Source organism: Erithacus rubecula, assembly GCF_903797595.1.
Source record: "Erithacus rubecula genome assembly, chromosome: 4".
Classification (NCBI taxonomy): domain Eukaryota; kingdom Metazoa; phylum Chordata; class Aves; order Passeriformes; family Muscicapidae; genus Erithacus; species Erithacus rubecula.
In genome coordinates, this window is record NC_136686.1 from 19,922,505 (window position 1) to 19,994,593 (window position 72,089).

Genomic DNA, 72,089 nt, shown 5'->3' on the forward strand with positions numbered 1-72,089 from the left:
CATATTTTGTGTACCTGTAATACATCTGAACTTACAATCATATTTAACAAAACAGGATGCAGCACTGCTTATGTCTCCCTACTATCATGCTTGTTTTGCAGCTGTAGCTAAAGCTTACTATCAAAAATTTAGGTTTCTGACATCTTTTAGCAATCATAACACTTGAATTATACTCTGTTAGGCCTGAAGGGATTTTATGATTAACTTCACTGATGAACAGGAATCGCATTAATTTAAAAAAAAACCAACAACAAAACCACAAAACTAAACAAACAAACAAACAAACAAAACCATAATCTAATTGCAAAACCCTTCCTAAATTAGGGATAAATCCACTGAAACAAATTCAAAGAAACAAGTCCTTCCTTTTGGTGAATTAGGATGACCTATTCTAGCCCACCAGGGACATAGTCCCCAAATCCTAACACCTAGCCTGAGGGGGACTGTGCAGCTTTGCTGAAGCAGGCAGTAATAAAGAGGGGGTGACAGGGCTTAACCCCACAGCAGGGCACTGTCAGGACCAGAGGACCTGCTAGCACCAGACAGCAGGGAGTTTCTGTCTCTTAGAAGGTCACCCTTCCCAGGAAAAGCACAGGAAAGTCCTTGAGCAGCCATCCCTGAATATCTTCAATAGATGTGTAGATGTGGCACTTAGGGACATGATTTGGTGGTGGACTTGGTAGTGCTGGGTTAATAGCTGGGCTTGATGCTCTAAGAGACTCTTCCAACCTAAGTGATTCTATGATTGTAAGAGGCTGTGTGAGGAGGCATGCAGCACATGTTAGCTGTGCTTGAGTTGGTTGAGGAGACGTATTTTTCAGAGGCTTCATTTGGCAGTCCTTCCTGGTCAAATAGAAGCAGGACAGAAGGATACCAACCCAAATAAACTCCTCACCTTCAAGTGGTCTTTAACTACACTTCAACTACTTTAACTTCCAAGTATTTTTTGATTCCCCATGTACCTCTGCAGTCTGCAAAGCAAGTGTTCTATAACATGCACCTCACAAATCTCTCAAATGCAGATATTTCCAGGAGAGAGAAAATAGATCATAGGTCTTGTCCTTGGCTGTAGAACAGTTCTGCAGCCTGTCAGCATCCTTCCCATCACCAGAAATATTTTATATCCATCTGAAAAACCTCACCACCACAGAAGCAGCACCACAGAAGGAGTGGTGATGTCTCTCCCCTGTTCTGCCCTGTCTGCCCACACAAATGCAGTTTGCTCTTTGGCATTTCTAAGCTACCCACGGAATAAAAGTGACAGATTTGCACTCCATCTGTGAGACAGACCCAGACCCCAGCCCTTAGCCTATTGGTATGAGATGACAGGTCTTGTTGCTGCAGCATGAGAGAGAGATCCTGCTCATCTCTCTCAGGAAAGAGGGTGCACAACTTCAGCTGTGGTTGAGTTCAGGTCTGCCGTAGGGTAGCTCTGGCTCAGGTGCCCATTGTCTGGAGAGACAGAGAATTTCAAACAAACTCCTACATTTGATGCCTGCACTCCTTCTCAGCTTGCAGTTTTAGCTTGACAATCTAGAGTGTGGCCACCCATGTATTTTATGTAAAGTATATGCTTAAATATCTTCATTTATATGCAATTTATATGCATACAAACAAGTCGGTACACAGTTTCCAAACTCTAAAAAAGAATAAAGCCAAATGAAACCAGCCTCTTTCCCATCCTGGGCACTTACTGATTTCCAATTCTAAATCTGACAGCAAAACAGATGGTGGAGAAATTGCATTCCCACGAGTTTCCTGAAAACAGGACATCGGTTTATTTGACAAGTTGAGGGAAAAACTAACGACCCATCTCTCCACTGAGTATCAGCAAACAAGAGCAGTAATGGAAGTCTTAACCACTAAGAACATTTTATCTGGACTTTGTATCCTATTAGGTGTAGAGAATTCATCAAGAAGTCAGGAGGACCCCAGGACATAAGTGCTGCCATTTCCTCTGCTATCAGAGCAGCATGTTGAAAATTGCTCTGCAGAGATACATGGCAAGCCTGCTCACTTTGCAGGAGCCTCTTTGTCCTGCCTGGGTCTTGGATCACATGCCAGAGCTCAACTTGACCCCAATTAACAAATGCTGGACTGAAGAACTTATTGCCAAGGGACTCTCAATGGTCCTGTATGTGAAGACATAAATGCATGTACTCTTCAGCAGCAAAAAGGATTAGTAAAGCCTTTTTTGACAATATAAATTACATGGAACAATTCAGAAGAAATGAGTGTTTGAAAGCCTGAACCATGTAGGGAGAGTTCCAGTGAAAACTCTGTGTATCAATATTTTATTCTGAAAATGTGTGAACAGTAAAAGAATTTTAATTCATGAATCTTTATAAATATTAGATTATTCCAAATGCATCCATCATGCAATTCACCTATCATTTGTGCATAGCTTAAAGGTGAAGTGCTTCTCAAGATTCTCTCCATTTTCCAGGATTAGACTTTGATGTTATTCTGACTTTTCTGACTCATTCTTCTTTTTCCTGGCAGACAACAACTTGCAGAATAATGAATTTGAAAAATTCATCCTTTGATGAACAATCAGAAAAAGAAAGAAGTTCACACATTATTAAATGAACAAATATGCAGATAACAGTGCTTTTTACTTTCATTTTTCTTAATGAAACTGTAGGTTTAATCAACAAATTTACTATCTTCTGTAAATTGCCCGAATGCCTGATATGGATTCTCTCCACTATCTTTCATAGGCATACTCAAATAGCAGATCTTTGCTAAAAAGAAGAGATATATTTATATTTTTTCCCAGAAATTATAAAGAAAAGTTTATCAGCTGTTTTGAAATAAAATGTTTTCTACTGTAAAGGACTAGGTTTAAGTGTTTTTCTCTGCTAAATACTACTTGGCACATAGAAATTTCAGATGTTGATTCCAATAGCAGATGTCTAAATTTGTTTAAAATCTTGGGTAAATTACTTTTGATCTCTGGATATCAGAACACTTATGGAAAGGTGTCTACATCAGAGCTGGTTTTTTCAATTACCATTAAGTATATGGAAAGAAATAGGCATTTCTGGGACATATTCACAAGTCCAATGGTTCACTTTTCTGTCTCTTTATTTCCACTGCCTCTGAAGGTTGGCTTGTGTGAATGTGACATGCTCTACAATAAGAGCAGTAGAGGAGTACAGCTGGCAAACAAGTTTTCATGAGACTCTGGAAGTCTTTTGAAACCATCTTTGCTCGTTTGAGCGAAGAAAATAGTTCCTGCCTATGACCCTGCAAGAGTTCAGGATCCACACTATCTACATCTTGAGTGGATTATCCTGTGAGCTTAGACTGTGTATTTAAGTTGAATTGCATAATGATATCTTTGTATGATTGAAGGAAAAGGGAAGAAGTGTGACCTTCTAAAAATAAATGTGCTCCAGATGGAGAGAAGGACAAGGCAGGAGCTGCAGCTGGCCTGGCATCTGTCACTACACCTGGGGCTCTCTCTAAAATCCTGTTTTCATGAGTTCCTCCTCTTTGAAAACCCCTTGAAGAAAAGCTCAGAGGATGAGGCCGCTACAGAAGGGAGACACAGTCTGTGCATGGCATGCATGATGGAGCAGCTGAACTCATGAGATTTGACTGGACTGGCTGGATCAGAGGGTTGGACTCTGAACCTGAGCAGTAAAGCCAGCTCAGATGGCTTCACAGGACTGCTTTATCTACTGAGAGGTGGGACAAGTTGGGTCACAGCAGTGGGACAAGACATACACAAAAAAATTCTCTTTCCATGCTTGCTCATCCTTTCTTCCTCCAGCTATCACACTGCAAACTTGTGGAGATAGAGGAGAGAAATATTGTTACTTCCAAGTAGCGATTCATTGAGTACAAATGAATCAGATGAGAACTGTGTGAGGTGCCTTATAAATAGAGATGAGTAGAGTTTGAAATAGCTCATCTGAGAAAGTACACAGAGATACCATCAAAACACTCGTGGCTGAATGAAAATTACAATCTGTTTGACATCCTAAAAATGGTGTGTTGGGTGTGTGCTCTCTAATGCTTGCAAAAAGCCGTTCTGTGGGGCCGCCCACAGAAAAAAAAAAAAAAAAAAAAAGTGAGCTTGTATATAAGACTGCCTTTCTAACTTCTGAACAAGGCATTCAATACACATAAATGTTACACTTCTCATGACTCCAAGACTCACTTGAAATGAGAAAAATGTTGCCAAGTTGCTTCTGGTATAAAATGGCTTGAACACAATAGACATAAGAAGCAGATAATTCAGAACAGTAGTTGTGGATTACATAGAAATTTCCTTTCAATGTCATCTTCCCCAATAAAAATGCAAATATAAAAAACTCATTTAGTTACAGTAGCACTTAATAAATCTTATTAAGAGCAAAACAAAAGTGTTGGATTGTTTTTCCAGTACATTATAGTCACATCTGATTCCTTCACCAATGTTCTTTCTGGAGTCAGTTGATCCTATTATTTGAAAAGGTCACAGCTCATATGCCAAATGATCCTGTACTGTTACAAGTCCAGTTTCAAATTAGATGAATAGCTTAGTGATCTCTGGGTGCTGTTGTCTTTATAATATAGGTCATGTTAGAACATTTTCTATGTGAGGTGCAATTAAATTAATATCAAAATCCGCAACCCCTTCAGGTAGGTTCATCTCACCTAGCTTTAGCCACCTAAGTCAGCTATCAGAATAAATAGGATACTATGATCTGTATGAACAACAGATCTTAGAGGTTCTCTTTCCCTACCCTTACTTCATAACTAACAAACACTTTAATTTATGGGCAGATCTTATATGCATACAAATACAAATATATATTTTCACATTTGCATTTATATGTGTATTTAAAGGATAGATCAAGATACAGTGCTTCATACTTCTTTGGCTATACTATGTTTTCCTTTTTGAGACTGGATAATGTACTCCTTCAATCAGTTTTAATTATAACAGCTGTCAATTATCTTTCCATTAATCTGAAGACAAGATCACTCTGTTCTTAACTTTCAGAAATTTACATGGAGAGGAAACAGGATTAATATTTCCACAGTTTCTAATTCTTGAAGAGCACCTTGATTTTTCAGGCGAATTGATATGCCACCAGACTGAGTATTTTGGATACAGAAGAACTGAAATATTTGATAACTAGAACTGACAATTCACAATGATTTTCCTTTCAATGTCTAAATAATGCATATAGACAATAAGAGCGGGTTTTTTTTGAGGAAACAGTGATGACTTCAACAATCTAGTTGATTCTATTGAATCTATTTTCTAGTCCTGATCTTTTGGGGGACTAATACCTTGAAAGTGTTGAATTTTGTGCCACAATGCTTGGTCAGATTTCAACAGGAACCATTCCTTGGCAGTTAATTTCTCAATAATAAAATTTCATTCTGAAGTGATACTAGAGAGATGGCATCTTGCTGCAGATGCATCTTCCTCTGTAATTAATATCTATTATACATACATTGAGTTCCTCTGGGAAACATGTGTTTGAAATGGGAAATTTATGAGAATACTGTTGATTTCACCATAGATCCACTGTTTTGTTTGCAAGTTTTATACATACACCAGACTGTTTTCCAGATAAGGATGAATGTATAAATAAATATATTAAAAGCCAATATTATTTATTATGGTAATTTTTTTTGTCTTCAATTAAAGTTGCAGGTTATATTCAGTTTAGTGCTTAGAGGGTAGTGGATAATATCATATAGTTTTGTTTGCTGATTCTTTAAAATTACATATTTTTTCAATTTAATATGCTCCTAGGAAACCTGCATTTTCCCCCAACAACCCCAGCCAAAGTATACATCATTCTAGGGCCTCAATCTTGTCCTCTCAGAAACGTAGTTCTAAGCATCTGCATTTATCTTTATTTTATCTTTATGATATGCATTTTATGTTCTTGAAAGGGCATATTGGGGTGTTAGGAGACAGTGATTTTATTTTACACACTTTTTTGATAAATTGTAGTTAAGAATCATGGATGAAGTACTGGTACTTTGCATTCTTTGTAGGAGTGTGATTTAAAACAAGTCACTGAATAATGTAATTTTTTTCTGCATAGCCTGTGTTAAGAGAGTAGGTTTTCCTAGAATCCCAGAAAAGCTGTATAATATGCAATAATGATTGCTTGAGGCTGCAAGACACCTTTCTTCTCCTTCTTGTTTACACAATATACAATTTTATATGCACACTCACAAGTATCCATGCAAACAAATTTCTAAATATATCCATATGAAAACTTACTCATTTTATAAACATGACAAATGCTTTGCTGGACTTTAAGCCACAGCCATGAGACTGTATTTTGGTTAAGACTCATTTCACAGCTCATCACAAAGATGGGCTGGAGAGGTGATACAGGATTCCATGTGTCAGCAAAAAACTGTTTTGTGGAGACAGCAGAAAGTCACTGAGCAACAGTGTCTCAGTGGCAACCAGACAGACAGACACAGACAGATTGCCCCAGGCTTCAGATAACCAAATGGGCAGCAAGTGCACTTCAAGCCATTAAAATTCTCAGCAAAGAAAAAAACTAAAAAGAGCCTTTTATTCACTGAGCTCTGGGTCCATTTTCTCATATACTCTCTTAGAGGAAAATGTTTGCAAATCTCATGCATAAATATTTTACAAAAAGTATGATGAATTACTACCACAGTTTCCTGAGCACATTCAGTATTTGTGGTTCCATTATGGGTATCTGACAATGGATAGATATAAAAGGAATCAAATATCATTATAATAACTGGATATTACTATATGAGAAGTTAAATGTGAAGTATAAACTGAGGAATTATGTGATGTTTTAAAACATGTTCTTTATTGAACTGAAGAAAATAGAATTAGTGCTCGGATGATGTTTAAAGGAACAACACCTTGGATTAAAATTACCTTTTTTATGTATGCAATTTTAAAAATACTTATTTTAAGAACCAACAAACAAACAAAAAAAAACCCTGTCTTAGTGGTGAACTGAAATATTATAGGAATCAGGCATTGGATACTGCTGGCATCCAGCCTGTCTCCCACACTAAGCACTGAGAATACTGGGATAAGTTCAGCACTGTAAAACCCACTTGCACACCTGGAATTAATAATACCAACTTCTCTTCATGAATATCAACCTAAAGCATCACATTTCCATATACTGTAGTAATTCTCATTCCCTCTTATCCCACTGTGCAATCCTCATTTAACTAAACCTCCTCACTGGTGGTACCACTATGAAATAATTTATATCCCTATTAGAAGATATTTACTTGCTTAATTCTGTCCCTGAGGAATTTTATCTAGTCATGTTTGTGTTTTCACTTTTTCTCTGCCCAGGCTTTCTATTACTGCAAACTTGGGAATTCTTGACAAACAACTGTGAAAGGTTAAATACAATTAGTTTTCATAATGTAGCTAATTCTAACAATGAAGTAAAATTCACCTTCCTTGCCTTCACATGACTTAGAAGAAAAATCCTTGATAAAATTCATATTACTTAAAAAAAATACTTGTTGTAGTCTGCTTTTCTCAGTGTGATCATTTAGGATTTCTCCAGTTTTTTCCCTTTTTTTCTTGCTTAATTTTTTCTTTTTTTCTTTTATTGTCTACAATAATTTCTGAAGAAGAAATGATGGGACTGATTACCCAATAACATACTAAGAAAAAGTAGTTATTCAAAACTTAATAGGTTCTTCTAATAGTATCTTCATCACTCTATTGGAGCAAAGAAACAGTTCATTAGGACTGCATCTGCAAGAAGAGGTAGAGAGAATCAATAGGAGAGGAGCTGTGCTGAGAAATACTGATAATGAGAATTGGATGTCAAGCTGTTGTGCATATTTCCCCTCCTGTAAATGGAAATACATATTACTTCTGCACCAAAAATGCATTTTTATTTACATACAGGAACAGAAAGAGGTATAGGTTTAGGCATATGCAAAGACATAGATAGATTATATAGATACAGATATAAGTAAACATAAGGAAATAATCCATTTTTCAACTTTTCATTTTACATCTGTGGTTACCACATTGCACAGATCCTTAAGTAACTTTTATATCTTGTGTGTGGTTGTTCCAGACACTGCTACAAAATATTTGCATTCTCTTCTCTGTTTTATTTTTTAATGCACTTCTCTCTGGATTCAAGAAAAGCTAGTATGCATGTTATTGTGATTAGTTCAGTTTTATTTTGCAGATTTATAGCTTCAGTTTTGGCTACAAATTCTAGGGTGTGAAACAAAGCTTAATAAATGGCAATGATCAAGAAGGTCACTACAGAAGCACCTTTGATCCAGACCAGTTTACTAATGTGCACGTGTTCCCTAGGAGCACTGTAGTCCACAGAGCACAGATTAGTGGTACCCAATTCAGAGGTTATTGTATTATATTGATTTCATGGTCACTGCTCTATTTCTTGGTTATAGACCCTGTGCTGTATCAAGAGGATGTTGTGGAGCTCTTATACCAGAATTTCTCTGGCCTTTAGGAAACCTTTTCACCATAGCAGGCATCTGCCAGGCTAGACAAATGTAAGAATGTGCCCCAGGGGGTTTGAAAACTCATGCTCACTTATTGTGATCCACAAAGCACTGCCACCTCCCTGAAATAGGAAACCAGCTACTCCCCTGCAAAATAGAGGTGCTGACATTTCAAACTCTATGGTCTTTTCTGACCTTTCATCTGACACAAAACCTGACAAACACTGAACACTTCTTTATAACAGCAATGAATATTTTTTGATTGGAGACATGTATCAAACACATGGAAAATGCTATAAAATTCTTTGTTATCCTGTCTGTCCAGGAACAAACTGGCTTTGAGTGCTGCTCAAAACAGTACAAGAGGTGCAGTAACTGATGCAAAGATTGCCTTGGTGCTTAAAAGAGTAAAATCCTGAAATCTGTCAAAATAAACACTGACAGTTTCAATATTCATGTGAAGGAAAAAAATCTAGTACAAAATCAAGCACATGGAGAGATAACCAGCCAACCTATAACTTGAATATATATAATTTTTTCTTCCTTTGTTTTACCTATTGACTTAATGACAGTCAATCCCTTTTAAAATATCTAGTTATATAATAGGGCAACAGTAAACTCGAACAAATAGTGTGAAATATATTGATGTTAAGCATCACCTAATAATCTCTGAGTTCTAACATTAACATAAATATTTGAGACTTAAGATGCTCACAGAAAATAAATATTTTATTGATGTTATTTATCTATGCCTCTCAGTAACCCTATATGTGTTATTTTAGATCAAACCCTGAGGTGGCAGGACCTCCAAATAACCTTAATTTGATTTTTGTTTTCCTAGTTCAGCAAAGATCGTGAATTTGCTTTCAGTCTCCATGATATCAATGTAAAAATACTAACATTTATCCACTATTTGGGCCTGTTTCTGTGCATTCTAAGGCTGTGTCTGTATCAATAAGTAGTGCAGGCCACAGGGAGCAGGTTTGTACAGCACAAACAATTGGAGCTAAGGGCTGGTGGCCATGTCAAATGCACTTCAAAGGGTTCCACTACAGATCACCCCACAGGCTGGATGTTTGTTAGCAGCTGGAGCTCATTAAGTGAATCCATGGGATCAATTTTCCAGCTTGATTTCATCCAAAGGAAATTCAGTGAGCCTGCTTCAAGGCAGCTTTGCCATGTGCACTAAAGAGAGGTGTGTGAGGCTTTCAAAAGTGCACTCCTTATCCAAACGCAGATGCTGAGGTGTAAATGCACCTATTGAATTTAGCTGAAGCACTTATGTAGCAATAGAAAATATGGGAAACAGACATTTGAGGAGCTGATATGTTGTTGCAGCAGGCCTCTAGCAAGGGGTAGAAATGAGCCAAGACACAGATTCTTGTTTAACAACATGGAAAGGGTCCTGGTTTATTCTTTTTACAGACTGGCCATCCTGACCCCAACTAATCACAGACTTGGACTGCAGCAAACTCCCACTGTGGATTTCCTTTGCAGACTCTGAAGGCAGGTTATTTCTTGATGGAACACGATTACAGGTATTTTCCTTGCTGCCTCTGACTGCATGATTGCACCTTGCTTGACTCTGTGCATACCCAAGGCAGGGTCTAACTGCAGACCCAGAATGACCTTACAGCAGGTTCCTCACAGCAACAAGTCTCTCTCCCATTTGTTCAGTCCTCCAGTCCTTTTAGAGCATTCCTTTAGCTCATTCTTCCTCAGGACTCCTCTATGTCCTTCAGGTCCTCTGCCACCAAGTTTCCCCTTACATAACCAACCTACCCCTATTATCACACTTATTTTTATTAGTCAGAACTGCAACCCATTAAGGGCAAGACTATTCTTTGGTTATCAGTACAACTGTGACTTATTAGAGGCAAAGCCACCTGTAATCTCTTCTTCTACATCTACAATATGTCACACAAAGGGAAGGTGTGCCACATATTTATCAAAGATTGATAATAAAAATGCCGGTTTTTAATTTAAACTTTGCTTTTCATTTATTTTAATCACTAGTAGAAAATTTTCACATTTTTCCTTTGTATTTCCCGATTTCCTGTGAATACTGGGTGGCCTGGTAATCTAATTAAATTTAATCTAATAAATTACTTGAGCCTGCTGTTTTGTAAATGAGTATTATCCCTACATGTTTTCTAAATCATATTGCTTTGACCTACTGTGCATTCCAGCAGTCCAAGTGAGGCTGCTTTAACTGTCTTTTGGTTAAGTACTCCTTTTCTGTCAGTTCTCATAAGCAGAAAGGCAAATTAGCTATGGACCTCTTTTTCCACAAAGCAGTTTTGCCATTCTCCACAAATTTCATTGCACTTTGAGGTCTCCTTGTGAGCTGTTTTATCTGCTTTCTGTTTCAGTTGTCAGCTCTTTGCTTTTTCTTTTCTTTGCCTCTCTCTTCATTCATCAGACATGCTTCTCTTCTGGAACACTTTTCTGTCACTGTGGTTTCCCAGCTCAGGCTGTGTGGGTAAGCAAATTTTACCTTACTCAGGCCCTGATTTTCCATATTTCATCTCCTTGTGAGTGCTAAGAGAAAGGCAGTGTTAGAATGGAGCTGGCTGAGACTGGATGTGCTCTCCATCAAAGACTTTCTGTGGTTGCTTATCCAGTTCCAGTGCCTTCACCTTGTGTCAGAGTCCCAGACCTTTTGAATGTTCCCAATTGTTCATAAATACAAATAAACAGCTATTTATTTATCTACTGATTTTTTGGCAGCTGGAATATACATTATGATATTCAGGTAACTGAAAAAAGCACAAGGGAAAAACTTTCACCTGAAGTTTATTTAAGGTAATATTAAATTATTTTTTGCTGTTTCAGCTATGTGTACACACGATAAAACTTTATTGACTTATGACAAAGCAAAGTTCCTCCTTTGTAATGAGCCAAACTCAGTCTTAATGGGTTTTTTATGTTAGAACACACGTATATTTGGAAAATTTGCAATGTAACCGTGAGCTACTAAGGAATGTGATAAATTGACTAGTGATAGCATAGCTTGTATTCAACCTTAAGCAAAGGAATTAAGATTTAATTTCTTTGGATGACATAATTTCTGAACTTGAGTGCATGCCCTTGTTTCTACTTTTTGTTCTGTGTTATGTAACATGATTTATAAAATCAGCACACTTTGTAGATTCAGTGAATGTGTTATATGTTTAATTTTTAATATATACAAGATCTGGGTTTTAAAACTAATTTCATCTTTTTCCAGGAGATGTCATGCTTCTGTATCCATGATATAGTTTGTATGAATTTAACTACAGAGTTAATAAATTTCCTTTTAAAATTCTGTACAAAATGGAGAAACAAATAAGAATAAAGAATAAGTCTTCCACATATAAGAATGCAAAGGCATAATCATGACAGAACTGGGGAGGAAAAGGTTAATAATTTAGAAGTAAATAGATGGATCCAAACAGTAACCAGAGAAACAGTCTATGTGCTCCATTATACAGGATAAGATAGGCCATCAAACATATAATGTAATATCTAATATTTGTCCAGTGAAAAAAGACCTTTTAGATATGCAAGAGCTGCAAATTATAGGTTATTTACAGTACAAATGTCAATGCTAAATTCTTTAGCCATGAATAACAAACAAGAAACACTTTCTGAATTTCATTAGGCAGTCTGTCATAGAAAAATTGTCCATAGCTTTTTTTACTTTGTGCATCAGTAGCAGCTAACTTTAGCTTCATAAACCTCAAAATGTCACTGCAGTATGTGTTATTCTGAACTTTTCTTTGGGTTGGAATGAACTGTTATTGTTCAGATTATGCAATATATATATATATATAGCATTATTTTTCCTTGAAGTGAAACATGCAGTTTGAACACTTGCACTTCTTCAAGCAATCCAGTGATAGTACAGGACTATGCAAGACTCAGGATGACCCACAAAGAAACTTCACCAGGAAGCCTTTAATGTAAAGATAGAGGTTAGAATAGTCACCTACTATTCTGTGTCGAGATTCAGGAATCATTTTACGAGGGAGGTTCTTATCATTAAATCTATGCTCTTCTTATTTTCTCCTCCCATAATGAATACATGCATCAACCTGGAATCCAGTTTGGAATTCAATATTTGGTTTAGCATGAAGCTGTGCCTGGCAACTTGAAGCTCTATGCTTGTAGTTACCGTTTGCTGCTGTGTCGTACATGTTCTGCCTGACATTTATTTACCCTCCTTTTCCTACTCCACACTGAGCACATGGATATCACTAGGATTGTCTTAGGTCGCAATACAAGATGTGACCAGAAATGTGTATTCTATCACCATCTGTTGAAGCTGGGTGGGGCAATGATTCCTTATCTCCGTGGCATATTTTATCTGCTAATGGGCCATCTTTAAAACCAGGTGGGGCAATCATCTTTATCTTTTCCACAACTCATCCTCCCTCCAGGAAGATATCATCTGCTGCTGGCTCATTAAGTCCCACTGTATGACTGATAAAATTACATCATCCCATTAAAAAATGCTCCAGCCAGGAGCCAAGCCTTTCCTACCTAGATAAAAACTGAGATTTTGGACAGCAAGATACCTTCTTTCCACTGATTTCATAGGAAAGCTGAACCTTTACACATCATCCCTGGACTTTCAGAGGAAACTGCACCTTTACAGGAGCACTGCTTCAGCTGAACCACACCTGCCACTGCAGGGGGATGCAGCCACCATTTAATGGGACTGCTACCAGCACCCTGACTGACAGGGTGTCAGGTTATATTCTGACTCTGTTAGGGTTGGGATTGTTCTTTGAAATGAGATTTTGGATATATCAAGACTTATTCAGCTTTAAGAACAGCCTAGTATCTACATATACTTAATGCAAGACTGTAGTGAATGCAGAGAGATTCCTGGGGATTTGTAGTGAAAGTATGGCAGACACAAACTGCCCAAAGGGAAATCCCAGATAGACAGAAGAAAAAAAAATATCACCATGACAGGGATAAAACTGTGGAACAGGTTTCCCAGAAAGGCTGGGGAATTTTCAACCCTGGGGGACTTCAAGACCTGGCTGAAGAATGTCCTGGTCAGCAGACCTACCTTAGGATGGATGTTGGCCCAAATGGCCTGGAAAGGTCCCTTCAAAACTGTTTTATTATCATCTGATTCTATGAAACAGAGTTCCTAAAGCTGGTTTTGAGCAATATTATTTTAATTCTACAATTGCTTCAATAAAACCTGTGGTGTATCTGAGAAATAAAATTAAAACTATTAAATATGGCAGGAGAAAATACGTAGCCCTACTAATTTGTTAACAGTAGTTTATTTCCTTCTTTACAAAGAAGCATGCACCATGCTCCATTGTTATGAAGGCAGGTGCAGGCTCCATCCTCAGCAGCCTCTTTCCTGAACTGCGCGTAGGTTGGTGTCTGAGCAAAACAGATACTGCATTTTCTAACTTTTATTTATAACTTCACAACCACTCTAATAAAAAAAAAAAGTGACAGTATCCTATTATGCAGTGTTCCTCAGTACAGATATTACCTAGGCACGTGTGTTACGAAAAGGTTTGCAAGTACAAACCCTATCCACTGTGAATAATCATGCATCAAGGTTTTAACTGCAAAGCTGTTGTAAAATATTTTTCCTTTCTACTCCATGCTAGCACGCTTTTGATGCTGACACAGACTAGTTATCAAAAATTCCACGAGAGACAATCTTTCATCTGCTGTGAGAACAGTACAGAAGAATAATACATAAGTTTAAGATAGCCGTGAGAATTGGGGGTTTTTTGTATTTTGGGATGTTATGATGTAGTGAACATTGTGGCTCCTGATGGCCACACTATATCAGAAGCAAAATGGGCCTTTAATCTTCTTGGACAAGTACTATGCAGCAGCTGGTAAGGATGCTTTTTACCAGATTACGTCACTTCCTTAAATCTGGGAAAGTGTACAGCTAGTGTGGAACACTCATCAGAACTTTCTCAAAACACACACCATTTTGCTTTGTAAGATGGTCAAATTAGCTAACAATTCTTTGATCAAAAAATGTTTAATATTTTTAGTCTTTCTTGTCATTAAAAACTCAGTTCCACAAACACAGAAAAGCTTAGGGGAATGATGATAGTAACCTAATCAGAGAAAGGGATATCCTGCCTTGATACCTTCTAGGGCTATGACAGGTGAGAAATTAGTCCCATGGATTTCAGGGGACAAACTAATGGCTGAAAAATGAGGGATGGACGGTGTTCTGGAGAGGAACAAGTACAGAGAAATAGAGGCATATGAGAGTAAAAGGTTACCACCAATCACACTGTTAGTCTGGCCATACTGTGCATCTGTTTAACAGTTTGTCTTGCATTAAATACCAATTCTAATTATGTCTGTGGGCATGGAGCATCCCCATTCTGTGTGAATGTGTGAGCATGGAGATCTAAGTATCAGCAGCTGGAAATCAGACCCTAGATCATACTGGCTCGAGCTCCAGCAACTGAGTGAGGCAAGGTGGCACAGGGGCTCATGTGCCCAGGTACCTGCAGCTGGGGTCACTCAGATCCAGGAGCAGCAATAGAATGTATTGTGTGCCCAAACCCAGCTACCAGAGGGGCCCACAGCATACGTGACTATGTATAATTAATAACAAGGAAATTATATATATATATAATACATAGTTATATAGATAAATATGTATATATGTATATATGTATATTTCTCACGATCAGGCCTTCATCCAAGCCAGCCAGAGAGGGGAACTGGATGAGTTTGCAGGAGTGTGAGGTTTTTCCTGCATTAATGTGTGACTAACTGTGAGTATATGTACATGTGTATTCTATGTGTGAGTATATGCATGCTGTTAAGACCTATTATTAAAATTATTAGAAATGCCTTTGCTAAAGTGTGAACAAGACCATATGCCAAAAATAATAGCATTGATTTTTATTCAACAGTAAATGTGAGGTAGAAAGAGATGGAAAGAAATGGAAAGAGAAGGAATAACAGTAGAATCGTATATAGTAACCACACATGGGATCCCACAACAAGCCTGGATTTTGTAATTTTTATGTCTGTTGATCAATGTGATGGTCACTGTCTTGATCCATCAAGAGTAGAGAAATCCCACAAAACAGAAGGCTTCCATGGATTATAAATTGTCAGGTTCAGATGGAAACACCCAGGTCCCTCTCCTGGAGCTAGGGACTTTCAAATTAAATGATGTAATGCTGTGGTTCACAGGACAATTCAGGAGTCTGTGATGGTCCATGACATTTCCCAAAATGCTACAGCTACCTCTCATGTCAGAGTAGTTGAGTCAATTATGGCCATTTTGGGGTGGTGAATACCTTCAGAACACGTGTGAATGTCCCTGTCAATGGTTGGAGCTGTTAACCAGCCCAGTCTCTCACACAAGATTACTGGGAACCTTGTAACCTGCTAAGCCAGGGGACATGGAGCTCCAGCAACCTCACCTCTATTGAGATACCAGATTTAGCAACTCCAAAATTAGTAATGTCTTCCTTTCTATGGCACATCCTGACAATATGGCTGTGCATGCTCACTTCCTCCACATTCTGAGAAACTCAAAATATGCTGTAAGTAATGCTAAAGATGTATAAGTACCTGACAAAGACTGTTAGTGCTTTTTAATGATTAGTGACAAATCCCTGATTAGCATTGTCAGTTTTTATAGCAGTCAGGAGTGTCAATTCCCAAATCCTGTTGTATTTCCAGTGACAGGTATATTGTTAATTTTCACTTAGTAAACTATGTAAAATTCTGGAGAATTTGTGACTATTTTTAATGTTAATATAGTCATTGGACAAGTGTCAGTGCTGGTCTATTATAAACTCTATTGGTAAAAGGCTAACAGAAAATCTGTCATGGGAAAGCTGAAAAAGCTCAAGGGTTGTATAAGCACTTCTGGAGAAGAGTATCTGAAACACTCTACAGAAGAAAATTATGATGCCTGAGTTTTAAAACCCAGGATTAACAGGAAAAGGTTGAGAATGCACCTTAAAACAGGGATGTAGAATGCAGTTTAAAACAGTATCAGCTGCTGTAATTTATGTCCCAGGTTCGGATGAGGTTATACCACACTGCAATTAGAGAGAGCAAGTTTCCTCTGTTGGCTGTTGAGGTGTTTGGAAGTGAAGTCTAGAATAGATGTGCTTTGTTCCCTATATATGCTCAAACACAAATATTTCTGAACTTGAAGGAATACAAGTTCAGAAACAATATCTAATAATCCCTAGACCCCTTAGGTTCTGGAGTTGTGTTTCAAACATAAACACACACACAAAAAAAAAAAAAAAAAAAGGAATCTAAAGCACCATTTGAGAGGTCATAAATGAATAATCCACAATGCCTGAAAAATATATTTTCTTTTTTGACATTCACAGTCTTTTTACTTGAACATCAGAATATTGATGTGACTACCTGTTTACATTGCAGTTTGAAACACCATCATATTATGAATAAGATCCATATCAATAAGAAATGGAAAATTAAAACCAAAGGGATCATTTGATTTACAGCTTCCTTTTTATTAATTTGCTGGGGGTTTTTTTTTGGTGCATTTGAGTCTGAACAATGCAGTAAAGTCAGCTGAATGGACTGTTCCACTATTAATGTTATAGCAAGTTCATATCCTATTTTGTGCTGTGATGTCATCTAAATCTGTGGGTTTTACTAGCTATCAGGGAGCTAGGAAGGTTCATGATACAGCACTTCAAATATATTTGATTACACACTTGATTAATTTTTCTTTGGAAGTGAGTATTTGAATGTGTTTACATGATTTCTGTAATCATGGTCTGAAAGACCACTCCTGGAAAGGAAATTTAGAGAAGGAGGCAAAACACATCCAAAGAAAGACAGCTTGATTCAATGCTCACTAAAGCCAAGGAAAAGAATCCCAGCAGCTCAAGGGAGCTTTAGGTAAATTCCAAGGATTCCTGTTTCTAAAGTTCTATTTGATTCTAACTATTTATGCTTCTTTCTTCTTTTCCTTTTATTTTTTCTTTTTTTTCCCAGTGGATTCAGTGCCATCATGCCCATGGAATCAAAGTAAAAAATTGCTGTCTGTGTTTGTCATGCATGAAAGACTCCTCTAACATCTGAGAGGTTTTGATATTCACACAGCATAGCTCCCACTGTCAGAGGCAGAGCAGTGAATGTACTTCTGTGACATAAAGAGATGTTGCACCAGCGTCAATTAGTGAGACACTGCAGGAAATATCCTAATCCTTGCTGAAAGCAGTTTTGTTACCTAAAGCAATAGCACTTTGAGGCAGGTGATAAGGAGCTTTTTTCATTTGAGGACTCTCTGAGCCATACCTATCTTTTCCCTGTTTTCTCTGTGCTACCATTCTGTGCATAACATATCTGCAATAGAAATGCAAAAAATGTACTAAACTACTGAGAATTCAGCCTTCCCAAGCATTCCCCAGCTACTCTATGTGTCAGAGCATTTTTTTTTTTTTTGCTTTGCACCTTCAACATGTTGAAATATTTTACAATTCTTACACAATCAAATCCCATTGGTAAAAATAGCAGGATAACTGCTTGAAATTTTGTTCATCTGAGTAAATCCAGGGGGGTTTGATGTACTAGTAAAACCATTGTCAGAAAATCTAACAGGCTGTGCTTAATTTTTTTATTTATATTGATGTATTTACAATGTGATGTCTTAAGTACTGCTGTTTACTCAGATCTTCTACTTATGGAAGTAACATAAATTTCTTGTTCCATTTTTATAGCTCTTTTATCTCAAGTAAGGCTTCATGTAAATTTAGGGATCTAATCTTGGTATTGCTGCCACATCTATATGTAATAGTTTAACTGATTCTCCAGCACCTGAAAACCTGCATGATGGTTTAAAAAATCAGTAAACATAAAGCCAGCATGTAAAGCACACAAATGAAAATATTTTCTCTGTTATATTATTCCATCAGGAATCCAAGCATCTGTGCCCATTTCCATCTCTGACTTCAATCAGTCAGAAGCCTTTCCCTGAGCACTCATCCTGACACTTGCAAGTGCCTTTTACTAGTGTGATTGGTCAGTTATAAAGGATAGACTGTCCCAGCTATCAGTTAGCACAGCTCCACTGTGCCTGGATTCCTTACAGGGTTAAAGGAAAAGCTCAAACTAAGGAAACATGAACAAAAACCTGAGGCACACAAGCTAACAGCCATTATAGCTGGTGATCAAACCTGGACTTCATGACAGAAAAAAGAGAGATACAACTAATGTCTTTCACATGAAATGAAACGTTCAATGAATTGTCAAATAAGAACAGATGTCTCCAGTGTCCCTGCACTATCATAAAGAGGACTGCACAATTTAAGCTTTGTCTTATGTGCTCCACCTCCACCTGGTATTTTGAGGGGAGCTACTCCAAAGAGTGTTAGCAAAGGTCCCAGAGAAATTACACTTCAAACTACTGCCTTTCTCAGTGTGACTCACATGTCCTTCCTTAAAAGTCAAGACACATAACATATGTACTCATAAATATCAATGCATTAAATCTTATTAATAGTTTTTAACAACATTCATCATCCCATTGGAGCATATAATTTTATTGCTGCTTCCTGTCCTTCAGAGCTGATGTGGACAGTGTTGAGAAATCTCAATGAAACAAAAGGGTGGAGACAAGCAGGAACTTGTATTCAGGCTGGAGTATAAATGTACAAAGTTCTCCTTGAGAAAAGGTGGTGACCTTAGAGGGAAATATTTTCCCTACAGTTGTGTAAGACCATAGTACAATGCTTCATGAGTAGCCTTTGCTTACATCAGCAGGAACAGCAAATTGGCTCTACAACAACATTTAAGTTTGATAGCACAGACTCCTTTAGAAAACATACTTCAAAATTTATAAAGCAAAGAGCTCCCTGTATTATTGTGACTCCCATATGAGAAAAATAAACCTTTTTAGATCAGAGTCCTTGAAGTGAGGTTAGTGAAATACATAATTTGAGGGAATGAAACCCAAACAGTTAATTTTCAGCCAACAATATTGAGTGCTTTGGTATGCCAGTGGAATCTAACCCTCCTTAGAGTAAACGTGCAAGAGTGTAAGTAAATGTACAAATCTGTCAGCAAGTACTGTCTGATAGTTCTCAGCTGGCTTTGTGCCACCTGTAGATATTTCATGTGGAATAACTCAGGGAGCCACACAGACCAGAGTTTCCTAGAGTCTTTATCATCCAACAAGTCTCTGAAATTTCCTCTTCTTATAAATAGGCACTATGTAAACAATGAAATGACATGAGAGAAGCAAAGGAAAAATTTTCAAGCTGTCTACACTGAAATAATTTAGAACTACAGGGAGAAGGAACAGAATCATTCCACCCATGCTGCAGATCTTACATGTAGAAAGACCCTCTTGAGCAACCAAGCATTCCTCTTGGCTAAAGTGAGAGAACTATTCAGCTGAGTAACAATTACAGATGCTTTAGGAAGGACTGAGATGGGGGTCCCTATTCCTGCATTGCCTCTGCTGCTCTGACTGGTAATCAGTACAAAAAAACAGCTGAATGGATATGGCTTACAGCTTCAGCAAGAAAATAAAGATATTACTTTGGTGCCCCTTAATTATTTATTACCTGCTATCTGCACCTCTGAACCATTCCTGCTGCAGGAGCCACCATGCATTTATAGCAATTCATCAAACACATATGCTCTCAAATTCCCTGTAAAGCAATAAACAGGGATGCCATCTGCCAGCTAAGTTAGAGAAGATTTGATATATTGAAACAGCTTTTTCTATTTAAAAGTCCTAATATACAAACTCTGGGTATGATAGGAAAAGGCACTTTGATATATTAAACCAAAATAGAGAACAAAAACCCAGAAATTTATTTGATGTCCAACCATGTGGCTAGTGCAATAAAGACAGATGGAAACATGCAAACACCTACTTTATAATAGCGATTCTGTTATTTCCAATTCTCAATAGAGCTTCCCCAGTTTAACTTGCTTGGCAGTTTGCAGTCATATGCTTGCATCCTTAGCAGCCAAGCACCTTTCACAACTCTCTGTGCAGAACCATCTCAAAACCTTTTTCCTTTCTGTCACTTGTTTCTGAAGGTTTTAATCCTTCAGAAAAGTTACGAATATCTTCTTTACCCAGTGCAATCACTGGGGCTTTTCTAGGAGTAAAAATACTTGCATTCTAGAAGCAAAAAATCCTACATGAGTTTCCATAGGGATGTAGGATTCTCTCATTTTTGCTTGCTCTTACTTTCCTTCAAAGTGTATTTTTGCTTCTAGGTCATGGATTGATGCTATTGAAATCTTCTCAAGCTTGAAAAGTTCAAATTCTGTAGAAATATAGGTTCAGACCAGAGGTCTGACCTGAGAAAAGCTGATGCACAAAATATGGCTACTGAACTCTGAACTAGGTGATACATAGTGCTTGTGTGCTTCAGTTGTCACCTAAAACCACTTCTGGCTCAGGTGGGAGAAGTTTCTATACTTGTTTTCCTAAGTACTAAATTCTTTCTCTTCTGTTAAGAATTACAGCCTGATTTTAACTAGATAATTGAATTGCAGCAGCAGGAAATTTTATTTTGCTCTGAGTAGATTCCTTTCTGGGGGCAAGTAAATGAAACGAAACAGAATCCACAGTGCAGCTTATTTTAAAATACTGATGAGTCTCTCCCATTTGTTAGGAGTCTGTGTGCATGGAACAAAAACATCCAGGCAGCAAATAGTCCATGCTGGCAAATTGATCCTGTTGGGAGGAGGGCACTTATCCAGGCAGAAGCCCAGTTTGAGAAAGCTGATAGTTCATTTGATGCCAGATCAGGTGAGACTGCACAGTAAGCTGTTCTACTTTCCAGAATAATTATATGTCAAATAACAAATTTGTAACATACCTGCACAGAGGAGAAATCCAGAAACATAAACTCAGGAGGAAAAAAGGACTGTATTCACTGTACTAAGTTGTCAGTGAACCAGTTTTATTCTCCTTATTGCCTTTCCCTCACTTTCTGAAGCATATTGACAGTGGAAGAGTTCTATGGACCCTCCTGAAAATGTTCCCTACCACAATCCATAATAGTCCATTCAATTGTTAGGTTCCATGCATATCAGCATTGTAAAGCACAGAAAAAACAGTGTAATAATGAGGTTAAAAGATTGCATTATTTATTACAATAATTAAGTAACTAAAGAAGAATTGTTAACAATTACATTAAAAGATAAGGAATTCAGACATCAAAATAAGGAAGGAAAAAATCAGAAACAAGTTTTCATTCAAAGCTTTGCAGAATATGTATGATCTAAAACAAATCTCATCAATCTCAGAGAAGAAGATTCCTTGAAGATCTCTCTGAGTCAGAGAATTGGGGAGGGTGCTCAAAAAAGTAACATATTCTTTTTGGTTGTTCGCCTACTCTTCACCTTGCATCCACCCTCGGAGGCTTGTCAGAGACTGAATACTGAAGAGGGTGGGTCTACAGTGTAACTCCAAACAGCTTTTCCAGCTCTTATGATTCCCCAAGAGTTATCAGGGTGTGCCCCTGTTAGGATGTGGGAGTAATATGAAATGATTCCCTGAGCTAAGAATCAGTAGATTGGGAGTTTTTAAAAATTTTAATTATCAACTCAAAACATGTAGTTTCCATTAACAACTGCCACCATTATGGTGACTCAGAAAATTCACACTTCAGCAGTGTCTTATCTAATTTTAATCAGTTTTTTTAATCAGTAAACTTTTTGCATACTAATTTTCAGATGTTATTCTGAGATGAACAAGTCAATTCCAGCTGCCTTCCAGATAATTAGTTCACTTAGGTGTACAGACCCAAGCACCAGGGTCTTGCTGTCTATGTATGCCACTCAAAGTCTGCATAATGCCCAGGCCTGCTAATATCTGTGCCTGGAGCAGGAGTATCCAAAAGGATCTGTTACTAAAACCAAACTGGGTCCCCATCAGACCAAGCATCCTACTCACAACCCACATTTGCTAGAGCCAGTCTACAACCTTAGTATTTCCTGAAATACGTCTGCAGAATTAAAGAAGCCACACCACCTAAAATGTGTTCATATCCTTTCAAAACACTGCTTGTCATCCCCTGTAGGACTTCACCCATTCCATGCAGGAATTATTTAATATCAGATACCATTTAATCCATAAGGGAATTGAATGGACAGATCTTTAAATACAAGAGAGAAAAAGCATGTGCAGGCGAGCCACTAAATTTAGGTGAGATTTTTTTCATGTGGCTGGATAACAAGCAATCTCTTAAATTTCAGGTTAAAGAATATGCAAAGAGGATTAATATGAAAGTTCTGAACTACTTTTCCAAAGAGTCTGTTATTCATCATTTGTATGGTTTTAGTCCATGAATTATTTAAGCCATTTGAATCAATCAGAATGTAAAGATTTTTTTATTACTATTATCTGCCAACAAAACTTCTAAAATAATTTAAAATTAAAGTTACTGAGATAAAAACAAAATATTAGAGTTTTATGTTTATTGAGCATGGTTTTATAAAAATAAAATATGCCTCAGGCTTGTCACATTAGATATACAGCTCTTTATCTGAAAGGACAGATTTAGAAAACTAGACTTAACCATTCTAGATAGCTCATTTTGTACTATTATGTGTAGTTCAAATACAGTATTTTATAGCTATGGGAACACATAATAAGAAACAGCAAGATAAACATTTCTTTCTATCATTGTATTTCCCAAAAATTGTAATGGTCTAGTCTTGTTTATCAAGTAGAGACACTGTGCAGATGAAAAATAAAGAGCTGGCTATGAACATAAAAGCATTCAGGATTAACCATGAAAGTACAAAACACTGTCCCAAAATATTTTTGACTGAATCCCAAATTCTCAACATAGGCCTAAAAGTTTCCTTCAAAGTACACTTTTATTATATAGTAAAAGCCAATTTTATTTTAAAATTCTCACAGATACACAATGAAATATCCTGAAATAAAATGCATAGTGCTGTACTTTTGCCAAATAACACTGTGTTTTATTCTGTGTTGAATATTGATGCAAAATTGCTTCAACAAAGCCAAATTTCTGGGGTTTTCTTCCAAGTCAAATATATCAAGCACAATAACTGCCCAAGGGTTTTTGTGAAAGCTGCTGCTAACAGACTGTAGAGAACCTAACATGCAGCCATCCAGCAGACCGTTCAGCAGCTCCACACACTGGATTTATTCCTATGTCATTCAGATATAGCTAAGAAATGTTTAGATTATGGAACTGTTACAGTTTTCCAAAGCTTGCTGTTGGAGAAAAATTTTTTATGCTTTATATAGACCCGTATGAGCATGGCTTAAAGTGTGGAGATTTTCACATGGTCTTTTCCTTGAAGCTGAGGAAGGTGGATCTGCCCTCATTATCTGGAGAATTTTCAAATGGTTTTTCAATAGATCTGTGGCTTTAGAGCTTCCCACCACCTTGATCAGAGCATTATACCCTGCCTCTAAACTCTTCTCACACCAATTTTCACCTTTCTGTCATGATGAATGAACCAGAATAGTGCTGTTTCTTCACCTGTTTCTTCAGCATCCAGAAGTCATCTCTTTATGAAGGATTAAGGTTTGCCTTCATAGAAAATCTTTCCTACACTAAATCCTACCTATCTACAAACTCTAAGTATTATAGGGCCCATTGTTGCAAGAGAACAGATAAGGGAGGGGCTAGTAGTTGAAAGCTTTACAGTCTCTCGAGATCTTGTAGTCTTTCATGTTTATCTAAACACTTCTCTGTAATAGCCCTTTTATGATTTAGAAATGGAGGCCAAAAGAGGTATACAAGCACATCTGATACTCACAGCAGGGTAGGAAGAAAAAAAAACAAAGACCAGAGGAAATGCTGAGGATTTTGACTGCCATTGGGTTGAGACTGAGGTGGAGCTTTGTGTTGAGGAACGAGATTGTCCTGGGGATGGGGGTACCTGGAGCGAGCTAGAGCTCAGTAAGTTGAAGAATGAATAAAAGATGACTCATGTACTTCAGAGGAGGAGAAATGTATTTTGCATACCCTCATGTCAGGCAGAGGCTGTTCCCTCTGGGTATCCTTTGAGCAGTAGGGCATCACAAAAGAGGTGAGAAAGGACACCAGTGTCATATCTACAGTCACCAGGCAACTGCTGCTCATCAGAGAGCACAGGGAGCAGGAGCTGTCCTCCCAAACCCCCAAGAGGATTCAGCTCTACAGTTCACTGATACAAACCAGTTCCTTAGAAGTGCAGTATCTGGGAGATAATAATATTTCCATATATTATCAATACCTTTCTGGCTTGTGCTTCTTCATGTTTGTAATACAGCATAACTTTTCTGCAAAAGGAATATATAGATGTTATATAAAGGGTATATTGAACCCTCTATATTTTGTACCTGTTTATATGTACAAAACAAAGGTTGTTAAACAAATGTATGAAAATTATTGGCCAGATTCTTTTTTATCAGTGTGCAAATGAGGAGCAAGCCCACTGACTGAATAAAGTCACAATAGCCTAAGGAGGAACATTCCTTCAAATATGTCATTGCTTTTTTATGAAATCAGAATGTCCTGTGCTTTAATTTAAAAGGTAGTCTATTTTTACTGTAGACAGTACAATAGAAACTGTAGTGCTATCCTTTGAGGTGTTGTGAGACATGAAATCATGTTATCCATATGGATGTTCATCATTCATCAAATACTGATAACTTTTCTTTGATGCCTGAAAGAAGTATAAAAATGCAGAACACTGCCTTTTAAAATTTTGAATATTTCTCTTTTACAGTGATGCTTCACAATCTGTGTAGAGTCCATTGCACATGAGAACTGCTATGTGAGCTCTGAAAAAGTTATCTGTGGAAAGGATTTAATAATTCATTAATGGTTAGAAAACAGTGGATCTAAACAAACAGTGAGTGTGTCAAAGCTGGAGAAATACAGGGTTTATTTTATAGCAACCTACCCTTTGATTAAAAATGGGACTTGATTGATAATGAGGAAACTCACAAGTTGGCTTAACAGGAAACCTGACTTCTATGACTTCTTAAGTCCTTTGCTGTACTGCCATCCGGAGTCTGTGACATTGATTTAGCAACGCTATCAAAGCACTGACCCATCCTCAACAGATCCTACTGTTCTCATTTTCTCCAGGCTATTTTAAGCAGCAGCTGACATTGTTCCTCCTGCCTTTCATCTGTTTATCAGTCACGTTCAGGCATCAGTCAGAATTTCCCACATCAGCTTTCTACTTGGCTCTCACCTCTGCCTTCTTTTCACGCTGTCCTGTCAGGATTTGTCAAATTCTGCTTTCCAACACTGGGCTGTAGCTGGCATTAATGCAGCTTCAGCACAGAAACAATATACCTCAAAATGGTAGGAATAACTGGATGTTTGAAAATTGAAGTATGATTGTTACTGTTGTTGAAAAAAAAGATTTTTTTTTTTTTTTTTTTTTAGGTATTGAATTTGAAAGTGCAGTGTATCTTTTGTCTGTTAACCTGGTACCAGTTTGAGAAGGGCATAAGGAGGACTAAGAAGCAGAACTGCAGGTCAATTGTGATATAATTAATTACAATTATGCAACTTAGATTTCAGGCTAGTGATCATTCAATTATACTTGCAGGAGATGGAGAACAAATTGACTTTGTCACAAACAGTTCAGCAGAAAGGTCGTTGTGTCTTTTTTTCTGTTATGAGAAGAAATTGTTGAGAAACCACCTATACAGAAAATTTAGCAATACTAAGTTTGAAGATGTTTTTAAAACTAATAAGATGTCAATAATTTGAGCTTTGTAAAGAGAAAACCATAGTATGCAGAGCCTTTTTTATGCAAAATCAAAGAGTAGCTAGGGTTTCTCTCCTTTCCATGGGCTGCTTTGGAAAAATTTATAGTTAGAGCCTTAAGTATCATAAAAAAAAGAAGCCCCAGAAAACCAATGTGTTCATTTTGACAGCGATCATTCACCAAGGAATGGCTTACTTATTCCAGCTTCATATTCTGGAAAATGCACAGCATCAAGAGAGACAATTTCTTCTGACTTTGGAAGAACTTCTTAAGAAATTGCAACATACTCCTAAATTCATTAGAAGTACATTCATTAAACTGCTATTCAATGATACAAAACTTAGGCTCTTGAATTTCCCCCTGGATTGTATGCTGTGCTATTTTTCAGCAATTAAAGGACCTATGGAGGTCACCCATTGTTCCTTTGGAGCATATATGGCATAACGCTGTTTCTACTGATGAAATTCATGCAAGGATGCTTAAATCGAGTGATTAATTTGTAAGTTATACAATTTATTTTAATTTTTTTAAATGGTTTTTTTCCATGTGATACATGACTATAAACACATCAAATATTGTGCCAGTTTTTGTGGAAACATTGAGTTGCTCAGTAATTAACAGCTGTTGAACAGAAATATTAAAATATTTAATTAAGAAATTATTAGTAAACTTTAGATGCATCTGTAGATGAAAGATTTTTTTTTAATTATAAATTTATGCCAGACAAATTTTCAGCAGTAGGAGTTATATACCAATGGAAAGGAAAAACACAAAGTCCCACAAGGAGGAGATAGATACTTGCTGATGATCAGTCACTGAATGTCATTATGCTGCCAGTGGAAATATACAGTTCAGTCCTTGGATAAGGAAATGTGAGCTCTGTGCTTTGAATCCAGATCTCCTGATCACATTCACTGGTCTATGTTTAGCAGGATAATTTGTGTTGCTTTGCTCATGACCAGTATGCTTATCTCCAGATAATAGGTGTCAGGTTTATGGGAGTTTCCAAAACTTAAAACATTCTTAGGTCCAGAAAGATAAATACCTAAAGATTCACAGATATTAAAGAAATAAAGCAAATGGCATTCACCTAGACAAAAAAATACCAGCAGCAAGACTTGAATTTTGGGGTATTTTTCTATTATCATTTTGCTTCTTCTTCAAGGCAAAAAAAAAAGTTCACTACAAGGATTAAAATGTTAAATAAATTAATTACTTTAAATTAAATGGAAACTCCTTTTATACTTATCAGAAGTATTTATACTCACACTAAAAGAACTGCAGTTCCCTGGCTAACTTGGATTTGAGTTTCTATAACATTCACCAGCTTGCACGGGAAGTTGTTGAATGGCCATGTAAAGCTGAAGCTAGCATTGGACCCTGGCAATCACTTATAGATCATTCCCTTACCTGAGACTGCAGGTGCACCTGAGGTGCCACAGACTGCAGGAAGACACACAGTAGTTGTCCATGAAATCTACTTTTCTATAACCAACAATCTGATCTAGAAAATAAAATAGGGGTAAAAATCGCATCTGTTCAAGAACAAAGTTCTGTCACTTATGCCATTCAAAGTTCCTCAGGTGCAAATAGTCCTCATCTTCTAGCAAACAACCTGAACAGTAAACATTTTTCAACAAGATTGCTTTTAAAATTGGGGGAAAAACTAGAGAAGAGAATGACAGAGAGAAAATAGGGGTTTGATTTGCTTTGCTTTTAAATAACTCAATCAATACCAGAAGCAACCAGAACATTGTAGGAGTAGCAGAATAAATGTGGGACCTGGCAAAAATTGAGAGAACCTAATGCCTCTCACAAGGTTCACATGCATCTTTTTATTTCTTTTAGAGAAGTGTTTGTGAGTCCCACTTGGGATCAGCCCTGCATTGAGCAAGGAGAAAACTAAGAAAAGCACAAAGCAAGAAAGAAATCCTATCCCAAATCCAGTTCAAATAAATTTGAAACAAAAAGCTTTTTGTGATCTCTATGGCTTCCCTTCGACCTCACATTATTTGTCAAAGAGAAAAATAACTTAAAGATCAAAACTCTGAAATTGGAAATATTTTCAATTGTGAAATTATTGCAGTTTGGGCTTCTACAAACAAACTTTTTGATATTTATTCCTAGCACCTGTGGTATGTTGTTTTGTTTTTTTTTCTTTTCAAAGAAGAAACATTTCTATAGCTACCAGGTAGCAATACAATCTACATCATACCATATTAATTTGGGCAATACAATTGAGACACGTTCTAAGACTATGCCTATATTTAAAATTAGGGCTTTTGTGCAATTTTGGTACAATACTTTTGACTAAAATGTCATTAGTTTCATAATCTTGTAGTTTATCTTGTATATAAATGTGCTGTTTTACATACACTACTCTGACAGTTCTTTTCAAGCACACTTAGGAAAAAAAAGCAGTATTTTAACTAGTACTCTGAAAGGCATATGAAAGACCACAAAATAAATGTTGAGGCATAAAAACAACTAAAAAAACTTTTAAGAAAACCACACAAACCTCTACTGCTGATTGAAATAATACAGTCATAATGCTAATTTTGACTTGTTTCAGTTAATCAAGAGCATAATATCAAGGGTAAGTGCAGAAGATTGGAGCTTTAAACATTCTAAATCTATCCATCAAGCAGCACAGTTGGAATGAGATGATTCTATGATTCTATCAGATGGGAAATCACAGTCACACAGAAAAATTTGCCCAGACAATTAATAGAATCAGCACAAGATGCTGTTATTTGTCTCTCTTTGCACCTGTGCAAAAACTCTCCATAAGGATCATTGCACCAAGAGCCTGATGCTGGCTATGATGCCACACTGCCATCACATTGGAGAGCTATGGAACCAGTTACCACCTGAGACACTGGAAAATCAAGCAGCCATTCAGGGCCCCATCACTGAGTCAGTCCATAGAGTACAGCTCAAGTATGGCCTGTTGTGGGTGCTTGATGTGAAACCTGATGTGTTAAACTAATACCAGGGCTTCTCTGACCTTTGATGGTTTTATTTTCTCCTTGAGATTTTGGGCACTGAGCCTGGTTTGACCTGTGGCTGCCCTGGGATGCAGTGTGGAGCAGGAGTTATGTGCAGGCTGTGCTGTCTTGACAAGGTACTACACACCTGCTTCTACGAATGTGGAAAGGTTCAAATTTAAAAAAAATTCAAACAGAAGTGCTTTCTTTTGCTCTTTTTATGATGGCAAAAGAGAGCTAAACTGATTATAGTGCCAGGAAGCTTATACTGAGCAATTTCTATAGCAACAGGATGACACAGGCTGGCTCATCAGTTGCATTTTTATTCCATGAAAGCATATATTGGAATAATTAACAAGTCTGAGGAAAAAAAATGGTTGGTCTCCAGCAATATCCTGTGTTTACTAAAAAAATATTGCTTTTGGCTAGAGTGCTTCTATTTCCACCCTCCATCTACAGTGAAAACAAAAACTAAATGCTAATTAAATTCTGAAGAGCCACACTCATGGGTCTCCCCATGGTCACACTTGTTCTTGTTTGCTTGACAGATAGATGGATGCATTTATAACTACTTACACAAGCTGAGCTGTATTCAAAAGGAGAGAGTCACTGATTAACTTCCTGCAAGCAACTGGAAAATGTGGGGCAAGGGACAGCAGAAGAATTTTTTTACCTGAACTGGACTTTGACTAACAGATTTTGTGTGGACAAACCATGATCCCTGATGTGCTTCATACATTGACTCAGAGCAATGAGGAGCATCAGGACACTCTGAGCAGCAGAGTCAACCTGACAAGAGTCAGGCAGAGACCCCAGTCTGAGGAGCAAAGGGTTTGTCTGTGGTTGCAAGCTTTAAACAGACCCTGCAGAAACTGGTAGGTAACAGAGCATATGGGGACAGGCACAGTGATTGTGATCATTGCAACAGAACATGAAATGATACCAGTAACAAGGAATTAGGCATCTATTTAAGAAATCAGTACACTAAGTTGAAACAGCTGTTCAACTCAATTTTCTTGTATCTTTAGTAATGAGTATGAAATGTGGCTTCCCAGGTGCTTCTGTGAAACCATCTAGCTCTGTAAACGTAGCCTTTAACCCCTATTTTAGACTAGAATAGGTTTCTGGGTTAGGTGTCTGAACTCCAGTAGACCAACTATAAATAAAAATCTCTCTAATGCATATTTCCAAATAGACTGTGCTGATAAGTCTTAGACAACTAAAAACAATCAGGATAAATTTTAATCACAGCAGAGAGGCTTCAGGGTTTTGGGTTTGTTTTTTTCCTGCTTTTTTTTAAGAAATAAAATTAATCTGCTTAGAAAGAAAAGCAATTTTATCCAAGAAAGGAGCTGCCACGGTCACTAACATAGGCTAAAGAGACAACTCACCTTGTGAGGTGACTTTATAATCTGAAGGAAATATACACTGGGAAAAAAACCAACAAATTTCACTTGCACTGAATTACTGTCAAGGGCAAAAGCTTACACCATGTCCATGTCTACTGCCCACATATTTTCCTCCAATCCAATATAGTTTCTTGTCTAAACCCTGTGTTATTACACAATCGAACAGACAATCCCCCCAGATTTCTATCCTTGCTATATCATTCCAATTTCTTTCTTGGGACACATATCATCTTCAGCCTACTTATACCTCCAGCATTTCCTGCTTTATGGTCCAAATTTCTCTCCTGTACAACTATCATCTCTTTTTTCTCAGCTTACTTTTATCTCAAGAAATCTTAAGAGCATCTCTTCCCAACTAGGGTCAGATAGATAGGCTTTTTATAGAAGTGAAAAGAAAAATAGGAAAAAAAAAAAAGTGCCTAAATAAAATCTTGTTTCCAATTTAAAAACACACCTCAACTGGTAAGGAAAAAGGCATAAGAAATAATTTACCTTTAAACACAAGTTTCTCACATGTTCAGTCACTGTGTGTGGTGAGAACAAGTACAGTTTGATCACCATTTTTAGTTTCTGAAGTTAGCCTGTGCCCTCAGGAGAAAAACTTCAAAGACTCAGACCAAGATTTGTTAAACTTCTGCTTTGAGCGTAGTGTGATTCTGTAAAGATTATGTCCTGGCCATATATTTATGAAAATGGCCAAAACCACATTAGTGCAAACAGATATTTATTCCAAATTCAAGCTACAGCTCCAAAATCAAAAGCAATTACTGATGGAAAAGGACAGGTGGAGTTTGGATTGGTTTGGATTGCTAGCTCTAGTGATTTTTGTTGCCATTTTACAATTTAAAAAAAAAAAGTAAACTTCTAAGAGATGTGCAGAATCTTTTAGTATTGTTTAAAGTATATGATTCTTTGGGGACAGGCTTTTTGAGAAATTATTACCCTGGATCTAGACTATCCAGAAATCAAATGTCATTATCATCAGTAGTTATGACAACTTATCCAGAGCAGTTATTAGTTTTGTATAAAATAAAAAAATTGAACACTACACAAAATGATCTTATCCCAGAGCAAATGAGCACATATTTGCACTAAAAATGTTTGAATAATAAAAAAAAAAATAGATTTTACAGCAAACATACAATTTACAGCAGAATAAAGAATGAATTAGTTGTATTCACACACTTTCTGTCTGAATTCTTATTGTTTTTTTAAAAAAAACATAAAAAATCAAAAAGGTTCAACTTTGCCCTCTAAAATATGAACTGTTTCTAAACAGAACCAAGAAAATAAACAACAATACCAGCAATTTTTCAGCTTTGCAGAACAGCAGAAACTTGTACATGACTGAAACACAGAAAGAATGTTCAAAGTAGACCTTAAAAATGCAAAAAAGCTCTTTAAAGACAATGAGAATTTTATTATTGACTGTTGTGGCCAGGGTAGAACTCCCAGTAAGTCTCAGTATCTCCAGAACTTGCTAACTTTGAAACATCTTTATTAATGACTGGGTCAATGATGCAAACTCTGATTTTCCATTATTATCTATTTGCTGATTAGCTGAGCAAACAAGCTCTGTTAGCAGACATACACAGGTATATGCAAGGGGGATTGCAAAAGTACTCATTGAAAGTCCCAGTTTGAAAGGAGTCGAGCAGATTCATTTGTTTTCTCAGTATTTATTGGAAGCAAGCATAAAAAGCAAGAAAATAAAACCAGATGGAACTCATTTTTTATAACATTCAATCATACAAAATGCAATAGCATAAAATGCAGAGTTGTGCTACTGAGAGCCAATAATATAAAATTTTGCTATAAACTCAACTGAGAATCCCTCAACTAGAAAGAATAAGAAAAAGACCTTTGTAACATAATTTATCACGAGATGACTGTGAGGCAACAGGATATTGCAATCATTTAAAAGACATATGATCCAAAGATCCAGAATGCCTCTGATGAGGATTTTCTAGTAGAGAAAGATTTCCATACTATACAGTACCAATGAGCCTTCATATGAAATATGTTAACTTACATAAAATTCTGGCTACACAAGTCCATGAAAGATTAAGGGAAGCTTGAACAAGTGCTGAAAAGCTCTAATGGGCTGATCAGTAGATGGGGAGCCTGTCTGGTAGGAACTGAAGAAAAAAAAATTGCTTGTGTGATGTGATCAGGTTACAGCTGGGATAGGACACAACAGCTTCCATCAAAGTGCTTGGAACTACTTAAAGAGAAGTAAAGAGGAGTTTTAATGGTACAGGAACAAATTAGTGTTAAGAAACATGAATGCATATAAATTAGAAACCTGAATTATTAAAAAATCCCATCATTTGAGCAGTTAGGCTTTCATTGTGTTAATTCCCATAATGGTTACAGAGGACCTAACCACATCTAAAATGTATCATTTTAAGTTTTTTAAAGTAATTATAAAATGATGTGTCTCTAATAAACTTGTTTAGAACTTGCTGGATTACCACATATTTGCTAATAATTTACTTTAAAAAAAACCAATGCTGGATATTTTTCTCAATTATTCTTCATTGCTTCTCCTTTCAATGGATTTAGACTTCTCTAGTACAATTTCCACTGTGGATCCTTATCATATATTTGGAGCACTCAGTAAGATTTTCTCAGTTGAAGCAGAACAATGGTAGGAGGTTGTTCATGCCCTTTCACCTCCTTATTGTGGAAAACACAAGTCATTTGTTTCCATATTAAAATTTCAGTTGAAAAGGGTTGAGCAGTTCCATCCACTGAAGGAACCATTGATAATTCTGTCTTATAGCAAGCAGAACAACATTAAGGAACAGAAAAGTTAAACTAATTCTAAGACACATACGCATAAACATCTGTATTTCTAATGGCCATAATAAATCTTAACACTCAGGAGGAAAAAAAAAACCCCACATTTTCTCTGTCTTGATAATTGGATCAATTTTTCACTTATGGTTTGTCAATCGCTTGACATTTTATTGCATGAACAACAGACCTCATAAGTATTTTAATTAGCACAGTAAGGCTCTAATCTAACCCTAATCTCCTAATTGCAGTTCTAAACCATGTCTGAACATCTATTTACTAAACAGAAGTTAATTAAAAATATAGATCCATACCATACACATGGAACAAAACTGAAAGCTGAAAGGGTATGCCATCTGCAGAAAAACAGAACTAAAGTGACAACTAAGAGTCTTAATGGACTCATGAACTCCTTTCTCTCCCTGTACTAATTCAACTGCTTTGATTGAAATCAAAACACCATCAAAATGAGATGCATTAGTTTAAATTTCATTATGGATGGATTTTTAAAAGAAATTAGCTTCTGAACAAAACCCAGGGCTTAAAGTTGCATTTTTTCCAGTCATTCTTCTCAATCATGTATTTGCTTCTAATGATACTATCTGTAGAATTCTGCAGAACTGGAGCAGTTAAGCAATCCATGTTCAATCAAAACAAGGAACAGAATTTCAAACTGATCAATTCAGAGTACAGTCTTCCAGAGTGTCACTGGCACAGCCAGTGAATGCCGTAGGTCACAACCCATCTATGGAACAGCAATCCACTGCAAGAAGTGCAACTTCTGCAAGACAGGTCTGTAAGAACAGAATTACAACCATGAAATGACAAGAAAATCTGCACCTGAGTTCATCAAGAAATAAAAGCTTGGGTTTTCTGGTTATTTTTTTCTTCTGTTGGTCTGTAACACTCCTGTCATTGATTATTTTTGTATGTGTTGACCACTCCCAAACAAGAGATAGGCATCTCAGAGGATGTGGCCACATAAAATGTGTGACTCCAGGGAGCTACAGAAGTTTGGATAAACACATATATGTCCAAAATTGGGCTGATACCTGTAGGTGACTTTATTTAAACAGAAATATTCAGGCACATATCAGAACAGTTCTCTAAAAGAAAAGCAGGAATAATTAGGTCAGCTTAAATGCTCATAAAATCATTGCCTCAGCACTCATAGCAATAAATCATGTTCTTATAGTCAGGAGTAGCCCTGCTCCTAATCCTCAATTCCTTGTCAACAGCTGCATTAACACTCTACAGATATCTGGGTCCTACAGTGTTCATGATTGTGGCAAGAATGAGAATGGTCCAGAGGCAAACATGCTTGAGAGCTGTGGATCAAAAGCAGTCTGTAGGGAGCAAAGAGTCAGGGTACTGGAACCATTCAATCCATCTTAATGGATTTACTAGGCACTTCAAACTACTTGAAAATTATTCACACATCATGGCCTATGTGAAGGGAAGTTGATTCCTAGGAAGCAAAAAGTTTTGAACTTCACTGTTGAGAGAGCTGACAGTCACTTTCGTGTTCTTAGAAGTTCAAACACTAGTTGGATTACTGATTAAATCCTAAATTTTCCCCCTTGCATAAAATACTGTAAAAATATCTCTTAGTAAAAGAAAATCTATATGAAGAGTAAAAAGGTATATGAAGAGAAGAGTGACACTGTTCATTTTTATGTTAGTTCAGCTATTATAAGACACTCAGGAATCCATGCTCATCTACACAAGCAAGCTACACTAATTTTACTGTCTGTAAACCAGTATTTATTCTCATTGGTCTGAACTTGAAGGTAGATTACTATCCTACAGAAATCTGTGTAAGAAGGTACTTTATAGAAGAAATAGTTCAAAACATCAATGAGCATCATCACAGGTGGTCCAGGAATGGGAAAGAGACAGGAGAAGGCTAGGATCAAGTTCACTACAGCTTCTAGTGTTAAGTTGCTTAAAGTAACATGAAAGTTTATCTTTATAACCAGCTGATGTTGGGTGAAGGGTTTGGAAAGTTGCTGCTGTGACCACATCACTTGCATTCCACTGCACAGAATTTTGATTTGCTTCATCTAAGGACATGGGCCTTCTGATACTAAAATAAGCAGTCTATTTTATCACACAACTGAAAAAAAACCTGAGGCAAGAGTTACAGAGGTTAACAACTGCAAATGCTTGAGACTGTTTTACAGAAGAAGTTATGTCAAAGTAAAATAAGTCAGATTTCTTTCATTTTGAATTCATACATTAAAAACTGGCTTTTGACAGACTACCTTTTTTTAAAGGAAACCTGAAAAGTGAATGAGTTTTAAGGCAGATCAGTAGGCAATTATGCTAGTAAATCACATAGCTATAATTGAGGTACTACTGCTGAGCCACTGGAGTGTAATTAAAAAACCTGCTACAGACCATTTAGTATGAAGAACTACCTGTGGTTTTATGATTAGATTGGAAAAGCATATAAATATGTCGATAAGGTAGCAAAACAGAAGATAAGAGTTTTCCACACTTAATTTTTTTTTTCTTTCAGAAAATAGTTGATATTTCTTTGTGTTGCCCCAAATTTAGTAAAGTGTTCATTTCTCAGGGGAAAAAAAAAAAAAAAAAAAAAAAAAAGATGAGTGGAAAGAAATTAAAATCAGTGAGATTACACATATGTTGTCAGGAAGAATTTTCTGGACTTTTCATGCACTGGAATAAGAGTCTGCATTCAGACAATTGTCATGAAGCAATCCCAAATAACAAGTAGGAGCTTTATTTCCAACATATTGCAGTCCAGATCTCAACTTCCAAAGAAGGGAGGTTTTAATAGAATAATTTTCTGTACTTCTACCAGTCATACTTAGCTCTATGAGATGCACATTCTACAATAACCCTCCTTCTCCACAGGTCAGGAGCCAAGTCCCAGCTCTGATGTGCCTGAGCCATCTAACCTTAGCTCATACTGCTAAATGAAACTGCTAAGTGAAACTGCTAAGTGATGAGAAAGAGCTGTGGAATAAAGGTGAAAAGAAAAAAAAAAAAAAGTAACAATAAATAAAGGTACAAAAGGTAAAAAATAAGATAATTGTTCCACTCTACTCTGCATTGGTGGAGCCTCACCTCGAATATTGTGAGCAGTTTTGGTTACCACAACTTACAAAAAATATCAGACTATTAGAGTGTGTCCAAAAGAAGGCAATAAAAATGGTGAAGTGCCTTGAGTGGAGGCCACATGAGAAGCATCTAAGGTCACTTGGTCTGTTCAGCCTGGAGGAGACTGAGGAGAGACAGCTCAGTGTGGTCTTCAACATCCTCATAAGGTGAAGAGGAGGAGCAGGCTCTTCTCCATGTGCCCAGTGAAAAGACCCAAAGGAATGGCCTGAAGTTGTGTCAGAGGTGGTTTAGGTTGGATACTAGAGAAAGGTTCTTCACCCAGAGTGTGGCTGAGCACTGGAACAGGGTCCCCAGGAAGTGGTGACTGCACCAAGCCTGACTTTGAGGAGTGTTCAGATAACGCCCTTGGGCACATGGTGTGACTCTTGGGAGTGATGCTCTGCAGGCTCAGAGGTGCACTCAGTGATACTTGTGGGTCCCTTCCAACTCAGCTTGCCCTGTGATTTCTGTGGAAATTGTGGAGCTTAGGTTCTTCAGATGCTGACTATTATCAGCCAAAATTTTCAAATAAAGAGCACCAAAAAGGCAAAATATAAAATTGCAATGGAAAATACATTTACTTCGGAGACAATGTTAACTTAGGAGCATTGAAGACCAGCTCAAGGAGGCAAGGGGGTCTCAGTCTTCCTCTCCTGACAGAAGACTGCCTTCAGTAAAACTCTGATAATAATAATAATATATTCTCTTCGTTGCTAATCCCAGTTCCCAGTTGTGCATTTTTGCTAATAATCTTTGTTTTTAAGTGGTATCTCTCCTGCTTGCATAGTATCTTTACACATGGATAAAGATGCCTAAATAAATTAACTCTGAAATGCAGCCATTATATTACCTAAGACCACCCTATCATTAAAAAAATGGACTCTTTAGATTATGCCTACCACCTTATAGATTTTCTCATATCTTGTACAATTAATGAACATACAATGCCAAGAATTTTTACCTGATTTATGCTGGTTATCAGGTAGGCAGGCTCAAAATCTCTATTTCTAAGGAAAGAAATAAATTACCATGATCCAGCCATATATTACTCAGAGGAATTTCCCACATGTAGCCACTTCTTGAACCATGGAACACTATTTAACACAGTTCAGTGCACAAAACACAACGGCATTAGCTTACCTCTGCCTGGGGTTAAGAACCCTTAAGTAAACATTTGCCTATTAAACAGTTGTTGCACCATGTATTTATTCTCTAACATTAGGGCTTTGCTGAGAGAGCCTAACTGTGGGCCAGAAAAAGGAACATTTATAAAGGGTATAGACAGATTTATACAGCTTTCAGTTAATTCCAGCTTATATCACAGAGGAGCATTACAGTGGGGTTCTCTTCATCCTTATTCAATTTTCTCAGCTTACTGTGCATTTGTTTTGTTCACAGTGCAGTAGTGTGAAATAAATTTTAGCTGTGATCCAAGTTAAAAACATGAGTTTGCATAAAGACTTGCTGAAATTATTTCCCCAAACATTAATGTCAGTAACAATCAGCTGCTCTACTCTAATGCTTCTGCTAATAACAATAGTGGTCACTTCTAGGTGAAAGAGAAGAAAATATTCTAACTAGATAGTGGGTTCCATTTGGGTTTTTTGCCTTTCCTATACCAGCATAGGCTTTGGGTACTGTCCCTGTCTAATTTAGGGCAGAAGTAGAGGATCACGGATAAGAGAAGAGAATGTTAATTAAACTGAGTTAAATAGGCTATCAAAATTAAGTTAGTCATGATGGTGACCAAGGAATACCTATCATTTCCAACTCACTTCTAATTTAAAAATAGATACATAAAACCATACGGTATTGCTTGAGGCTATGGATGTCTCACAGCTAAATTGATTTTCCAACATAATTCAACAGAGTACCTCCCTGACTGATTTGAGAAGGATGCTACAGGCTGTATGTATGTTGCACCATTGTGCCTTTGCTGTAGAAGTGGAGAAAAGGAACTTAAGATTTGTATTGTCAGCAGAGTTTCTCACAAAGAAAAGTTTTCTCTTTTCCCTATCTTTTTCTCTTGGTTTGGAGAGGAATATTTTTTTTCATTTCTTTTTGTATTGCACCATAAATTCATGGCTGTTTCACTTCTCCAGTTCCTTTGAGAACTGGTATGTCAAATAGTAGAAGGGGTGTTCACCTGTGAGTGCAATAAATTCTCAAAATAAGAAGTAATATTGTAGAAAACAAGTTGATAGTCTCATAATAGAAAGTTGGGGCCCACAAATTAGACAGATTGTACAGTGAAGAGTCTGTCTTCATTCTTTTTTTTTGAAGGAGGAAATTACACAGCTTTAGAATTTAATGAAGATAACACTATTAATTTTGTATGAAAATTTGGTTACGAACTGCTGCTTGGTTCACTGCAGATATTTACACTATAATATTATGGTGCATATACACGTGCCTGCTGCATTATTGAGAACACAAATTCAATAAATTAATAACTATTAAATGGAAGGATTTAAATTATCTGTGCAAATATAATTCAGTCTTGATAATTAGAACAGAGAACTGTAGAAGAAAGAGGAAGATTCAGAGTTGAATCTCTATAAACCTCTTACTTTTTATGCTGTGCCTTCTACCAACTTGCTCCATTTCACTGCCCAGAGAAGGACATGGTGATACTGAAAACCTGCTAAGAACCTTTTATTTTTACATTTTTCTGTAAATTTTTCTTCATTTACGTGCAATGAAAGGTTCTCAGTTAATAAGCACTCCTTCAACATTGGGTTTTACAGCCAGTTTTCACGGAGCAGCCCCATGCTTTGTTTTAATTTACTCAATTCATGTCATTCTCTGAGGACATACATATTGATTTTCTCATGTTTTTTTTCTGTGGCACTTTTCATTATATTATGAATGCTACAGAAAATAATCATTATTACATTTTGTGAAATGACAGGTTAGTATTCATTCCCCATTTAAAAGCATATTAAAATTTTAAAAATGTCCTTGAATTCTGGATGTCCACTTTTAAATATTTCCCAATGGCTTTCTATCTCAGATATTCTGCTTTGCAGAAAGACTCAAAGCATGCCTGGCACAAAAAGAAACTGTGGCACTCTCATGGTTATGACCCTTTTTCCCTGTGAAGACATTCAGTGGCATTGGACATAGCCATTCCTATTTTTATTCCCTGTGTTTCTGAGATTATTTAGTCTCCATCTACCACCACTAGCAACATGTAAAGAGGATCCTTGCAGACACTTGTCTAGTCCCTTCCATACTTAAATTATCCCACTTTTGTCTGTGGTGCACAGGAATGATAATATGCTGGGTTTAGGGAAAAACAAGACTAGAAGAATTTCCTACAACGTGTGCGTGTCCTGGAGAAATTATTAGAACTAATTATAAAATTAATTTATTCACAGAGAATAAAACTTCCAGCATGTGAGACATCAAAAAAGCTTTTACTTCTCTCTATAACTTTGATTTAGAGGTTTTGATTTGGTTTCTTTAGACATAGATCTGTAATATAAATTTATAAAAATGAACACTGAGGCACAAAAAAAAAAAAAAGAAAGCTGCTCAACAATTATCTGGAGTTAATACGAACTGAAGGTACTGTTTCTATAATCATCAGGCCTTGGAAACTTCATTTTGTGCTCTTTAAATCATTTGGAGAAACAGAAGCTCTCAGAAGAAAATTTATATTGCAATTCCAAATCTTAAATATTTCAATAAATATAAGAAAGAGTTGAAATATGTAAACGTGCAACTGCCCCTGTAGGCATAAACTCTCCTGTTCATTGTTTTTCCCTTTGCAATTTGACATATGGTACTGAATCAATAAGGCAATTGATCATTATAAGATAACCACACACCTGGGAGGCTTCAAGGCACGGGATGTAACCAGATAGTCAGAACCACAGGGGTATGATAATTTTTCAGTTATATGTAATCATATAATTTCTTTAAATTTTACTACAGCGATAAATAACTTCCAGTGAGAATAGAGCTGCCAGTTAATGTCACAATATTTCACCTACAAGACTTGCAGAGACTAATGCACTTCTACAAAAACCCTAAAAGCCATTATAATTAGAAGGCTGATTCAGTCTAACATTCATAATCTGTGTCTGACAACCTCCCTGCAGTCAGAGCATTTGCAGTGCCTCTTCCCAGCAGCAACAGCAGAATCAGAACAATGGGTACCAAGTGACCAATACTTACATGTTTGCCTTATTGATAAACATGTGAGGGGAAATTGGAGGGGTTAATTTTCACCCAATGGCCAAGTTTTACTCTATTTTCCCAGTAATATTAAGGGAAATTTTACTGTCACTGAATATAAATAGAGCATATGAAATTCTGTCCAAAAAAAAACCAAAAAACACTTGAGTAAAAAAGAAAAAAAAATTGTCATGCTATTATAATTTTTAGAAATATGTATACTTAAAGCTCTGTATAGTGAAATGAGATTTGTCTTTTGTAATAAAAAGCTTCTATTAATATTAGTAAACCAATGTAGGCATGAATGCAAAGAGCACAAAAAGCAAGCTGCTACACAGAGCTGTATGGAGCACAGCAGAGGCTACAGAAGGATTCTGAGAACTACTGTCCTGTCAGCCTCAACTCTGCCTGACAAGATCATGGAACAGATCTTTCTAGAATTTATGCTAAGGCACATGGAGAACAGGGGGGTGACACAAGACAGGCAGCACAGCTTCACCAAGCAGCATGAGGCCTGAGCCCCCTAACCCCCAGCCCAGGGAGCTGTCAGGATCCTGGCTGTGGTTATAAATCATGGGCTTGAACATGAGATGTAAAGAATGTGTTTTCTCTGATGTTTGGCACAAGGCACCCAGATATTGCTCCTCAAGACAGTCATGTCCATGTAGCAAGGCAGCAACTCAGAGATATTTAGCTTTTGGAAAGGTTAACTCATTTTTCTTCTAGTCAATGACCATGTAATTCAAGAACTCCCTTCAGAAATTCAGAGTGGTTGGCCATTTGTGGGATACAAATTACAGCACTGCAGATATATCCGTATAACCTGTCTTTGCAACATAAGGAAATTGGGCTGATTCCACTTTTGATCCCCTTAGGAAGACAAAGCTGGTCCAGTACAATAGGTCACCATGGGAATTGACAAACCAAGGCGACCACCAAGCCAGAGCTGAGATGCAAATAGATTTATTTCATTACTCCGCTAACAACACTGGGCCACAGAGATAAAGAGGAACACAGGCTCCCTTCGGCTTAGTTCATCCTTGTGACAGTGAGGGATGTCCCAACACACCAAAGGGCTTCAGGCACACATGGTTTATGGGTTTATTGAAAGGTTGTGCTTTTATGATCTTTCTCTCCCCCAGCAGGAGTCTCAAGCATGTCTGTGAGAGTCTGCCATTTCTACACAGGAATTTTGCCTCTCAAAACAGGCAGAGGATGAACAATTCTAAGCATAAGAATGGGAGTTTTCCCACAACAGCATTCTTAGCATTCCCAGCTGCAAAATCGCTTTGAGTGAAAATTCCCTCCTTGACAAATCTGATTTTAACTGTTCCTGCCCTATAGTCACTGATGCCCTGCTATCACAAACCACGACTTAATCGTTTTGTGTGAGCTAATTGTTATTCTGTATGCATATGGGAAATAAATGACACAAGTATGAGTAGTATTCTTTACACCTGTGCTATCATCTCCATCCAAATCCAGCCACAATCTCTTACCTTGCTTTACTAAAATCAAGGTTGATCAAAAGAGCTGTTTTACCCATGCTCTCAATCATTTTCTGTTGTTTTAGCTGACACTTTATGACCAGCTCCTAAGTGGGTTTTAAGGGAGTGAAGCAGGGATTTTCTGGTTCCCTGGCTGTAGGAGAGCAAGGACATGGGAACAGGACAAGGTGCATATTCAGGCACCCTCATTGGAATAACCCCTCAGCTGGTCCCAACAATCCTCAGCTCTAAGCCACTGCTAGCAGTACCTTTCCTGAAACACAGGAAACAGGAAAATAATCAGGTCCCCAAGGCTCTGGAGTGCAAAGACAGACAATCCTAAAGCTTTTAAAATATATTTTCTTCCTTGCTGTCTCTGACTTCATTCCAATGCAAAAAGAGAAACAGTGTTTTTCCAATAATTATCTGAAAACTCTGCTTGTAACCCATGCAGAGTTACTGATGTGGGTAAGGCAGATGACTTGTTTAGCAGAAATATAAGATATTTGACTGCATTTATGTCAGGTCTTTAATGGGACTGAACACTTCCATTTCATTGATTTTTGTCCTTTATTCTGCCCAATTGTCATTACAGCATTTCAAAAAGTCCTCAACTCATGTGTTTCAATCAAATTATGTATGGGATTTGAATAGAACCCGCACCAAAACTGCTGCAAGAATATAGCATCTATTCAATATGCTTGAAAACCAAGCAAGAGAAATAACAAGAAACTTGTTTCAAAAGACAGAATTGACTTTTGCGTTTTGGGGGTTCTTTGTTGGAGCATAGAGAGACTCTGGGCACATGCATGCACAGAAAAGCAAATTCTTATTATTTGTTCTGCTCTGCTAGCAAGAAAAATGTGTTCATCTCCACATCCATGAAGTTAGTTAATGAAAGGTTTCAGAGTCAAGATATAAAACATAGTCTTTCAGCTCTGGTTCAGGAAATCTACTTACTAAAGTCAAAAGCAGTTCTGATATCACCAAGTCGGATGTTAAAGGGAATTACTGGAGTCTGTTTCCTAGGCTTTATTTGTGCAGTAATTCCTAGTGAAAGTAACTAAGACAGAAAAGTCTCCATGGGGAAAGATCTGCAAGAGTCAGAAGAAACCCACATGGATCTTCCAGGGAATGGAAGGGGAAAAATGTCCATAATGATGTATGAGGTTAGATCAGAGAACAGCCCTCACAGTGGACTACTCCAAATAAAAGCAGGCAAACTTGAAAATACATGAAACAGAGCACATTAATTAGTTTAATGAATGAATAGAACATGGATTCATTTAATGAACCTGATTCAAGAGCTACTTGAGTGCAAATTGCATCTTTCTGGAAAATAACTCAAACTAGTTGTGTCTAGCCTTCATATTTTCAACTCCCATGAAGGCTGACTTAATACTACTTGCCTTGGAAAAAAAAAAAACCAAACTGAAATTGCAAGGCTTTCGTATCTATATTATTTATTTTGTAGAAAAATATATTCTGTGGCATCATAACACCTGGAATAGGAACTAGGAAATGAGATGCTAATAGGAAAGTCAGTATTATTAATTTAATATCTTCATTTTTTTATACTGCTTTTAAAACTTTACCAAGGAAAGACTATTTTTTCTGTGTTCTAGTGTGTAAAGTTTTCTCTCAGAAGACACTGTTTTCCTGCTTGGTTCTTTCTGTAACTGAGGAGACAGCTGAGTTGCTTCTTTTAAGTGTACATGAAGGCTTTCTTGAATTTTATGTAACGTGTTTTACTTTGTGTAAAATTGTATGAAATGCATCTCTCCTAATGCTAACAGAAACAAGAAAGAAGTGGCATTGCTTTTCAATAATTAATCTATCATCTAGATTTTATATCTGCATGGAGAGAAAGAACAGGCACACTTGGGAAAATGTGAATTTCTGCCTCTGAGTTACCTTGTGGTAGGTAACAGCAAGGAGATGTGAGAAGGTATTTAGAGCAAATTCTGCCTCAGGGAGGAGCAGATGCCTGCAGAGTGCTTGAAAGGGAGTCAATATCATGTGGAAACCAGAATTGTGCTCAGGAATGACACTGTGTAGGGTTCCAATTAATCTGCATAAGAATTTGAAATGCAGATTCCTTTCTAAGTGTATTACAAAAATATTTTTAAAGCCTGTAACTTCACAGTTGTTTCTAGTATGTACCGAGCAGCCATTACCAGGAGTTTTACCTCAGATTATCATATATACACTCTTTATATCACTTCTTTGCAGTATTTTTCCTTTGGTCATTGTCTTTCCTAATCCCCATCAGTCTGAGAATGATTCAGACCTTTGCTCTGTGCCTGAAGGTGGGGTTGTCATATCCCCACAGTTAATATCCAGGGCTCTTTGGTCTTCATGACTCAATAGTCTGGGTTGTTCAAAGAACATATATGTAATTGAACCTGAACCTGCAGATGGAGTGTTTCAGGACCCAGGGATTCTCTGCAATTCTTGTGTTTCTGCAGTGAGCAGGGCTCCTATACTCAGCAATAAGATGGTTAGAACTTTCTAGGGAAAAACCCCAAAAACCCCAAACAGTCCTGCTTTTAAAAGTTGCTCTAAAACCATTCATTTTCTAACTTACATGGAAACTTTTCACAATACCTTTATCTTAAGGTATAACTCAGTTTGGTTCAGTAACTACAGAATCTCTGTGAGAGAACAAGTTTTTGAGAAATGAAAGCTGCCACAGAATTTTAATCCTTTTAAGAGTTTTCTTAGTTTGAATTAGTTCTAAGACTAATACAAACTAAGAAAACTCTTAAAAGGATTAAAATTTAAACTTCAGCCTGTGTTTTCATCACGAGCTTCATCTGGGAACAGTAAAGACTAAATAATGTGAAAGAAAATCTTTCCCTGCCAAACTTTTCTGCCTGCTCTGGAAATGCTGTCCGTGCTGCCACCTGGAGCCCACTCCTGGGTTTGAAATCAGAAAACAAGGCTTGGAAGCAAATCCAGCAGCTGCTGCCTGGTCTCAGTACAGGTAGTCCTGAGACAAGCAGCAAGAACAGCCATAGAATTAATGCAGGGTTTTATCTCCTCTGTGTGGTGCTCCATGCAATCCACAGAAAATTCAGTGCAAATACAGAGCTAAGGAGTGAGAATATATTTTTCTGGGATAGTGGATTCAGGATAAACTATTCTCACTACTTGTCTGAGCTTGCTTTATGTGTCAAAGAGGGAGTGAATGGAATTAGTGGGTTTCAAGCAAACCCAGTCAGGTTAGTGATTTCAGGTAACCTCACACAGCTTTCCAGCACCTAAGGAAACAAATTTAGAGAGGTTACAGATCCCAACCTGAATGTTACCCTGCTGTAAGTGGCTTGGTTTCATTTGACTTGAGACAGTATGGTAATCCAATAAAACATCCAATATCTGCCCCTAACAATAAGTAGCAGAGGCAGAAATTAAGTATCTATCAATTAAAAGTTGAAATTTATACTTAAATAAAGTTCCTCTGGGTCAATTTCTACTAGAATTCATACTAAAGAAGTGATAAATGGATGAAATGGATATATCTATCTGGATTTATAATTATGCTGAAATAAAAATTATCCCACTATCCCCTTCTTGTACAGCTTCTAACAATTTCTAGCACGGTCCAAATATTTCAGGCTGGTCCTGCAGTGATGCAAGTATAAATGGGGCCTCTTGATATTCAAAATCCCAGGCAGAGACCATTTTTAACCTGACATGGATTTTCAACACTGTCTGTAATTTTCATGGTTTGCTAAGCATCAAATACATGTACTGTCAAAGACAGATGCCTTTACAAATGAGTACAGATTCACAGGGAAACCTCAAAAATAGAATTATATATTTTGTTAAAGGGTGATTTAACTATTATTTTTTATTAAATCAAACTATTATTATCTCAATTATTATGATCTCAATTATTATGAAATTATTATGATTTCAAATTATTAAGATCTGCTTCATGAATACTGTGCATATGTCCTGAGTGATGTAGAGCAGAGACTAACATTCATATACTAGTCCTATATTAACTTTGTCCATATAAAAAGCAAGAACATTTTTATTATTAATAAAACACAAAATAAAGATTCTCAGATTCTAATTAAAATTATGTACACAATACACAGGGTTTTTGATGTAGAAAGCTGTTGAAAAATTGCAGCATTTCTTTAAAGCTCATATTGCTTGTTGAAAATGTCAGTGTTTTAATGGAACTTGTCAGTATCGACAAATTTACTTTTTTCAAACATTGTAAAATTAACGTCTTTGTTCTGCTCTGCTCTTTTCGTGAATTTTTTGAGGAGGTTTCACTTAAATGCATATGTCATTCAATTCAGCTTCTGAATAACTGAAAAATTTACAGAAATGGTCCATTGCTTTTCCAAATGTTCTTTCAATCCTTTTCCAAAGGATGCTTTTTTAAATAGCCCAGAGACAATCAATCTGGCTAAGAATATCACATGTAGCAAACAAAAGTCACTTTCTTTTAAATGTATATACTGACATTGTATTTTAAAAAGTACTTGACCAAAACTCCTGACTTGACTTCTAGTTTCCCAAAATTTAGCACACAGATACAAAGCTCAGAAGCATGACAGAGAAATTAAGATTTTAGGTGTAATTGACAGGTAACTAAACCAAGCCTTTTGCAGCAAATGCAGAAAATAAGCACTGAAGGGAAAAGACCATTTGGGTGATTGAGCAGCTTTCCCTCAAACAGCAGAGCAACTGGCAATACATATGTGTGCTTAGTTTATTGCTAATGTACCAGACTGCAGAGGGAAGGAGGTGCTCTGATAATAATTATATCCCTAGAAGATGGAGTAATTCCATTGTCATGTGTTTACTGAATGGCTTTCATGCTTTGTTGTCAAACTTCATCAAAAATAAGTTGTAAACATCAGCTGTAGTTTTTTAGCTATTACTTTGCATAAAAGCTCAAGTATTCCTCACTCCTTAAAAAACATGCAAAAAACCCTCCAGGATCAGGAATTGTTGAGATTTATTTGATTGCAATAGAGAAGAAAGTGGGACCAGGTTTACTCAGTTTTAATATTGCCTTGATGAATAGCAGAAAATTTTAAGCAAGTTTTTGGGGCAGGATGGGGAATTTAAAAAGCATGAAAAAAAAAAAAAAAGGAGCAGGAAATAATCAGACTATATGGGCCAGATCTGAAATAACTGATGTGCAAGGGAAGACTGTAAATGTTAATATTTACTAATGGATACTTAACTCTCTTCCACTCCTGGAACTTTGTAATTTTCAGACTTAGCCTAAACCACTATTTCTGGAAGTCATGACTTTTCTTTCCCTTTTCAGAGTACATGACAAAAAATCTGTTGTTTGAAAATGTGAGAACATCAAACATTCCTTGTTTTCAAGGGAAAGCCCACCTGTTTCTTTCAATTGATTAAACCCATTTCAAAGACTGCTGTCCTCCCATTGGCATAACTCAGCTCCAGCAATCTGGCCATTGAAAGCAGGCACCAATCATTTGGGCACTCTCACAAAAGCAGAACTTATAAAATTGATGATAGAGAATTAATATTCTGTCTGAATAAATTCTCACTTTACACCTCTTAAGCTGATTTTGACTACCCTTTTGATGCAGGCAGGCTACAAAGGTGGAGTGATGACAGCAATAAGATAAGTTTAAAAAAAAACCAAACTAGAGTACATATTTACAAAAGCACGTAACTTACTCATCTATCACAGAATGACTGAGGTTAGGAGGAACCTTTAAGGGGCATCTTTTTTACAGCACTGCTAAAGCAGGGCCATCACCAGTCCACTGCTCAGGAACACTTCCAGATGGAGACTGGGACTCCACAATCTCTGGGCAACCTGTGCCAATGCTCTCTCAACATTACAATAGAAGATGTTTTTCAGTGTTCAGAGAAAATGTTTCTCAGTGTTCAGAGGGAATCTTCTGTGTTTTAGTTTGTGCCAGCTTGTCCTGCCACTGAACACCACTGAAGAGAGTGTGCTCCATCCTTTTTGCACCCTCCCTACAGGTATTTGCACATCACTGATGAGATGTCCCTGAGCCTTCTGTCCAGGCTGAACAGCCCATCCCAACTCTCTGCTTTTATCTGTGGAAGAGATGCTCCAGTCCCTTAACTATTTTTAAAGCTCTTTATTGGAAACTCTCCAGCTGCTGTCTTGTCCTGGGGAGACCAGAAGTGGACACATTGATGCTATTGAAACATGAACTAGATGTATTATCAAATAAAGGCTTTCCAAAAGTAAAATTATTTCCTTTTTATATTGGTTGAAATATTTCCATTTTTACAGAAAGTCTCAGCCAAAAATGCTCTAGGATGGTATACAGTAATTCCTAAGATGTCCTTTGTATTCCTAGGGCACCCAAACTTCCACTGAAACTTAGACTGACAGGGATTTGGTATTATCTATATTTCTGTATAATACTGTAATGCATTTCTATACCTGCAAATTATAGAATTTGTCTGCAAGCACAGAATGACAAAATGCTGTTAGAAGACACTGAATGATATAATGCACAGCTCTCTGCTTCTAGAAACAATATCTTCACACATGATTATTTTACCTGGAAGAACTTGGGAGCTAACTGAGTGAATGGAAAATTAGGAATTCTACAGACAATGTCTTTGGGATGAATACAAGTCCAAAGGGCACATAGCTTTCTGTTGTGAGGGGTGCATGTTCCAGCAAGACACTTCTGTTGTTTTGGTTTGTTTTTGTTTTTGTTTTTTTTTAATATATTAGTAGCTGTTTGCAGCCACAGGATAGAGCATGTCTATTTGCTGGGGCTTTTGGTCTTTTCAAAGAGCAGTATGTTTACAGACTAAACAACAAGGCAGAGACCCATAAGTGGAGAGGTTGTCTGTGATCTCTGTGTGGAGTCTGAAGGTTCTCTGAAAAACAGAGAAATGTCATTTCGGACAGTCCTTAGCCTATGGCACTGCACTCTATAGAAGAGCCTATCAACTCAAATAAAGAGTGAAATACACACATATAGAACCAGCTATAACCTTGAGAAAAAACAAAACAAACCTGATATGATTCTGTAGGTATTTAACAATAACAAAGTCAGAACATGTTTTCAGGGTTGACCAGCCCTCATGAACCATGCACCCCTAAATCCTTACATGGCCAAGAGAACCAAACCATAAATCAGAAACCAGAGGGCCAAGAGGACAAGAATCTCTGGAAATGGCAAGGGAGAACTTTTTGTTGCTGAATGCAGAAATGTATTGAAAATGCCAGTGCTTCTGAGCTGAGAAACTTTCCTTCTATGAAGACAAAACTGGGTTGCTCAAAACCTGCCCCAACCACACAGACTGCTCCTTCATACAGGTCCCATAGGGGAACAGACAGCAAGAGCTGTATATAGCTACAACCACCTTCTTTCAGAGCAGGAGAATGACAAAAAACAGTAATTTCCTTTCAAGGTTATTTAAATGACAGCATTTGAAAAGAATGAGGAATGGAAACTGCTGTTCTCAAAAATAAACTCAAAATACTGCATGTATTTAGATGTGTGGTGTGTGTTTGTAGCTGCTTCTTAATTTTGCATCACAATATTTAAATTTGTATCATATTTGCCTTGCAATATTGTCACTTTCAGGTAAGCACCATGTATCTGAATATTTAACAAATACTAGTACATGTAAATAGCTAAAAACCACCCTGTAATTTGCTCCAAAAAAAAGCCCTTAGGCATGGCTTGTGTTAAAGGCTTACCCATGCCTACAGAGTCTGATGCAAAAGTTTTCCTGCTGTTGTTAATTTATCCAAAATAAGTTTCAGGTAGAAGCTGTAGTTATATGAAATTATTTTACCTTGTGGGACAGCAAGATTTAATGACTGCTGCTTGAGAGAAAAAAAGAGGATGTCCAGCAAGTTTCCCTTCTTCACCTTTGTCCTGATGACACAGAAGACAAAGCTTAGCACATATCGAAAATAACAGAACCACACGTTTATTATTCGGCCATTGTTGCTGAACGAAATTATGGTAGAAAACAAGTCAAAAAAGAAACGATAATACAGCAAAAAATAAAATTAAAAAGCTATAAATTCATGCATAATTTTATAAATATTCCTGAAACTTGAAGATCTTATAAGTACTCAGCAATCTTTTAAGTATAACTCAAAATCGTGTCAATTTGCAAGTTCTGAACAGCCCTGCCTCTGAAGAAAGGTTTTCTCACTGTGCAGATCGGGATGCCCGGTGTCTGTGTGCCCGGGGGATTTGCGAACCGCTCGGGGGGATGCGTGCACATCTGGCAGCAGTCGGAAGGTGGCAGCTCGCTCTCGCTGCTCGGCGGCGCGGGGCTGTGCCCGGCACGGCAGCGGGAGCGCAGCGGCTCTGGGACACAGGGACAGCGCTCCCAAAGGGACAGAGGCTCTTTAGACCCTCTGACATGGGCAGATTGAAAACTGTGATGTTAGACAGAGGTTCATTTGATTCTGAGCTGTAAAATTTCAGTGTGAACAGAACAGAACTGGATTCCTCCAGGCTCCTCACCTCGGCAGAAGACATATTGCAGAGGTGGTTAAAGGTGCCTTACAGATCAGAAACTTATCTCAAGGTACTTCTAGGATCAAACTGGAGCATGTAAAACTGGAGAAAGCCTTGATATATACCACTTCCACCGTAATAAAGTGTTCTTGTCCCTGCCTGAACTGGCAGCTGCAAACACAAACACACAAGATACATTGAAATTCAGACATACTGAGCAACAAGTCCTGCTTATACTGTAACTATACATGTACGTAGTAAATTCACAGCCAAGAAACTGTGTTATTCTATTTCTTTTCAGGAAAAAAAAAAGGGGGGGGGGAGGGGGGAATAGAAATAAATTCAATACAAAAATTTGAATGTGATCAAAAAGCTTGTCAAAATAATGAGTTTCTAATATTCTTCCTTTCAGTTTTGCTCTCCAGCAGCAATTCCTTTGCATTGGCCACTAGCACAAACCTACTCCCTCTCCCATGACCTTCATGGTGTAAACACTAGAATCCACAAACACCTACAGGAATGATTCTAATTCTGCCCTGGATTTGTTGATAAACTTTGCTAGGAGAATTTTGGATAAACAAACATAAAAGCAGCCATAAAGGCACCGTACTGAGGTTCATTTAGAAACTGTTCGCTGTAATCCTGCAAGGGACTTGATCTCTCTTAGCTCACCTGATTCCTCATCATTCCCATTCTGCCAGAGAGCAAGTGATCCTTGTCCACCTCTTGCTCCCTGCTTTTGCCTTGGTAGGGCTCTCTTGGTCACCTATTTTCCTGATTCAAGTCCCATTTTGTGCAAATGCTCTTCTATGCCTTTGCTCCTCAAAGTTTTGTCACTTCTGGTTCTGTACCTTCTGTCCTTCTGGAGCCAGTTTTCCTAGAGTGTCCTGTGCTCCAAAGAGCTCTCTGTGTTGAAAAGAGAAATTCTGAGGTTTTTCTGGGACCCAAGTGGAAGCTTTAGCTGGTGGCTAAGCTGATCATGCCTTGGTCCTATACCAGGCACGACTTGTGAGCACGTTGGATTTGTTTCTCCAATAAAAGAGGGGGATAAAGGACTATTGGACATTCAAGCAGGCTCTGATTTTATTTTTAATAAGCTTTAATTTACATAACCCCATAAACTCCCTGAAGAACAGCTGATATGAGCCAGTGGATGCAGAAGACCACTTGGTGGTGACTGTTGCAAGCCTAATGCTACCAATGCTGTATTATCATTGAGGGCTACTTTTTATTATTGGGATTTTTTAAATAAGAATATCAAAAAGTCTCTTCTGCAGTAAAACCACTTCAAATGATCTCCTACTGAGCAAGACAAATACCTGAATGAATGCATCTAAATTATATTCAAGGAAAAAGCAGAGACAGAAAATGCCCACTTTTCACTTCAACATGTTTTAATTTTGGTGATTTAAAACATCTTGACAAATGTAGCCAAAGTTTCATCAAAAGTCAACTTTTGTGTTTTATTAGCTTGACCAAAATAACCTTAAACTCAGCCCTTAAACTCAGCTGTGGTTAGCTTATGGTAATAATTACAATAATAACTCAATGTGGCACTTTTTAATGGAGTTGTCACAATGCACATGGTACTTCTATAACATCTGAATTACAGCAAATCTCACTGAGTAATTATTTAATTAACTTTCTGAAGTTCTGGAAATGATTTAAGTGAAAAGGCATGAACATTATGCTGTTAATCTTTGCTTACAAATGTATGGTGTTTGCCACTAAATTACAACAATATTTTAAAATTAACTAAAACCAGTTCCATCCTGGAGAGAGATTAAATTTTAAAGAGGCCTCCAGGATGATTGCCATGATCCTGATTGCACAGTAGTGCATCTGGACATCTAAAGGTCTGCTGGTGGTCTACATTTGTGGTCTAATTCTCCTTATGTAACCAAAGAGAAAGAAGAGCACATCCAAGGGCAATTCATCCTCCTTGTCTTCAGGCAACATTAATCAGTCAGGAAAAGCATCTGCCTTTCTCTCATTCTTTCATTTACTCATGGTGGAAGCTTACACTTTGGATTACTAAAGCTGAGAGCACTCACAGCCACCTACCAACAGCTGTTTAGTCCCTACTGCCAGCCAGAACAGACTGGTTGATGTCCTTTGACACAGTGGAGAACCTGCTGTTACCTCTCCACAGCATGTTATTGTTGCACACACTGCACTAAAAAATGCCAAGCTCCTATTTAGGTTTGTATTCCTTGCTTAACCTCTTTCATCCTACAGCAACATTGTGGAAGTAAATATTATGCTGGTATGGAATTAACTCTTGCAATGCAGTCTTGAGTCTTGCTCAATAAGTATCTGTTGAAAATTTACTCCAGGGATGTCAGAACTTTAATCTTAGATACTCAGTCATTATCTATTAAAAATTCCCTGTTAGTTGTATAGTATCTGATTTAGAAACATTGGACTGAAGAAAGTGATTGTCCTACTTTGTTCTGATTAGCATGAAATAGGATATGAACAAGTAAAGGCTCATCTCATCTTTATATTTTCCCAAGATCTGTAGGACATGGAGCGAGACTGTACAATATCCACCCTAGATCCCTTTGTTAGATCTGGGCTCACCCCAGAACTTCAGATCTTTTCTCCCTATAATAGACCAGTGCTGCCATTTGGTGCATTCATTTATTTACTTTATTTTCAATAATGTAATTGTAGGTTTATATAATATTAATCTTTATATGAAATAAAAACAGTGAAAAGACCTTGGCATATTGAGTTATGTCTGGTGAAAAACATTTGGATGCACATTTGAAGACACTAATTACCTTAGTATTTATTTTATTTAATTAATTAAATAATTTATTTAATTTCATTTTTCTGCTAGACTTTATTTCTGCCAGTGGACACTGACACCCATCTCATTAGTGTCCACGGAGACTTTTGTATGGAACTTTTTTTTTTTTAGACTTTATCTGATAGTGTGGAGTGAAGCAATTTACATTAGGGAATATTCAAAATGTGTGAATCAAACTTGGCCATTATTTTGGTTGCAAATATTTCAACATTAGGTGTTTAAAACTTCACCTGACTGAAATAGGTCATCAGAAAACAAATTTTCTGAGAGTGATTGATTATTGAAGCATTTCTCTTGCTAGCTTTAAGCCCATATTAATCACTTGGTGTGGGTACTACTGAACCATATTCTCAAGCATGTTACTGGATCAGGACCTTATGGTAAAGCATCTTACCAGATTTCACAATTTGCCTTTCTGTAGTGATTGTGAACACCCATTTTCTGCAGTGTGTAGTGCAATGAATAGATGGCAGTGCCTGAATGAACTGAGATGTCTGACAGATCCCTGCTGCACACTGACAAAAAGTTAAACATTTCAGCACACATGACAGCTGCTGAAGAGATAAACTTGATTCAGTGACATACTGAGAACTGCATGTTTGAGCATTGTCATTGGTTACTAGAAGCAAAGCTCATTTCCACAGCAGTCTACTGGAAAAGAAAATATTGTGCTTCAGGCCTGGGATAGAGTCACAAGGGGCCTCAGAAAAAGGCAAACATTGTTCCTGAAAAATCCTTGCAACAAAGAAGAATAGTAGTTTTCTGGCTTTTTAACTACTGAGTGAATTCATGCCATCAACATGTCTAAATTCTAGACATGAATCATAGAATCAGAACGGTTTGAGTTGGACCTTAAAGACAATCTAGTTCCAACCCCTTTACCTTGGGCAGAGACACCTTTCACTAGACCAAGCTAACCAAAGCCCCTTCCAACCAGGCCTTGAACACTTCCAGGGATGGGGCATCCACAACTGCTCTGTGCAGCCTGCTCCTGTGTCTCACCCTCTTAATAAATAATTTCTTCCTAATATCTTATCTAAAACTGTTCTCTCTGAGTTTGAAGCCATCCCCCCTTGTCCTAGCATTACATGTTCTTGTAAATAGCCTCTCTGCATTTTTTGTCAGCCCCCTTTAGGCACTGGAAGGCTGCTATGAAGTCTCCCTACATTCTTCTCCAGATTGAACACCAACTCTGTCCTCAAAGGAGATTTGCTCCAAACCTCTGGCTCAGCTTTGTGTCCTCTTCTGCACAGTGTCCAGCAGGTCCAGGGCCTTTTTATGCTGGGGACCCCAGAGCTGGAATCCAGACACAGTCTCACCAGAGCCAAGTAGAGGGGCAGATCACCTCCCTTGCCCTGCTGAGCATGTTTCTCTTGATGCAGCCCAGGACATGGTTGGCTTTCTGGGCTGTGAGCATGCATTGACAGGTCAGGTCAAGCTTCTCATCCTGCAAAGTCCTCCTCAGGGCTGTTCCAATCCACTCTCCTCCCAGTCTGTACCGTGTTTGTGTTTGCTTGTACCCACATACAAGACTTTGCACTTGGCCTTGTAGAGCTTGATGAGGTTTGCACAGTCCCACCTCTCAATGTCCAGGTCCCTCTGGATGGCATTCCTTCACTCTGGTTATGTCAACCACACACCCAGTCTGGTGTCATAGGGAAACTTTCTGAAGATTCACCCATTCCCACTGTCCATGCCATTGGCAAAGATGTTCAGCACTGCTAGTTCCAATACCAAAACCCTGAGGAGCACCACCGTGTAGGTCCAACTTTTTGGTCAGATATAATTTCCCCTACAAATTTCTTGCACAGTTGAAGGATGTGAAAAAATTTCTGAAGCCACTTTTCTTCAATCATATGCAAACCAGCCTGTATTTAACACTATTTTTGCTCATGAGTATTGTCCCTTTTTATTTGTCCAGTAGTCCAATAAAAGAGTTTAATTTCTGAGTCTGGAGATAATTCACACAATATTAATGTATCTTCTATTATTAATGATTTGCAATAGATTATTTCTTACCTATGTTATGGTATTATGCATCTGAAGAAAAATGTATGGTAAGGCACCTAAACAAATGGAATAGGGAATAATATGGTGATACCTGAGGCTTTTCCCTGTTTTCTAAAGATTTCTAATCAAAGATGAAGAAAATAATGGAAAGATTTTGGGGACCTTTTAATCATCTTCACATAACGAAATACTCTTACCATTTGTTCAAGCATTAAGGAATACAGTGTGTGGTATGAAGTTTAAGGATCTTTTTTCATCCTTTTGAGGAGACATGTTGCTTATAAGTTTTCGATAACTTTTTCTTATTACTTTTCCAGCTCTATGTGAATTATTCAAAATCATGGTGATTTATACACACACACACACACACACACACACACACACACACACACACAGAGTTTCTTTCAATGGAATATATATTCTTTTTTTGGCACAGAGTTGACAAACTCCCAGCTAATTTTTCAAACAAATGATGGCTAAGGTACCTAGTCACAGTAGTGCAGTGCTGTCCAAATTTCTCATGCTATTCCCTTCTCAGTCACGGAATATGAAACTTTGGACCTTTTCTTTCCTGTTAGTGCTAGAGGGACAGAGTTTCTGTCTCTGAGCTGGCAGGTGAGTGGTTTTCTTCACTGATCTTAGAAGGATCATCATTCCCTGTCTGTGCCACATCTCCACTCAGCTGCAGGATAACCTAGAAAGTGGAGCCTGCCTTTCTGACTCAAGCACAGCATCTCCTTTGCATACAAGTAGTGGAAGAAATTTGTCATTGCCATCCCAGACTCAGTGATATGAAGCAAAAAGCAGGTGATGGGCCCTGTAACTAGTGTCTGTATATCAGCCTGGTTGAGTCATGCAAAGAACTCACACCTTCCATGAGAAAAAAGGAAGCTGTCTGAGCTGAGAAAAAAGTCTCATGCCCGTGCTGGGTTTGGCTGTCACACGTGGCAGAGTGGGACTCCAGCTGCCATCCACTCTTTTTTTTTTTTTTTTTTTTTTTAATTATTTCCATCCCCAGCACGTGGCAGTGTCTGATGGTTGAGCAGGTGTTCTGGATGGGGACAGCAGGGCTGGCTGCTGTCAGCTAGGCAGTGGTGGTTCATTAGCTGGTCCCTGCCACACCAGTGGAGCTTTTGTCAGCAGCTAAAGAGCACAGCTGAATGGCACTCCTTGAACTTCAGTTGATGGGTCGTTTCTGGCTCACACTGTCTGCCTGGAAGCATCCAGGCTCACATGCAGCACAGAGCACTGACAGGTGAAGCTCTCTGCCACATCTGATTTATGTTGCAATCTCTGAATAGAAGCTAAACTAGGATTACAGAGGACAGTTAACAGCAAATGGTGGACTGGGTATGAAAAATAAACCTGTATGAACAAAAACATCTCTGTCTGATACTAACTGATCTACATATTCACCTTCACTTGTTTTTTTTCATGGGCAGAATTTGCATTTTTATTTGCCACAGTGACTCATCATTTACCTTTCTATCTTCTCTGGCAATATAAGCTGTTAAAATTGATGTTGCTGATGATAAAAAAATAAATACAAAACCACTTTCATAAGTGTGAATAAACAAAACATCATAAGGTTGTTTTTTATAGAAATTGATAACAAGCAGGGAAAAATTATAAAATAAGAAGAGCACATGCAATATATTTAGAGAGAACCTTTTTATAGCATCTGGTTGTCATGGAAACACATTGCAGCAAACAGAGAGGAAAGCATAAATACTTGCAGCTCCAGTGTGCATTTCAGGATCTGCTGCTTGCACTGCTCCTGTGCCAGGTACATAATATGTGTGCTGCAGTGAAGCTCTAAAAGGCCTCATTGAAAATACAAAAAATAGTCCTTCATGTGAAGGAAACCTTTTCTGGGTAAAAAAAACCCCCACAACTAAATAAACACAAAAACCCAAAATGAACTGATAACAAACAATCATCTCTGAACTGTTTATGTATATTAATAAGAGGCCAAAGGTGGCACAAGTCTCTTTGCACTGACAAAATTTGGAAAGCACAGTAAACCTATCAGCTCTTACCTTGGGGGCAGTGTGGTCCATCCCACCAGAAATTTATAAAAACCTCAAATTTTTTTGTGTCTGTCTGCAGCCAATACTGAACTGCATTCCTTGTGCCACACTTTAACTAAAGTTAGGAGTGACTCTAGTCAAAGTTTCCCTTCCAGCTCTTTTGTGATTCCCTACCTAACAGAGTTTCTCTATTTGCATGTTTCTTGTTTTTGAGATCTGATTCTAAGACTCAAAGCTTCATTTTGAGGGACAGCTTTTTTTTTGTTGTTTTTTGGTTTTTTTTGTTTTGTTCTTTTTTTTTTTTTTTTTTTTGTTTTTTTTTTTTTGTTTCCCCATATCAGAGTGAAAATAACTGGGAAAGCCAATGCTCAGTATTGAATGGACCTCATTATTTAACTAAAATTCACTCTCTGCTTAGATGAAATAAAGGTTAATATGTTTTGGGAATTTAATCTGACAGATATGGAGTTTTTATTTTGCTGTTTCTTTTGGAAATGATGCACCCAGATGACCCTGTCCTGTGCATAATAATAAAATACATTCCCAGGGATGCCTATCAAGCTTGCTCTGTCCCACAATGCAAAATATATCTTGGTTTGGAACTTGATAGCATTCAGAAATTACTGATGGTATCAACATGGGCAAAATTCTAGTTCAGTATTTCTAAAACCCTAGTTTCTTCTCTGAGAAAGCACACAGTGTATCCAGATTTAAACAAGCAATTGCTCTCCTTTTTTTTTCTCAGAAAAATGTTGATGTTCAAAGGAACCACTTAACTCCTTTACCTCTTTGACATGGCAATATAACTATGCAAGAAATTGTTGAATACACTGATATTCATAGTTCAACTCTTGAACCTTTTAATATTTTTAATATTTTTTAGGCAGTTGTCAGCTATGACTCTCAGAAAAATGCCCCAGATCAAAAGTCATTTATCAAGATATTTCCTTCATACCAGCTCTGAATGTGGTATTTCATTCTTTTATTTGCCTGTTTATAGAAAATTGCTGTAGCTTCTCTCCAAAGGTGCAGCAGATTTCCAGACACACAAAAGATGTGACTTCTTTTCCTAGATATTGCATCAGGTGCTGCATTTCCTGTGTGGCATTTAAAAGCTTCTATTGTTAGACCAAATTAATTTGGTCTTCAAAGTCCTCTTCAGATAATGTAAAACTATTTTGGTGTGAATAGCAAAGAAATTTTCTTTCCTAGGAACACAAAAGTATCACAGAAGGACATGGTCAGCTCTATTGTAGCATGTCACAAAAAAAAAAAAAATCTATTTTTCTCTGTGTTTATGATATCATGATAGCAATCAGCATTTAGGGCCAATCCTTCATGTGGATGCAATATTACACCTCTGGTTCCATCCATTACCCACAGTGGACCCTACAGAAAAAGATCTGAAGCATTTCTCCATCTAAATTATTTCATTTAGGCAATCAAATGAGATTTGAACAGATTTGGGTTATGAAATCAGGATTTTTCACTGCTGAATACATGAAGTCAAGAAAACTGAAGACATTTTTCAGTATTGGAAAAAACAAATAAGAGAAATAATTACTTTAATATCAGGAAAAATAAGCTCATCTCTTTAAAAACATTTAAATTCATTTTTCAACCTGACATTTTAACTTGGGCTCTTTGGAGTTATTCTCACTGATCTCTTACTGATTTGGAATAATTCCCACTGACTGTATAATATTATGATTTTATTTGGGGGCTTTCTCGCCTTTATATAGAAGATGGGGCAGGGAATATAACAGAACCCTAGGGTAAACTCATTAGCATTAAAGCAATCCTTGATGTCCTTTGCTCATTGACTCCCCTCCTCTGCAGCTCACTGATGTTTCAAAGCTTTGAATAACTTTTCATTGTATTTAAAATAAAAAGTTGATTCCTTCTTTTGTCATGAAAAGTTCTGAAGTTTCCCTGAACCGTTACACTGAATCAAGACATAAGAAAGTAAGGTTCTATTTTGAACCAGTTATTCCTTTTAACATTTAAGTATCTGAATATAAAAACTGACATCTCAGAGAACTATAAAATATCAAATGGCACCTTCAAACTATTGGGGAAGTGATTTTCTTAACATCCCAATGAAACACATCAGTCACTTCTGTCTATCAAAGTACCAAGATGAAGAAGACTGAATACATTGCTTATTTTAGTATATAGCAATTTCCTTGAGATTATTTTTAAGAAACCTTTATTGCTGCCTTTGCAAAACTACCCATGTGGTAATTAAGGCATTCAGTTTTACAGCTGAGGGAAAATTTTTTAAAATGAAGTAATTTTAGGAGCACATTTGCAGAACTGTGCTCCTATGGCACATGTCATGCTGTGAATGTAAGAGGATAGGAGTCAAGCTAAAGGTTTTTGAAAATCACCTGCAGGAAGCCTTTGTGGTTTAAATGATGCTGAGGAATGCAGGCCACCAAGGGTTCAGCTGATAAAAGTTACCACTTGGTATTTGCTCCTGCTATTCTAGGACAGAGAGCACAAGGTTATTCACACAGAAGTAGATCAGAATTTAGAGGGATGACAGCAAACCTCTGAACACAGACAGACCTTCCCCAGAAATTATCAAAACATTCCAGGATAATAAGCATATGAAATAAACATGCTTTTTTATAACTGCAATTTGAATTTATACAATACCAAATAAAAGTGGCTTTTTCTGGAGAATCATCTGACATTTTTTTGTGTATAACAAGGGCATTTATCATTTTTGTATAAAATCTTCTGAAAATTATTGATTCTGAAAAACAGATTTTATGGACATTCTCCCATATTCCTGTCTGTTTCATGAAAATAATAGCAAAAATACAGCTCATGTTTTTCATTACTGTTCTCTCATGCTTGGCCTACTTGAAGTAGGCAGTTCAAACCCACCCTGGTGAAGAATGGTTTTCTCCATTATGTTTTCAACTGCAAAATCAAGGAGGGAATATGCCACAAAGGATGGAAGGAGAAGTCTGGAAAAATAGGGAGGAACATAAATTAGTCAGTTGAAAGCAAACCATGTTTTCAGCTGTTACACAAATAATTCTTGAAGACAGATTAATTTCAGAACTATGGCAGCCCTTCTAGTGGTATCAGATGCTCCAAGGCCCTGCAAAGAGCTGGCTGCTATGAAAGTAGTCAGTGGTGTGCAGAGAGGAGGGGGAGAAAGATAGGAGAGACAGGGTCAGGAAAAGGGTCTCTCTTTTTGAGAAAGGAAAATTAGAATATTAAATTTACAGTTAAACAGATATGCTGGTTTTCCACGTGCAGGGTCAGTACAGCACAGACATGTGGGTTTGAACATGAAATTAGAGGGATAAAAACTCTTGGGACCACGGGATGCCTCACTCAGCTCCAGCAACCAGGAATCCTCCTGCTTTTAAACAAAACCACACACTCTCTTGCACTGAGGAGAAATCTTGCAGATTTTGGTAGGGATAAGATTGTGAAAATTTATCAAGGTGAGGCTTTTGAAGACACTAAAACAATATTAAAATTAAAGACACGTAGCAGACTTAAAAGACTCAGAAATACTCACCACTATAAAGAAATGCTGTGGGGGATTATTTTTCACCACCAAGCAACAATTCTCATGTGTTGTTTTCTTTGCCCTAACCAGGGTTAAGCAGCCAGAACCTGCCTAGTCTCAGCCCATGCTTGATTCAAAACCTTAAATTCTTACTTATCTACCTATGTATTTCTGCAAAGAAAGTAAACTTTGGCCATTACATCTCCAAAATACTCCACTTGATAAAGCTACTTCTTGAAGTCATTAGTAACAACTTTAACTTGAACTGCTTCCTGAGAAGAAGAAATCAGAATATGGATGGTTATTAGGAAGCCTTGATTCAAATTTATATTTGTGCAGCTAGAACTGGATGCACTGGATAGTGCATTTCTCATTTGAATAGATTTGGAATTTACCTTTCTACTTTGAATTTTGACATGAAAATATTTCCAGTGAATTTTTTTTCTTCTGCTTTAAATAATTACACTCATAAATACATATTTCTAGAAAAGAAACTCCTTTCACACAAATAAGTATTTCTTCCTCTAGTATTGTGTTGTCTGCCATTTTTACATTAAATATCTTTAATGAAGGTGTCAAATAGAAACAGAAAAATTTTGTACTGAGTTTTACCTATTTTTCACACTCCCTGAGTTTCCTTTGCAAATGGGGATAATTCTTGTGCTGTTGACATCTGGATTAACTGGCTGAAATTAGAACAGTGCTTTCATGTGTTTGTCTCTGAAAGCACAGCAGAAATCACAGGGAAAATGCATGCTGAATAATGCCTCAAAAATCAGGAGAAGCAGTAAAGAAGGGGTAATATTTTTCATGACATTCAGCCTATACAGGCACAGCAAAGTTTTAATTCTCATGCAATCTTAACTCTCTTAGCTAGTGAAAAGTGGAGACAACTGAGCTCAGAAGGAGCAGAATTATTTTTAGGAAAATGTTCCTCAGAAAATATGCAACATGTCCTTTTCTGCTGAAGATCAGACTAAAAGGACCTCTCATCCTAGACTTTCTGGGATCATTGTCCAACAGCAGAAAGTAGCAGATTCTTCAGAGAAAGGTATAAAACAGTGTGTTAGGAAATTAAAGCCAAAGATCCTCTCTTCTCTGACACAACCATTCTTTCCTCTTTCTGTACAGCCTGGCCATACAAAACTCTTTACACCTCTATGCCTGCTGATGAGACTGGAGGGGTCTAAGGGACTCAGTGTCACTTCAGCTGCTCTGCACCTCGATGAAATATTAATCTTTGGTTATGACTTCTTGATTCCTAGTGTCAGTGCATTTGATGCACTGTGGGTTAGACATTCTGACAGACAACTTTGTGCTTTTCCCACACAGGAAAACTAACTCCCTTAATACAAACACAGCAGGGTACTGCACTGGTCTTGAAAAAGGGGACTAATCCACTTAAGAATTCCAGAAGGCATTCTTCCATTCTAAGCACATTCATTCTGCAGCCTGGGAAGGAAGATTCATCTCACCTGCTTCAAGCAGTCTTCAGGGTCGATGCTCACACCTAGGCTGCTTTAATTGACAGACTCAAAGCGGCACTCACAGCATGTGATTCATCTCACCTATCTCCAATGCCTATTTTAGCATAAGATAAATTTTTCTCTGAAGCTGCCCATTTTTCTTCACTGACTTTAATGGAGACTAATAACCAAGGGAGTGCCAAGTGATTAGCTCAGATGCAGGTGTCAATATCTGGTCAAGGATGAATTCCAGTCACTGTGACCACGACTGAATGAAGACATATCCCAGACAGATTTAAACCTGCAGCAGCTCGCCCATGTGTTTCTGCACAGAGAGCAAAATTAACAAGGGAACCTGGCCCAAACCTGCTGCACCCACCAGGCCACAGTAGTGGGGCACAACCATCTCACAGATCAGCTCTTGCCAGTCTTTTCCATGCACTGTACATGAGAATAGCCACAAAATGCAGAGGTAGAACTAACAAATATTGTCTTTCTGTGTAGGCAAACTTGATGCACTTGTTTCTTAAAACACCTTCCTGACTCTCTCAGTCTGGAGAAACATGAATTCTATGCACTGACATCAGAGGGGCTCTTTATTCCCCTTTGAAATAGCAATTTCTTATCTTTACACCCAAGATTCTCAATGCTGGCAGAAGGATTAACTCAGTGTTTCCTAGCCTAGTGTTTAGAAAACAGTTTAGTAAAGTTGACCCTTCTTTTTCTTAGCATTTGACCTGACTGGAAATCAGGTCTATCAATCTCTTTAATTGCCCTCCTCTTGTGACAACTTTCTGCAGTGACTGACTCTGTGCAATGTCAGCTAAACTTGATTTAAAACTAGTGCTCTAAATGCTGCAGGCTGCCAAACTGACATATTTGAATTAATGTATCCTGCATTTATTTACAGCATTTTTATATAAACACAGATGCAAAAGAATCTGTTCACAGTTTTTTCGTTCTATAAGTATTTTCTCAAACCATGTGCATGTTCTGGTGAATTTCTGTATTTCTTTACAGTGATTGCCTTTTTGAGGGGAGGTTATAATCTCTGTAATGGTAGGAAAAAACCTGAAGACTTCTGACTTTTTATATGAAAGTCTTATGCTTCACTAATGTGAAATAGAGATCAGAGATCAACCTGTAATTTCCCTGGCTGGAATTAATTATTCAATCCTCAATGAGATATGTTTGTGATAAACACCAGAGAGTGTCTGTCAAATCAGAAACTAATACTTCTGGTGCTCAGAGAACATAAGTTCTCCCTGCTTGGGAGAACAGTGCAGAGAAGTAGAGAATAAAGTACTTGATAAGGATACAGAGACAGAACTAATGTCAAATTACAATTACTATTCAAGTTTCTTACCATTTTAATGAATTTTCAAAGGCTAGGTGTTATTCAATTACACATATTAAAATTCAGTAAAGCTGTATTAGGTAATGCATACTTATCCATAAAAGGCTTATAGATCCTAAAAATATCCTTCAGTTTCTTCAGCACTGAACTATATTCTAAACAACTTTACTGAATCTTCTGCTTAAACTCAATGCCAAAAGCATCAAAAGACTTACTTATGTTTAAAATTAAGATGATGCACCGTCCTTTGACAGATAAGAAACCTATGCAATGGAAATTAGCTTGGAATAACACTTTAAATCTATGCTCTGAAAAGTCCATTTTGCTGCTCTTCTCTTCTGCCTTATCTTTGTCTAGAATATTTTATCAGGAAGTTTGAGCTGAAAAGTATCACTTCCCATATTGTCTTTTTTTTTTACAATCAGTTCTGCTCACCAGGTAGCTTTTCTAGTAAATGAAGTATTATGCTTTCAATTATATGGTTTGTTTAGGAAAGCAATTGTGTTTTAATACTAATTAAAACTTTCTTCACTTCAATCAGGGAAAATAGATGAGAATATGTAATGAAAAGTGATGGGGCAGAGGACTGTGGTAAACTGGTGCTTCAATACAGTCTGGCAGACAGGAAGCTAAGAAGTCAGATGGATGGATATGGGAAACATCATCTAGACTTACAATAGCTGAATTTGATTGAAGCCCAATAGCACTTCACATGACTTTACACAAATAATGTTTTGTTGTAGATCTAGCAAATTTTGCTCAATCAGTATACTATCTGAATAAAAATTAGATTTATGTCTTGTCAGTCAATATGAGCTAATTCGCTATGCTTCACAGTAAATGCTCTCATTCCAGCTGCAAAATAAAACAATAATGAAAACCAGGTGAACAAGTGTTGGTAGCAAAGAGGCTTCAGATTCATCTGATGTACCTAAACCTTACCTTCACAGAGGGGAAACACATCCAAAGTCTACAGGGTTCAAGCAAAGCTTATTCCAAATAACTTGTTTTACTTAGACCAATAACCTCTTTTTATTAGACTAAATATTCTGGGCAAAGTGTATGTGACAGACTTAATCAAAACATCCCCTTATACAGAAGTCATTGGAATTAATCATTGATCTTACTGCAGCATTACTGAATCCTTTGAATAGGCAAATTAAAGGATGAAATGTGATGCACTTTTGTCATGGACTAATTTGTCTCCCATCTCAGTGGCAATCAGTGAGCTAAGTATCACCTCTCCAGTACAACTGAAGGGTTGAAAGGTATCTGAAAGGTATCTCCAGGACCATGATGCCTATGATTGTGTTCCTGCCTATAACAGAACAGCAAACACACACACAAGAACTGAGACAATGATAGCCATATAGTTATGTCATAAAGAACAACACTTTATCTGTGAGGATAAATAAACACAGCATTTATCCTGCAGGAAGCAGTTGTGTTTTGTAAGCACTCATAATTTCCACAAAACTTTGTTGCACTAATAAAGAGAATTTGCACAGTAAATGTAACATTTCATGATCAGTCAATCAATCAACAGAACTCAATTATACCAAAGTGCTTTTTTCCTCATTACTTTTGACATGATTTTCCAGATTATTTGGGGGAGTCTGGATTATAAACTTTTTAAAAGGTCTTCAAAATTTTCTTATCAAATACCAGCTATACCACATAGGCAGTAGAATCATTATGTATTTTTCATTTTCACACTCAAACCTTACACAAGACAGATTGAATAGAAGATCCCTGGAGTAGTGAGTTTTCATTAGTGATTATAATGAATAGGGGTCCTGTGGATAGAGAAGACTTCTCTGTAGATGTATGTTTTCTTCCTCATCTCATCCTAAGGATGCTAATTCCTTCAAAATATCTATAAACATTTCTTGCAATAATGAGGTTTCCTTTTTTTCTTTAAAGTTAACCTGCTGCAGAATTACAATATCAGTACTGAACAAACCTATGTATAGATTTAATCTGATATTATTCAAGGGTGGAAGAATTTGCATTTTCACATGTAAATTAAATTGCAATGGCAGCAAAAAGCTTTATGTACAAGACAATATAATTCCTACCTCACAGTTTATAACTCATACTCCCTATATTTAACTCTTGTTTACTTCTCATCTTGTATTCAAAAACTGCCATGCCTTGGTAGTGTTACTTGCTGCTTGCCAGCTGGCTACTATTTTTGTCCTATACCATTAGAGAAATTGCAGAAGCAGAATATACTTATTGGAAAAATGATCTCACTGCATTACCAAAAGACATTTAATTATTTGGGGTTTTAATTGCAGCATAAAAAAAAAAAAAAAAGATTTCAGCACCATTCGATTTTCTTATTCCACAGGAAAGGGATAAGCCAACCTTTGGGTGTTTCCTGGAAAAAAAAAAAAACTGCCTGAAGTGATTTTCAAAGTATCCTCTCTCTCCAGACATAAAAATGGTGTCTGATTTTTTATGGCCATTTGAGTTGCATAGTTGCATATACATGTATATGGTTTGTAAGACCCATAGAATTTCACTCTATGCTTCTATGAAAATATAATTCTGTTACATGATAGAAGCCAATAGTATGCTTTAAGTAAGTCAGACTTTAAAGCAAGAAAATACTATTTTGGTTTTGATGGTTTCTTTTTTCCCACAAGGATAACAAAGAAGAATAAAATATTTTGATTTTATAAAAGAACATACTTCATTGAATTTTTCTTTTTTATATTTGCAGCATTAAAAAGAGTTGTGTGTTCCTTAGTCTAAAACCCACCTACAGAAAGAGTTGATGAGGCCAGAGGTTTAATTTAGTTCCCAGCTCCACTGAATTTTGTAACTGGAAATGGTATCCTACAGTATCTGAGCAGTGTCTCAGATCTTTCCTTTGCCTGATGACATACAGCCCATTCAGAATTATTGATAATTATAGTGCAATTTTTCCTGCAGCAGCAGAAACAATGTTCCATTAAATATAGCAGGCACTACTTATGTATCTACTGGAAAAACAAGCCCTAACAATGCTCCCTGCTGCAAATGAGATAACCATAGAGACCATACCAGCATTTCCTGTGTTATCGCTTATATTATTTTTTTATATGTGACTTTTTCAAAATTGATGTTTTGAGTAGCAGCAGTTTTGCTTCCTCAGCCATGCATAAGAATGAGACTCCAGTGCCTTGATCCACCGGCAAGAGAGAACATCTGAATGCAATATAATTTGGAGGTGGCCTGATTAGCTCATTTGTTTTGTCTTCCACTGTGCTATTCATTATTTCCCGAAATCCAAAATGCTGCTGTTATTCCTCAGGCTGGGAGTCAGAGGCTTATTTATGTTTCCATGATGTCATTCTTTCTGTGAGCAGCTAAGCAGATTTGTATTGATGTGATGTTTTTCAGCACCCTAGAGAGTCAACTAGTAGGGCTAAATGCCACTTTAATCATTCCCTGCAGAGATGTCTAAGTCAATGACCTGTATCGTTGAGCTGTATTACTTTTTGATGCTATCATTTATTCTGTAATAAGCAGTTCAATGGAGTTGCCCTCTACAGCATCTGCCTATTCACATACTCTTCTGGGGAGTGCAATTTATATTAATTTTGTGCTATATGCTGGTTTACATTTTTTTCAGCCATCTTCCCAGGTTTGATTCCTGTATTAGGGAGCATACCACTGAATAATAGCACACACTCACAACCCTGTCACCAGATGCCTGTCTTTATGAGAGTCAGCTCTATATCTATTATGCATTTTAAATGCTAGAATTTGAAATCTCTCATACACAGCACAAAGTTCAGTGAGGTTGATTGTAATCTGCCAGATGTTTTCAGCAGATTTCTGAAGATTTGCAGTCCTATTTATACAAGGAGTGAGTGCATCTGTTGTATGAGCAAGAGAGAATTTGAAGGCGGTCCTGTTCTGAGAACGACAGTCTAGTGAAATCCATAAGATTACCTTTGGAGGGCAAAAATCACTTTTACTAAATGACTGAAAGAGTTACAGGGGCTTGAAACATTAGCAGGAGCATGTGTCCTTCTTCAGGTCACATACAGAAGGGACAGCATTAAAAGTCAGCAGAGAAAGAGAATAATGGATCTGAGTTTGACCTGTTGAAACGCAGGGCCAGTGCTCCTCCTGTCAGTCAGCCTCAAATTCCCTTTAAACTCTGAGGTGGTTTTATATGCAGACAGGTAGGTTGGGAGATCTTGTCTTGAATGTGCCTGCCAAAATTATGATAATTTATTTATTATTTCAGCTTCTGACATCAGTATTAAAGAATATAAATTTATTTTTCTGCTCTTTAAACCTTACATATGAGACCATAGCTAAAAATATTTGTAAAGAGGAAGTAAATGACAGTTCTGGTGTTTTCAGGTAGCCTGCAGAGGAAAAATATATTTGCATTTTTATGCATATTTTAAAAGAAAATATAATTAATTTCCTGACTTTAACTGTACATCAATACTCTCCCCATCCTCAACCCCACTCACTCTCACCAAAAAAAAGGAGTGAAAACCATATAATCCTGGTACAAATTTGTGTGTTTTAAAACCGCTAGGATTTCCTTCTGCCAATTGATATGTATATCCCAGTCTTGGATTTAAAAATGAGCCCTTTTATTTGTGCCTTGAGCATTCATGCTAGGAATAAAAATTCTGCTGCAGACTTTAAGCCAGCACAATGCTTAGCACGATAAGATCAATAGTAAAAGCAAAGATCAAAAGCAAAGCACTGCCAGGACAAGAGAAACCCAACTGCCAGGAATAACAAATAAATTGCCAGGATAGCAGGAATGGGAGCCAAACTGGGAGCAGATGTAATCCCTGCACAGTCTTGACAGATCATGAAAAAACAGTATGACTGAAATAGCCAACATTTTTAAATAATTTGTAAATTGTACATGGGACTGTACTACACCAACTAGAATTTGCTCAGAAATGTGCAATTTCCAGGGAGTATCTTTGAACACAACTTTTCATTCCAGATTTATTATTTGCCCAAACTGAGGGGGCAAGCACCTCATTCATGTACACATATGTGGAAACTGTCATAGGCAGGCAGATTACTGCAGCAATCATTTTGGTTTTTGCTTTCACTGACTGAGTATAAAGGACATCCTGTGCAACAGGCAGTGGCAGCTAGCTGTGGGGTTGAGCCATTTAATTCCATTCCCCAGCCACTGTCCTGGGGACATAAACTCCCTGGATGATGGTGAGCAGGGGCATTTTAGGAGAACTGCCAGATGATTCAATTAAGTGAATACAAAATGACTCAATTTAATGGTCCAGTTGATATATCTTGTTTCTTTTTAATTGCCTTTTTTTTTTTCTTTTCCTTGGATCTCTCTAATATGAGGATATTTTCTCTCCCACTCTCTTCTCTGAAGAACAGCTCTACTTTGGATGAGTTGTGCCCTAGGAAACTTTTAATAAGACATATAATATCATTCCTATACAAGTGGTTAGTACTTAAAAATCAAAAGGTGTGAACTTATCATAAGAGGTTCACCACCTGTGAAATATTCACACTCAAATTGTACTCAATCTGTTCTTTTATAAGAGTCTTTTATCATTCTACTCAGTTTTCAGCCAAGAAGCATCCTTGTATTTGCAGATAAAGTGTCTCCTCAGGACTCATCATTTCTTTCATGTACTTCTATCAAATCTATTGCCTTGATGTACTTCCCTAGATTTTCAGTATCTGTGTGTAACAAAACCACAGAATACAGCACAATGACAACAAAATGGGCTGAAAAGATGTTCTCTGTCTTCCATTTACATTATGAGAAGAAACAAAGAGAATAGCTATAAGGCACATAAACAAATGTTTGGTTCAGTATCTAACATCAGAACATACTTAAAAGCTGGTCTTTATTATACCATCAAGATAATAATTTACCTTTTCACTCTTTTTCATATTCTGTACCATTTTTTCTTGGGAGTAAATAGAATTGCATAGGAGTACTTTATGATCAGAAGATGTCTTCAGATGCACAAAAGCTAAATTTAAAAATAATGAAGAAAATAATTTTGGGAGAATCTTTATATGTCAACAGAGATAATAGGTCAAATAAATCCAATCTGGCTTTTAAATGAGGAATTTCCATATTTCTGTAGTTTCTGACCTGTTACTGAGTTTCTTATCCTGTTTGGCCATCAATTTACATTCTTCTCATAATTTCATTTTTTTATATCCCTGCTTCTAACTATGACTTGAAGCATATGTAACAAAGTGTGAACTCACATAATCAATTTTACAACTCTATTACACTCTAATTCAAGGCAGGGTTTGACCATAGTCCCTCTCTGAAGGCCCACCTTTCTTCCTGCTCCAACGACACAAAGTCTGATTTCTAAGGAGGTGGAGCCATCTGGTGTCTGTCACTTATGCAACACATTGCTCTAACCTGCTTTTAAAAAGACATGTAGCTTTAAAATTGCAACCTTCTGAAATAATTAATATTCTTTCTTTATTACACACAAATTGCCTCAATTATTTAAAATATTTTAAAATATTCTCTGCACTTTTATCTCACATTCTTAATGTTTGGAATTCAACAAAGCACTTTAAGCTCCCTAAGAATTGTAGTTTAGACTCACATGAACAAGTTGGAGCAAGAAAGGGAAAACCCATCACACCTTCTAAAAATTTTGAGAAACTTTAGCTTAAGAAAATTCAGTGAGCTTTGATAAAATGGGTCTTAGGAATGCTCAGGAAGAGAATTTTAACAGCCAGGATTATGTCTTAGGTGACTACAAAATCAAATTTGTCTGTGCATCAAAGTCTGATCTGTGTGTCATCACACCAGCATTTTATGACATGCTGTTTCTTCACGACAACACTTAACCAAAATAATGATTGTCTCTGAACTAGAAAATGGAAATAAAAATATCAGTTAAATTATTTTGTTTCTGAACTAGAATAAGAACCATGTGAATGGGTGACAGAAAAGCAAATATCAAAACTAAGTAGAATTCATTGCAAGGAAAAGAAGCAATTTCAAATTTTTACGACAAATAAAAACAAAATGCAATTTAATGAAGATAAAATGGTGAAGAATGATATACTCAGAGGCACAAAACATCAAAAAGTATTTAATTTTTATACTCCTAAAATGGGGTTTAAGTTTCTTTGGCACATAATTAATTTTAAGTTCTTAGAGGGAAATCTATGATCCTAGTTCTTGTCTTAAATAAGAGTCTCACTTAGAGCCTCATTGAATCATCACTTTTAACTGAAGTTCCTTTCTCTTGTAGTATTATGCAAAGTTTAGTTACTAAAGCTCTGACCTTTGCAAGGCCCACATGTGCTCTAGAATTTTCAATAAATTGAGAGGGGTGTAAGGGAAGGAAGTCGAAACATTTTTACCACACACCTGTTGTACAACCTACAAAGATAAATTTGGTGCCTTTTTTCCTGTTCTTCTAAGCTGGATAGGAGAAATAAGGTATCTAAAGAAAACTCCTGACAACTACCTTGCTAACAACAAAACAAAACAAAACAATTATAAGAGAGAGTTAATAAATTAGAATGTTGCTGCAGGTGCAGTAATTCATCCAACCATAAAATATTTTCTGCATTTTACTGTATTTCTGCAGGATAAAAATTCAGTTAAAGCTTCATGTGGTACTTGGCTTTATAAATCAACAGAGCAATCTGAAAAACTATTTGAATTTTCAGCTGCATACTGCTCTCAAAACTAACCTGGCACAGTACATTATTTTGAAATTAATTCAGTTCCTGTATCCTGACCTCTATAGAACCAGTCTACAAAAAAAAAAAAAATTCTGCTTCATTTCCCTTCCCAAGGGCTTTCTCAGCTGAGCCACCACATTCAGATCCCTGGACATGGCTTTGCAGGTGGCAGAAGTGTGGACATGTGTGGTGTGTGCATGTCAGCCAGGTCAGACACAACATGGCAGGCAAGAGTCCCATTCCAAAGGATTCTTTAGTACTGTGTTTGTGTCAGCCCAGTGGCCACAGCATGGTGAAGAAACACCTCACTGGCTTTTGTTTAACAAGCATGCATCACAGCAGAAGTGCAGCCAAGGGCACACAGACTTCATGGCAGCAAAGCCCTATGAGATTTCCACCTTTCTGTAAAGCTCCTGCATTAGCCTTTGATCAAACTCCAATTACATTTCTGCTGGCAAGGGAGTGCAACAAAATGTAAATGATTTAATGGCTTTACTACATGCTTGAACCAATACTTTATTAATTATTAT